Genomic DNA, 72,089 nt, shown 5'->3' with positions numbered 1-72,089 from the left:
CTATTAAAAATGGGGTACAGAGCTAAACAAAGAATTATCAACTGAGGAATAATACCAAATGGCTGAGAAGCACTTAAAGAAATGTTCAACATCCCTAGTAATCAAAGAAATACAAATCAAAACAACCACAAGATTCTAATTAACATCAGTCAGAATGTCTAGGATCAAAAACTCAGTCGACAGCAGATGCTGGCAGGAATGTGAAGAAAGACAAACACTCTTTCATGGTTAGTAGTATTGTAAGCTGGTACAACCATTCTGGAAATAAGTCTGGGGGTTCCTCAGAAAATTGAACACATGATACCTGAGGATCCATCTATACCACTCCTCAGCATATACTCAAAAGATACCCCAACATATAGCAAGGACACATGCTCCACCATGCTAATAGCAGCTTTATTTATAATAGCCAGATGCTGAAAAGAACCAAGATGTTCTTTAACAGAGGAATGGATACAGAAAATGTGGTCCATTTACACAATGGATAACTACTCAGATATTAGAAACAACAAACTCATAAATTTCTTATGTATATCAATGGAACTAGAAGCAATCATCCTGAGTGAGGTAACCCTGTCATAAAAGAACACACATGGTATGTACTCACTGATAAGTGAATACTAGCCCCCAAAAGCTCAGAATCCCCAAGAAACAATTAGTAGACCTTATGAAGCTCAAAATGAAAGAAGGCAAGCTTGTGAAGCTCAAAATGAAGGAAGGCGAGAATGTGGATTACTCAGTCCTTCTTAGAAGGAAGAACAAATACTCACTGGAGAAAATACAGGGAAAAATAGAGGAGCAGGGATTGAATAAAAGATCATTCATAGACTTCCTCACCTAGAGATTCACCCCATATGCAACAACAACAACAACAACAACAACAACAAAACCCAAGCACTATTGCTGATGCCAAGAAGTGTTTACTGGCAGGACCAGATATGGATGCCTCCTCAGAGGCTCTTTCAGAGTCATACAGTTGAGGATGCTTGCAGCTAAATATCAAAATTAATATAGGGACCCAACTGAGGAGCTAGAGCAAGGACTGAAGTAGCTGAAAGGTTTCCCAACCTCATAAGAACAACATTATCAACCAATCAAACCCTCCAGAACTCCCAGGGACTAAAACATTAATCAATGACCACACAGGGAGAGACCCATGGCTTCAGTTGCATATGTAGCAGAGGATATCATTGTCTGTCATCAATAGGAGAAGAGGCCTTTGGACCAGTGAAGGCATGTTTTCACAGTATAGGGGAATGTAGAGGAGCTCAGGTGAAGAGGATGTTGGGGAGAAGGAGCACCTTAATGGAAGCAATAGTATGGAGACAAGGGTTGGGAATGGGGAGAAAGGAGATAACATTTGAAATGTAAATACAGAGAATATCCAATAATAAAAGTTCAAGGAATGAGTTGACCAAGGTCTAGGCTACACCTGTTGGGGTCTGAAAGGTTAATTAAAGGTGGTGTCTAACTCTTAAAAAAAGGAAATTAATATATAAGTAAAAAAATGTTAAAGCTAAAAATTATTGACACAGAACATTCAGAAAATTTGTGATATCATAAAGAGACCTAACAGAAGTGTAATAGCAATAGAAGAAGGTCAAGAGTCCCAGCTCCAATACACAAAAAATATTCTCAACAAAATCAGAGAAGAAAACTTTTCTGACCTAAAGAAAGATTTGTTTATAAACACCCAAGAAGCTTCTAGAACTACAATTTGACTGGACCAGAAAAAATCCCATGGCATATAATAATCATAAGACAAAATCTACAGAAAAATAGGAATATTAAAGGGGGCAAAGGAAAAATTCAATGTAACATAAAAAGGCAGACCTTTTGGAATTACACTGACTTCTAAACAGAGACTCTAAAAGCTAGAAGGGACTGGACAGATATCCTGCAACATCTAAAAAAAGAAAACTATACTCCCCCAAGAAAAACAACTCTCAATAACACTAGAAAAAGAAAACAAGATCTTTCATTGCAAAATCAACTTCAAACAATATTTATCTACAAATCAAGTTAATAATGGATAATTCCAACCCAAGTAGAATAAATGCTTCCACAAAAACATGGGAAATAAACACATTCAAGAAAACGAAGGGAATAAGTAATTCTATATCAGCAAAAACAAGAAAAGTATTCTCTCTCTCTCTCTCTCTCTCTCTCTCTCTCTCTCTCTCTCTCTTACAACCAACTTCAAAATAACAGAAAATAACAATCACTGCTCATTAATATCTCTCAACTTCAATGGACTCAATTCCCCAATAAAAACACAGGCTAACAGAATGAATGCAAAAATAGGATTCAATATTTTGCTGTATAAGAAACACACCTCAGCGATAAAGATAGATATTACCTTAGCATAAAGGGATGGATAAAGCTTTCTAAGAAAATTAACCAAAGAATCAAGGTGCAATACCCATTCTAATACTAATAAAATAGACATTTAATCAAAACTAATAAAAAGAGGCAGGAAAGGAGACTTCATACTCATCAAAGGAAAAAAAATCTACCAAGATGATATCTTAATTCTCAAGATCTATGTCCCAAACACAAGTGTATCCACACTTGTAAAAGAAACATTACTAAACCTTAAATCACATATTGAACCACTCACATTAATAGTGGGAAATTTAAATATTCCACTCTCATCAATTGACTGGAGATCCAGACAAAACATAAACAGAGAAATAATAAAACTAATAGAAATTATAAATCAATGATCCTAACAGACATCTATTGAATATTTGACCCAAACACAATAGAATATGCCTTTCTCTTAGTACCTCATAGATCCTTCATCAAAATTGTCTATATTGTCAGACATAAAGCAAGGCTCATCAGATACAAGAAAATTGAAATAATGCCTTAGATATTGTCAGACCACCATTGATTAAAGCTGAACTTCAATGATAACAGAAATCCTGGAAAGGATACACACTGATAGAAATTGAATAATTCTCTACTCAGTGATCTCTGGGTCAGGGAAGAAATAAAGAATTTAAACGTTTTTAGGAATTCAATGAAAATGAAGGCAAAATATGCTCAAAATTATGGGACACAATGAAATCAGTGTTAAGAGGAACATTTATAACACTAAGTACCTCCAAAAGAAATTAGAAAGTTCTCACATAAGTAATTTAAAAGTATACCTGAAAGCTCTAGTAAGAAAAAAAGGAAGGAAGGAAGGAAGGGAGAGAGAGAGAAAGAGAGAGAGAGAGAGAGAGAGAGAGAGAGAGAGAGAGAGAGAGAGAGAGAGAGAGAGAGAGAGAGAGTGAGACCACAAAAAAGGAAAAGAAGTCAGGGAATGCTCAAAACTAGGGCTCAAATCAACCACTTAGAAACAAAGAAAACAATACAAAGAATTATCTAAACCAAGAGCTATTTCTTTCAGAAAATCAACAAGGTAGACAAACACTTTACCAAACTAACCAAGAGACAGGAGAGAGTATCCAAATAAAATCAGAAATTAAAAGAGTGACATAAAAATTGACACTGAGGAAATTCAAAGGTTCAGTAAGTGTTACTTCAAAAGTCTGGTCTCCACAAAATTAGAAAATCTTAATGAAATGGATAATTTTCTATACAGATACTACTTACCAAAATCAAATCAAGATCAGGAAAACTTTTTAAATATCACCACAACTCCTAAAGTAATAGATGCAGTCATTAAAAGTCTTCTAACCAAGAAAAGCATAGGGCCAATTGCTTTTAGTGCAGAATTCTTTTTTTTCTCTTTCTTTTCACACGAAACAGTATTTTTATTATTTTCTTATATGTCATTTTAATGACTACACATGTACATTTTCTCAGCTGACAAATAAGACATGAAGCAACATTTTATTGATGCACAGAGAATCAAGATTAGTAATCTGTCTTTGGGAGGATTCAATATTTTTAAAATGTCTGTGATACTGCCCATATGTGTACCAGTGATGATTTGTGGTGAAGAATTCCTTGCTGAGTTGTTCTATCATGGTCCCTTGCTCAAGATGCTTGCGGTTTCCTTTTAACTTGGTTTTCAGTATCTGCTTATGTGTTTTTCCCATTATTATGCAGAAGATCTGGTTGAGGGATAGGTTTGATGTGTTTGTAGGGGATGTCCAAAGAAGAGTGGTAGCACACTATTGTCCTGTTGCGGGATATCAAAGCGACCTCTACTGTGCAATTGTAGTCATCTGGAAGAGAAGACTATAAAGATTTGTGACAAGAGATAGATAAAGACCCGTTTTGGATTGAAAAGAAGTGCTTCCAGGTAGTTCTATTTTATATTGCCCATTTTACTGCTGTTGCCATAATCCTTACCAAGTGATTAGAAAAAAAAAAAAAAAACAATATTGTAAGAGAAACTGCCAGTAAAACCTGTTGCTAGACATACAAAGTTTGTTCTGCTTACTCACCATCTTGCTTTAATCTTAGTGCAGAATTCTGCCAGACTTTCAAAGAAGAGCTAATACCAATAATCCTCAAAGTATTCCAGAAAATAGAAACAGAAGGAATGCTGTCAAATTTATTCCATGAGGCCATAGTCATCCTGATACCTAAACCATGCAAAAACTCAACAAAGAAAGAGAATTTCAGACTGATTTTTATTATGAAAACAAATGCAAAAATAATCAATAAAATACTTGAAAAAAGAACACAAGAACCCACTGTGGTCATGCAAACCTCATCCTGGGGATGGAGAGATAGCTAAATATACAAAAATAGATCAATATAATCCACCATAGAAAAATAAACTAAAAGAAAAATATATGATCCAGACAAAGCATTTGATAAAATTCAACAACACTCCATTTACAAAAAGTTTGAAATATAAGAGACACAGGGCACACCTAAACATAGTATAAAGCAATATATTGCAAGCCAATAGCCAAAATTAAATTACATGTTTATAAATTTAAAGCAATTCCACTAAAATCAGGGACAAGAAAAGGCTGACCACTCTTTTCATGTCTTCAACATAGTATTTGAAGTTCTAGCTACAGCAGTAAAATAACTAAAGAACATCAAAAGAATACAAATTGAAAAGAAATAAATCAAAATATTACTTTTCACAGGTGATATTATATGTCAGTAACCCCCAAAACTTTACCATCAAACTCCTATAACTAATAAATATCCTCAGCAAAGTAGTTAGATACAAACTAACTCAAAGAAATCAGTAGCCCTCCACTACATAAATGTGACCATTGCCTTTGTTCCTGCCCTCTGAGGGCTAAGTTAGGAATATAGGCTTCCATATCATCTCCTAGTGATTTACTTGCTTGCTGAGGATCTAAATTCAATTCCTCACACATGGGCTTTAAGGTTTTAAGGCTTTTTTTATCCATTTTGTATTGTTTTTTTTTTTTATTGAGTCATCCCCTCAGCCTTATTGCTTCTTTTGTGAATTCTGAATCATAAGCAGTAATCCCTAAAGAAGTGGATGCTCTATGTACTCTTTGTTTTTGTCTAGAAATAAATGCTTTACCTGAGCTGAGAGTATATACAGTCCACATTTGTTACAGTTCCAATTGTGATTGGTCTTTCTCATTATGAATAGTTGAATTAATACTGAGAAGCTGTTCCTTTTTGAAATTAGTTATGCTCACATGCTTAGTATTTAAGATGATATTAACATGTTTTCATGGGGAATTATTTTGTTTGCTTTAGAAACTCTGTGTCTCTACCTCCTGAGGGCTGAGAAAACAGTCAGCTACAATGTGTCCCTTTGCCTGCAATGACCTGGGTGCTGCATAGTTTCTGTTTTGTACACTTGAACATCTATATTGTGGATTTTCTTTTTATTATTTTTTAGTTTTGATTCATCTCAAAACATCTTGAGCAGAACTATTACAAATTAATTAATTAGATGCCAATTGACTAAAAATCACACCTACTCAACACTGAGGTTAGAAAGTAAACATGGGTTCTCACTTTGTTCCCTTGTGCAGTGATTAAGCAAATGCTGATGGTAGTCAGGTATACAGTTATTACATGAGGAGTCATACACTCTCAATTATATCATAGTACAGCACACACACACACACACACACACACACACACACAATTTTTACTGTTTGATAGGATTATGAAATAACAGTGTTGGAATATGTATAAAAATATGAATATTGTGGCAGAAAAGTTTTAAAGTCCACAGTAGCTATCAATGATTCAGTAAACCAATTTCTATTAGAATACAGCCAAAGGCAGGTTCTGCATGCATCCCCAAACGTAATAACCAGAGTATGCCCATGACCCAGGTGCTCTAACATGCCCAGGATCACATGTGAGAAAGACACAACATCTGTACCAATACCTGGAGTAACTGGGTCCCATAACCCCTAAAGAAATAAGAGCAGTCATCAAAAGTCTACCAACTATAAAGGCACAGGGCCAGATGTATTCAGTACAGAATTCTATCAGAGTTTTAAAGAAGACCTAATACCAATAATCTTCAAACTATTCCACAAAATGGAAATGTAAGGAACACTATCCAATTTGTTCTATGAAGCCACATATAAAATGATAATCAACCTTGATAAAGTAGGCTTGATCCCAGGGATACATGAATGGCTCAATACACAAAAATCCATCAACATAATCTACTATATAAAGAAATTCATCCACACAATCATCTCATTAGATACTGAGAAAGAATTTGATAAAATGCAACACCTCTTAAAGTTAAAAGTCTTGGAAAGCTCAGGAAATCAAGGCCCATACCCAAACATAGTAGAAGCAAAATACTAATAGCCAACATTAAACTAAATGTAGAGAAACTTGAAGCAATACCACTAAAATCAGGGATGTCCAATCTCTCTCTCCCTATTCATTAAACAACAGAAGGGTAAAGGGACACAATTTGGAAAGGAAAAAGTAAAAATATTACTATTTGCAAATGATATGATATTATACTTAAGTGATTCCCAAAATTCCACCAGATTACTCCTATAAATGATAAACAACTTCAGTAATCTGGCTGGATAAAAAATTAATTCATACAAATCAGTAGCCTTTCTCTACTCAAAGGATAAAAGGGCTGAAAAAAAAAAAAAACTAGGGCTAGGCTTACAGAAAAAAATAACTTACCAGGATTAATTCTCAATTCTAAATATATGTAATCCAAATTAAAGAGCATTCATATTTATAAAAGAAACCCAACTAAAGCTTGAAACATACATTGCACCACACCATAATAGTGGGAGACTTCAACAGCCCACTCTCATCAATGGACAGATCACATAAGGAGAAACTGAACAAGGAAACAGTGAAACTAGCAGAGGTTATGAACCAACATTTATAGAATGTTTCACCCTAAAACAAAAGAACACACCTTCTTCTCAGCACCTCACAGCACCTTTTTCAAAACTGACCATATAGCTAGTTACAAAACAAGCTTCAATAAATACAAAAAGGTTGAAATACTTCCATGTATCCTATCAAATCACCGTAGAGTAAGGCTTGTCTTTAATAACAACAAAGACAACACAAAGCCCACAAACACATGGAAGCTGAACAATGCTCCACTGAACAACACCATACTCAAACCTATGGGATATAATTAAAGCAGTACTAAGAGGACAACTCATAGACCTGAATGGCTCCAAAATGAAACTGGAAAGAAAATACACTAATAACTTTGCATCATAGCTAAGAGCACTAGAACAAAAGGAAGCAGATACATTCAAGATAAATAGACAGCTGGAAATAATCAAACTAAGAGCAGAAATCAACCAAGAAGAAACAAAAAAAAAACATAAAAAGAACCAACAAACACAAAAGCTGGTTCTTTGAGAAAATAAACAAGATCTATAAACCCTTAGTCAGACAAACTAGAGGGCACACAGAGAGTATCCAAATTAAAAAAAAAATCAGAAATGAAAGGGGGGGGCATAACAAAAAAAATGGAGGAAATTGAGGAAATCATCAGATCCCAGTACAAAAGCCTATACTCAACAAAACTGGAAAATGTGGAGAAAATGGATCAATTTTCTAGAAAGATACCAGATACAAAAGTTAAATCAGGACCAGAAAAACTATCTAAACAATAATCCCATAACACCTACAGAAATAGGAGCAGTAATCAAAAGCCTCCCAAATGAAAAAAAAATCCAGAAACAGATGGGTTTAATACAGAATTCTATCAAACATTTATTGACAACCTAACACCTATGCTCTTCCAACTATTCCACTAAATAGAGTCAGAGGAACACTATTTAACTCATTCTCAAAAGCCACAGCAACTCTCATTCATAAACTACACAAAGACCCTACAAGGAAGAAGAACTTTAGACCAATCTGTTATGAACATGAAAAACACTCACTAAAATTCATGCATTCTGAATATAAGAACATATCAAAACTTTCATTCACTGTGATTAAGGAGGCTTAATCATTGAATTGCAGAGATGGTTTAATATATGGAAATATATCGACAGGCTGAGCAACTGTAACCGGGAACAGATCTTAGGAACTTCTGTTCCAACCTGGATACGACTTCAGGACACAGAGTGGAGCCTGGCCAAACTGCCAGCCGGAAAGGCGGCTCGTACAGGCTGAGCAACTGGTGAGTGAGAGACCTAGGCTGTAGGGGAGCAGAGGGATCTCTGCGGAGTGCACACGGAAAGGACACCCCCTGCCCTGACCTGCCCTGTCCTCCCTGATCCAGTGACCGGGAACAGATCTTAGGAACTTCTGTTCCCACCCAGAGACGACTTCAGGACACAGAGCGGAGCCTCGCCCAATTGCCAGCCAGAAAGGCAGCTCGTACAGGCTGAGCAACTGTGACCAGGAACAGATCTTAGGAACTTCTGTTCCCACCCTGGAACGACTTCAGGACACAGAGCAGAGCCTGGCCCAACTGCCAGCCGGAAAGGCGGCTCATACAGGCTGAGCAACTGGTGAGTGGGAGACCTAGGCTGCTGGGGAGCAGAGGGAACTCTGCGGAGTGCACACGGAAAGGGCACCCCCTGCCCTGACCTGCCCTGTCCTCCCCGATCCAGTGATCAGGAACAGATCTTAGGAACTTCTGTTCCCACCCGGAGACGACTTCAGGACACAGAGCGGAGCCTGGCCCAACTGCCAGCGGGAAAGGAGGCTCGTACAGGCTGAGCAACTGGTGAGTGGGAGACCTAGGCTTCTGGGGAGCAGAGGGATCTCTGCGGAGTGCACACGGAAAGGACACCCCCTGCCCTGACCTGCCCTGTCCTCCTCGATCCAGTGACCGGGAACAGATCTTAGGAACTTCTGTTCCCACCCGGAGACAATATCAGGACGCAGAGCGGAGCCTGGCCCACCTGCCAGCCGGAAAGACGGCTCGTAGAGGCTGAGCATCTGTGACCAGGAACAGATCTTAGGAATGTCTGTTTCCACCGGGAGGCGACTTCAGGACACAGAGCGAAGCCTGGCCCAGCTGCCACCCAGAACCTGGCCTGCCGGGGAGTAGTGAGATCTCTGCGGAGTGCACACGGAAAGTGTACCACGGACACAGACCAGATACAAAGGAAAGGCAAGAACATATCACTGACAACAAAATGGCAAGAGGAAAGAGAAAGGGTATATCCCAAGGAAACCAAGACAATCTAGCAACACCAGAACCCAGCTCTCCCATAGTAGCAAACATCGGAATTCCAAACACTCCAGAAAAAGAAGACACAGACCTGAAATCATGCATCAAGATGCTGATAGAGTTACTTAAACAAGAAAGGGAGGAAAAGCAAAAAGAATCAGAAGCTTTTAAAGAAGAAACAAAAAAAAAAAAAACACTCAAAGAACTCAAAGAACGAGAGGAAAACAGAACCAAAGAAATAAAGGAATGGAAGAGGGAAATTAAAACAGAAATTGACACAAAAAAGAAAATGCTAAAAGAGATAACCCTAGAGTCAGAACACCAAAAAAAGAAATCAGGAGTCACAGAAGCAAGCATTTCCAACAGATTACAAGAGATCGAGGAGAGAATCTCGGGGGCAGAAGACAACATTTCAAACATAGCCAGAGAAGATGCAAAAAACAAAAAGCTCCTAACCCAAAATGTCCAGGAAATACAAGACACAATGAGAAGACCGAACCTAAGGATAATAAAAATAGAAGAGGGGAAAGAGTATCAACTAAGAGGCACAGTAAATATCTTCAACAAAATCATAGAAGAAAACTTTCCTACCCTCAAGAATGAGATGACCACCAGCATAAAAGAAGCCTTCAGAACTCCGAATAGGTTGGACCAGAAAAGAAATACCTCCCGACACATAATAGTAAAAACATCAAGTGCCCAAAGTAAAGAAAGAATACTAAAAGCAGTAAGGGAAAAAGGTCAGGTAACATATAAAGGCAGACCAATCAGACTCACACCCGATTTCTCAACAGAGACTATGAAAGCTAGAAGAGCATGGACAGACAACATGCACTCCTTAAGAGAGCACAAGTGCCAGCCCAAGCTGCTATACCCAGAAAAACTATCAATCACCATCGATGGAGAGACAAAGATATTTCAAGACAAATCAAAATTCACACAATATCTGACCACAAACCCAGCACTACAACGAATTATAGGTGTTAAACCCAATACAAGGAAGGAAAATACAGCCTAGTGAAAACAAGAAAACTGCTAAACAAGAAAACTAAAAGAAGAAAAAAACACAGACACAACTCAACCCGAAAAAGCAAAAATGGCAGGAAACAGAAACAATTATTTCTTGATATCTATTAACATAAATGGTCTCAACTCCCCAATAAAGAGACATAGACTATCAGACTGGATACATAAACAAAATCCATCCTTTTGCTGCATACAGGAAACTCATCTCAGAGACAGAGACAGACACTATCTCGGAGTAAAAGGGTGGGAAAAAACTTCCAAGCAAACAGCTCCAAGAAGCAAGCTGGAGTGGCTATTCTAATATCGATTAAAGTAAATTTCCAATCAAAAGTTATCAAAAAAGATAAAGAAGGACACTTTTTACTCATTACCAGGGAAATCTGTCAGGAGGAATTCTCAATCCTTAACATATATGCACCAAATAAAAAATCACCCACATTCATAAAAGAAACTCTACTAAAGCTCAAATATACATTTTACCCCACACAATAATAGTGGGAGACTTTAATACCCCACTCTCACCAATGGACAGATCAGGGAAACAGAAACTGAACAAGGACACTGCAAAACTAGCAGAGACTTTGAACCAACTAGAATTAATAGATATATACAGAACATACTATCCTAAAGTAAAAAAATACACCTTCTTATCACCACCCCATGGCACCTTCTCGAAAATTGACCACATAATTGGACACAGAACTAGCCTTCATCGATATAAGAAGATTGACATACTCCCATGCATCCTCTCAGATCACCATGGACTACGGCTGGTCTTTAGCAAAAACGAAGACAACAAAAAGCCCACATACACATGGAAACTAAACAACGCTCTGTTAAAGGATAGCAGGGTCAAAGAAGAAATAAAGAAAGAAATTAATGACTTTCTAGAATTCAACGAAAATGATAACACAACATACCCAAACCTATGGGATGCAATGAAAGCAGTATTGAGAGGAAAACTCATAGCCCTAAGTGCTTCCAAAAAGAAAGTGAGAGAGCTCACATCAGCAACCTCACAGAACAGCTAAAAGCCCTAGAACAAAAGAAAGCAGATATACCCAAAAAGAGTAGACGGCAAGAAATAATCAAAATTAGGGCAGAAATAGACCAAATAGAAACAAAAAGAACAATTAAAAAAATCAACAAAACAAAGAGTTGGTTCTTTGAGAAAATCAACAAAATTGATAAACCCCTAGCCAGACTAACTAAAGGGCAAAGAGAGAGTATCCAAATTAACAAAATCAGAAAGGAAAATGGTGACATAACAACTGAAACTAAGGAAATTCAAGAAATCATCAGATCCTACTACAAAAACTTATACTCCACAAAATTGGAAAATCTGGAGGAAATGGACGAATTCCTAGACAGATACAAGGTCCCAAAGTTTAACCAGGACCAAGTAAACCATCTAAATAACCCTATAACACCTAAATAAATAGAAGAACTCATCAAAAGGCTCCCAACCAAAAAAAGCCCAGGTCCAGACGGGTTCAGTGCAGAATTTTATCAGACATTTTTTGGGGATATAACACCAATATTCGCCAAATTATTACAAAAGATAGAATCAGATGGAATATTACCCAACTCATTTTTTGAGGCTACAATAACCCTCATACCTAAACCACACAAAGACCCTACAAGGAAAGAGAACTTCTGTCCAATCTCACTTATGAACATTGATGCAAAAGTACTCAACAAAATCCTTGCTAACCGAATCCAAGAACACATCAAAACCATCATTCATCATGACCAAGTAGGCTTCATCCCTGGGATGCAGGGATGGTTTAAGATAAGGAAATCCATCAATGTAATCCACCATAAAAACAAACTTAAAGACCAAAATCACATGGTCATCTCACTCTACGCTGAGAAAGCATTCGACAAAATCCAACACCCCTTCATGTTAAAAGTACTGGAAAGAACAGGAATCCAAGGCCCATATTTAAACATAATAAAAGCAATATACAGCAAACCAACAGCCAACATCAAACTTAATGGCGAGAAATTTGAAGCAATCCCACTAAAATCAGGGACTCGACAAGGCTGCCCACTCTCTCCCTACCTATTCAACATAGTACTGGAAGTCCTGGCTGGAGCAATTAGACAGCAAAAGTAGATCAAGGAGATACAAATTGGAAAGGAAGAGATAAAAACATCACTCTTTGCCGATAACATGATAGTGTACTTGAGTGACCCTAAAAATTCCATCAGAGAACTCCTACAGCTGATAAACAAGTTCAGCAAAGTGGCCAGATAAAAAATTAACTCAAACAAATCAGTAGCCTTCCTATACTCAAAGGACAAACATGTGGAGAAAGAAATTAAGGAAAAGGTACCCTTCACAATCGTTACAAAAACTATGAAATACCTTGGTGTGACTCTAACTAAGGAAGTGAAGGACCTGTATGACAAGAACTTCAAACCTCTAAAGAAAGAAATTGAGGAGGATCTCAGAAAATGGAAAGATCTCCCATGCTCATGGATTGGAAAGATCAACATCTTAAAAATGGCCATCCTACCAAAAGCAATCTACAGATTCAATGCAATCCCCATCAAAATTCCAACCCAGTTCTTCATGGAATTGGAAAGATCAATGTGCAATTTCATATGGAATAACAAAAGATCTAGAATAGCAAAATCCATCCTCAACAACAAAAAAACATCTGCAGGAATTACTATCCCTGACCTTAAGCTATATTACAAGGCAATTGTGCTGAAAACTGCATGGTACTGGTACATAAATAGGCAAGTGGATCAATGGAATAGAATAGAAGATCCAGAAATGAGCCCTCATGTATATGGTCACCTGATTTTTGATAAAGGAGCAGTAAACATTCAATGGAAAAAGGACAGCCTATTCAACAAATGGTGCTGGTTCAACTGGCATTCAACATGCAAAAGAATGAAAATGGACCCGTTCTTATCTCCTTGTACAAAGCTCAAGTGTAAGTGGATTAAAGATCTCCACATTAAACCAGATACATTGAAACTATTAGATGAGAAAGTAGGGAAAACCTTAGAACACATAAGCACAGGACAAAATTTCCTGAACAAAACACCAATGGCTCAAGCTCTAAGGTCGAAGATTAGCAAATGGGACTTAATGAGATTGCAAAGTTTCTGTAAGGCTAAGGACATCGTCAAGAAAACAAAGCGGCAACCAACAGAATGGGAAAAGGTTTTACCAACACCATATCAGATAGAGGCCTAATATCCAAGGTGTACAAGGAACTCAAAAAGCTAGACACCAGAGAATCAAATAACCCTATTAAAAAATGGGGTGCAGAGCTAAACAAATCATTTTCAGTTGAGGAACACTGAATGGCCGAGAACATCTGAGAAAGTGCTCGACATCCTTAGCCATCAGGGTAATGCAAATCAAAATAACCCTAAGATTCCACCTCACACCAGTCAGATTGGCCAAGATCCAAAACTCAGATGACAGCAGATGCTGGCGAGGCTGTGGAGAAAGAGGAACACTTCTCCACTGTTGGTGGGGTTCCAAGCTAATACAACCACTCTGGAAATCTGTCTGGCGATACCTCAGAAAATTGGATATAGTACTACCTGAAGACCCAGCTATTCCACTTCTGGGCATATACCCCAGAGACACTTTAATACACAACAAAGGTATATGCACCACAATGTTCATAGCGGCTCTATTTATAATAGCCAGAAGCTGGAAGGATCCCAGATGTGCTTCAGAAGACGAATGGATACAAAAATTGTGGTACATATACACAATGGAATACTTCTCAACCACCAGAAACAATGACTTAACCAAATTCTTAAGAAAATGGCTGCATCTAGAGAAGATCATCCTGAGTGAGATAACCCAGTCACAAAAGAACAGACAAAATATGCAGTCACTGATAGTGGGATGCTAACCCCAGAGGCTTGCAATCCCCCAGAAACAACTCACAGACTGTATGAAGTCCAAGAAATAAAGAAAACAAAAAATATACATATAGTCACAAAACAAGAATACTTTGACTATTTCCATGTTGCGTTTTGTTTTACATGTACTTTACGCTTATTGTAACTAGTAGGTTTTCAATGCATACTGTCAAGCCTTTGAAAAAAATCAAGTACTGACTAAAAAATATATTCACATGGTTTTATGTAAAATTTATTTTAATGTCTGAAAAAACAGTACTGACAAAAATGTATAATTATAAGCAAAAAATGTTTAAAATCTGTACATTTATCTTTGTTTTGCAAAATAAAGTCGTTAAAAAATATATGGAAATATATCAATGTAAACCACAATATAAACAAACTCAAAGAAAAAAAACACATGGCCATCTCACTAGATGCTGTGAAAGCATTTGAGAAAGTTCAACACCCCTTTATGTTAAAAGTCTTAGAAAAAACAGAAGTCCAAGGCCCACACCTAAACATAAAAAAGCAATATAAGGCAAACCGATAGTCAAAATCAAACTAAACGGTGAGAAACTTGAAGTAATCCTACAAAAATCAGGCACTAGACACCCAGGAATCCCCTCCTTCTTATTCAACATAGTACCAGAAGTTCTGGCCAGAGCAATCAGACAGCAAAAGGAAATCAAAGGCAATACAAATCGAAAATGAATAAGTAAAAATATCACTATTTGCAGATGACAGGTTAGTATAATTAAGTGACCCTAAAAATTACACTAGCGAACTTTTACAGCTGATAAACAGCTTCAACAATGTGACTGGATATAAAATTAACTCAAAGCAAAAATTGTGGTATATTTACACAATGGAGTACTACTCAGCTATTAGAAACAATCACTTTATGAAATTTCTAGGAAAATGGATATATCTAGAGAATATTATCCTGAGTGAGGTAACTCAGTCACAAAAGAATAGACATAATATGCAGTCACTGATAATTGGATGCTAGCCCCAGAAAGCTCTGAATACCCAAGAAACAACTCATAGATTATATGAAGCTCAAAACAAACAAACAAAAAGAATTAAGCTTAAAAAATGGAGTCCTCAGTCCATCTTAGAAAAACAAAACAACAACAACAACAACAAAAAAAAAAAAAGCCAAAACAACAATGTGTATAGCGCCCTCTCAAAGTGGAGTAAAACTTGACCTTGATCTTAAATCATTAATAACTCAAGAGCTAGAAGATAGCCTTGCAGCAATTTTTGATATTTTAAAAACATTTTATTTAATCTGTACAAACCAAGAAAACTTTCACTATTTCCATGTTACATTTTGTTTTACATACACTTTATGTTCATTGTAAATAGTAAGATTTCAATGCATACCATCGAACCTTTAAAAAATTATCAAGTACTGACAAAACTATATTCATATATTTTATGCTAAAATTCTTTTAATAATATGTACATGTATCTCTGTTTTTTCCATACATAAAAGTTTTTAATAGCAAGCTTTTAGAATATAATACCTATGCATTTTAAAACAGCAAAATGTGGGGGTAATAAATTAATGGATGTCAAACAAATTATTGGGAAATGATATCAAAATGTACTGGTGTAAATTGTTGAATAGATTAATAAATTAATCATTTGTGATAGATAAGAAAATAGCATTTATAGTTTTATCTACATTAATTCAGTCTAAATGATCACCTAATTACATTTAGTATTTTATATTAAATATACCTGAGTATCTTTTATTAATTCTTATTCTAAAAAAATTTCTATTTCTATTTATTTTTAAATTTATTTTAAAAAACAAAGATAAAAAATAATTAAACATTTTTGCATAAATTTACATAAATACATTTTTGTCAGTGCTTGGCTATTTTTTTCTTTCTTTCTTTTTTTTTTTTTTAAGGTTTAATACTCTGCATTAAGGTATTACTAGTTCCAATGAGCAAACAGTACATGTACAACAGGATATAACCCGGAATTAGTCAATGTTTTCTTGGTGTGTAAGGATTGAGCATAATGTTCTCTTTTTCTTTTTCTTTTATTTTCTTTTTTTCTTGAACTTCACACAGTCTGTGTGTTGTTTCTGGGGCAATCCAAGCTACTGGGGTTAGCATCCCACTATCTGACCACAAATTATGCCTGTTCTTTTGTGACTGGGATATCTCACTCAGGAAGATATTTCCTAGATGCAACCATTTTCTTAAGAATTTGGTTAAGTCATTGTTTCTGAGAGCTGAGTAGTACTCAATTGTGTAAATGTACCACAATTTTTGTATCCATTCATCTACTGAAGGAAATCTACATTCTTTCCAGCTTCTGGCTATTATAAATAGGGCTGCTATGAATATTGTGGTTCATGTATCTTTGTTGTATATTGGAGTGTCTCTGGGGTATATGCCCAGAAGTGGAATAGCTGGATCATCAGGTAGTACTATGTCCAATTTTCTGAGAAATCGTCAGACTGATTTCCAGAGTGGTTATGTCAGTTTACAACCCCCAAAACAGTGGAGAAATGTTACTCTTTCTCCACAACCTTGTCAGCATCTGCTGTCATCTGAGTTTTGGATCTTGGCCAATCTGACCGATATGAGGTGGAATCTCAGAGTTGTTTTGATTTGCATTACCCTGATGGCTAAAAATGTCAAGCACTTCATTAGATGTTTGTCAGCCATTCCATACTCCTCAATTGAGAACGTTTTGTTTAGCTCTATACAACATTTTTTAATAGGGTTATTTGATTCTCTGGTGTCTAGCTTTTTGAGGTTTTTGTATACCTTGGATATTAGGCCACCATCTGATGTGGAGATGGTAGATCTTTTCCCATTCTGTTGGCTGCCATTTTGTTTTCTTGACAATGTCCTTAGCCTTACAGAAACTTTGCAATCTCATTAAGTCCCATTAGTTAATCTTTGAACCTAGAGCACGAGCCTTTGGTGTTTTGTTCATGAAATTTTACCTGTGCCTATGTGTTCTAAGAGTTTCCCTACTTTCTCATCTAATAGTTTCACTGTATCTGGTTTAAAGTGGAGATCTTTGATCCACTTTCACTAGAGCTTTGTACAAGGAGATAAGAAAGGGTCTATCTGCACTTTTCTTTCCTCTGCATGCTGAGTGCCAGTTGGATGAACACCATTTGTTGAATAGGCTGTCTTTTTTCTATTGAATGTTTATTGCTCCTTTGTCAAAAATCAGACAACCATATATGTGAGGGCTCATTTCTGGATCTTCTATTCTATTCCATTGATCCACATGCCTATTTCTGTACTAGTACCATGCAGTTTTCAGCACAATTGCCTTGTAATATAGATTGAGGTCAGGGATAGTGATTCCCTCAGATGTATTCTTGTTGTTGAAGATGGATTTCACTATTCTAGGTCTTTTGTTATTTCAGATGAAATTGCACATTGATCTTTCTAACTCAATGAAGAACTGGGTTCAAATTTTAATGGGGATTGCATTGAATCTGTATATTGCTTTTGGTAGCATGGCCATTTTTAAAATGTTGATCCTTTCAATCCATGAGCATGGGAGATCTTTCCATTTTCTGAGATTCCTCGATTTTCTTCTTTAGAAGTTTGAAGTTTTTGTCATACAGGTCCTTCACTTGCTTAGTTAGAGTCACACCAAGGTATTTCATAGTTTTTGTGATTATTGTGAAGGGTATCTTTTCCCTAATTTCTTTCTCCACATATTTGTCCTTTGAATATCAGAAGGCTACTGATTTGTTTGAGTTAATTTTTTATCCAGCCACTTTGCTTAACTTCTTTATCAGATGTAGGCATACTCTGGTCGAATTTGTGAGGTCACTTAAGTACACTATCTTGTCATCTGCAAAGAGTGATGTTTTTACTTCTTCCTTTCTGATTTGTATTCACTTGATTTTCTTTTGTTGTCTATTTGCTCCAGCCATAACTTCCAGTAGTATGTTGAATAGGTATGCAGAGAGTGGGCAGCCTTGTTGAGTCCCTGATTTTAGTGGGATTGCTTCAAGTTTCCCACCTTTAAGTTTGATGTTGGCTGTTGGTTTGTTGTATATTGCTTTTATTATGTTTAAGTATGGACCTTGGATTCCTGTTCTTTCCAGGACTTTTAACATGAAGGGGTGTTGATTTTTGTCAAATGCTTTCTCTGTATCTAGTGAGATGACCATGTAATTTTGTTCTTTGAGTTTGTTTATATGGTGGATTACATTGATGGATTTTCTTATATTAAACCTTCCCTGCATCCCAGGGATGAAGCCTACTTGGTCATGGTGAATGATCATTTTCATTTGTTTTTGGATTCAGTTTGCAAGGATTTTGTTGAGTATTTTTGCATCAATGTTCATAAGTGAGATTGGTCTGAAGTTCTCTTTTCATGTAGGGTCTTTGTGTCATTTATAAACGAGTGTTAATGTAGCCTAAAAATATGAGTTAGGTAGTATTCCATCTGATACTATCGTGTAGAATAATTTGGAAAGTATTGGTATTGTGTCCTCAATAAGTGTCTGATAAAATTCTGCACTGAACCCGTCTGGACCTGAATTTTTTTGGTTGGGAGGCTTTTGATGACTTGTTCTATTTCTTTAGGTGTTATAGGATTATTTAGATGGTTTACCTGGTCCTTGTTTAACTTTAGGATCTCGTATCTGTCTAGGAATTCATCCATTTCCTCCAGATTTTCCAACTTTGTGGAGTATAGGCTTTTGTAGTGGGATATTTTGATTTCTTGAATTTCCTCAGTTTCAGTGTTATGTTTCCACTTTCCTTTCTAATTTTATTAATTTGTATACTCTCTATTTGCCCTCTAGTTAGTCTGGCTAAGGGTTTATCAATCTTGTTGATTTTTTCAAAGGACCAGCTCTTGGTTTTGTTTATTCTTTCCATGGTTCTTTTTGTTTCTATTTGGTCTATTTCTGCCCTATGTTTGATTATTTCTTGCTTTCTAATCCTCTTTGATGTATATGCTCCCTTTTGTTCTAGAGCTTTTAGCTGTGCTGTCAAGTTGCTGATGTATGCTCTCTCCAGTTTGGTTTTGGAAGCGCTCAGAGCTAAGAGTTTTCCTCTCAGTACTGCTTTCATAGGATCGCATAGGTTTGGGTATGTTATGTTTTCGTTTTCATTGAATTCTAGCAAATCCTTAATTTCTTTTTTTATTTCTTTTTGACCCCGCTATTGTTTAACAAAGCGTTGTTTAGTTTCTATGTGTATGTAGGCTTTTTCTTGTCTTTGTTATTGTTAAAGACCAGCCTTAAACCATGGTGATCTGACAGGATGCATGGGAGTATTTCAATCTTCTTATATCAATTGAGGCTTGTTCTGTGTCAAATTATGTGGTCAATTTTCTAGAAGTTGCCCTGTGGTGCTGAGAAAAAGTTGTATCCTTTTACTTTAGGATTATATGTTCTGTAGATATCTATTAATTCCAGTTGGTTCATAGTCTCTGGTAATTTTACAGTGTCCTTGTTCATTTTTTGTTTCCATGATCTGTTCATTGGTGAGAGTGGGCTATTAAAGTCTGCCACTGTTATTGTGTGGGGTGATATCTATTCTTTAAGCTTTCATAGGGTTCCTTTTATGAATGTGGGTGCTTTTGTATTTGTACCATAAATGTTGAGGATTGAGAGTTTCTCCTGACAGATTTCCCCTGTAATGTGCAAAAAGTGTCCTTCCTTACCTTTTTTTGATAACTTTTAATGGCAAATTTACTTTTTTTGATATTAGAATAGCCACTCCAGCTTGCTCATTGGGGCTGTTTTTTTAATTTTTTTTCCCACCCTTTTACTCTGAGATAGTGTCTGTCTTTGTCTCTGAGATGAGTATCCTATATGCAGCATAATGGTGGATTTTTTATGTATCCAGTCTGAAAGCCTATGTCTTTTTATTGGGGAGTTGAGTCCATTTATGTTAATACATAACAAGGAATAGTGGTTTCTGTTTCCTGCTATTATTGCTTTTGTAGGTTGAGTTGTGACTGTGTCTTTTTGTTTTTTTTTTTTTTTTTTTTTTTTTTTTTACTTAGGAGTTTTCTTGTTTTTACTAGGATGTAGTTCCCCTCATTGAATTGCGTTTTCCACCTATAATTCATTGTAGCTCTGGGTTTGTGGTCAGATATTAGATTTGTGTAAATTTAGATTTGTCTTGACATATCTTAATCTCTCTATCTATGGTGATTGATAGTTTTACTGGGTATAGCAACTTGGGCTGGCACTTGTGCTCTCTTAGGGTCTGTACAATGTCTGTCCAGGCTCTTTTAGCTTTCAAAATCTCTGTTGAGAAATCAGGTGTGATTCAGATTGGTCTCCCTTTATATGTTACCTGACCTTTTTCCCTTACTGCCTTTAGTATTCTTTCTTTGCTTTGGGCACTTGGTGTTTTGACTATTATGTGTCAGAAAGAATTTCTTTTCTGTTCCAACCTATTTGGAGTTCTGAATGCTTCTTTTATTCTCGTGGTCATCTCATTCTTAAAGTTAGGGTTTTTTTTCTTCTACAAATTTGTTGAAACTATTTACTGTGCCTCTTATTTGATATTCTTCTCCCTCTTCTATTCCTATTATCCTTAGATTTAGTCTTCTCATTGTGTCTTCACATTGTTCCCAAATGTCTCCTGGACATTTTGGTCTAGGAGCTTTTTGGTTGTTGCATCTTCTCTTTCTGTTTTGTCTATGTTTTCAATGTTGTCTTCGGCCCCCTAGATTCTCTCTTCCCTCTCTTTTAGTCTGTTTTAAATGCTTGTATTTGTGACCCCTGATTTTTTAGGTGTTCTACCTCTAGGGTTATCTCTTTTAGTGTTTCTTTATTGTATCAATTTCCGTTTCAAATTCCTTCTTCCATTCCTTCATCCCTTTTGGTCTGTTTTCCTCTAGTTCTTTAAGTTCTTTGAGTGTTTTTCTTGTTTCCTCTTTAAAAGGTTCTGATTCTTTTTGTTTTTCCTCCCATTCTTGTTTAAGGATCTCTATCTTTGTATTGAGGTATGATTTTAGGTCTGCGTCTTGTTTTTGTGGAGTGTTTGGCATTCCGCTATTTGCTGTGATGGGAGAGCTGGGTACTCTTGTTGCCAGGTTGTCTTGGTTTCCCTGGCATATGCTCTTTTGCTTTCCTCTTGCCATCTTGTTGTCAGTGATATGTTCTTGCCTTTTCCTTTTATATGGTCTGTGTCCCTGGATGTCTGCTGGTCCAGTTGGAGAATGGTTTGAGCCCTGTTCTGTGCCCCAAAGCCACTTGGTGGGAACAGATTTTCCAATGCTGGGTTCCTGGTCCCTGGATCAGGCAGGGCATGGGCATGCTTTCTGTGGGCACTGGGCAGAGATCTCTCTATCCTCTGGCTACTCTGATACCCTTTTCACCAGGCCTTTATCTCTGGGAACTGCTGTCTGTTTTGTTTTTTAAATAAAGTTGTAAGAATAAATAAGACTCATCATGAAATAAAACTATTCGATCTCAAAATCATGATAATTAATAAAATGATTTGTTTATATAAAAAAGCTGGATATTAAAAACTATTCCCTCATTAAAAGAACTAGGTGAATCACAATCCTCAAACTCAAAATGTATTAGACAGTAATCATACTAATAAGAAAACCTTTATGTTATTGGCACAGAGACAGGCATTTAGGTCAATGCAATAAAATTGAAAACCCAGAATTCAAGCCACATATCTATGGTCCCTTGATTTTTGACAAAAAAACTAAAACCATCCAGTGGGAATAAAAGACAGTATTTTCAACAACTGGTGCTGATGAAACTGGAGGTCAGCATGTAGAAAAATGCAAATTGATTCAGTCAAGTGGATCAAGGACCGCCTCATAAAACCCAATACAGTGAAACTAATAGAAAATAAAATGCAGAAGAATTTAGCACACATAGGCACTGCAGAAATTTTCCTGTACAGAACACCAATGGCTTTTGCCATTGAACAATGGGACCTCATATAATTGCAAAGCTTCTGTAAGGCAAAGGACATTGTCAATAGGACAAACAGCAACCAACAGATTGAAAAAAAGATCTTTACCAATCCTACATCTAATAAAAGACTCATATTCAATACATACAAAGACCTCAAGAAGTTAGACTTGGAGAATCAAATATTCCTATTAAAAATGAAGACAGAGTTAGACAAAGAATTCTCAAATGAATAATATGAGTAGCTGATAACCACCTAAAAATGGTCAGCATCCTTTGTCATCAGGGAAATGCAAATCAAAATAACCCTGAGATTTCAACTAACACTAGTAAGAATGATAAAGATCAGATACTCAGTTGACAGCAGATGCTGGTGTGGATGTGAAGAAAGAGAAACATTCCTCCATTGTTTGGGAGATTGAAAACTGGTACAACTAGTCTGTAAATCAATCTGGTGGTTTCTTAAAAATTGTACACAGTCCTACTGGAGGATGCAGCTATATCACTCCTGGGTTTATAGGATGCTCCAACATGTATCATGACACATGTTCCACAATGTTCATAGCATCCTTGTTTGAAATAGCCAGAAGTTGGAAAGAACCCAGATGCCCTTCAACAGATGAATGGATACAGAAAATGTGGTACATTTACACTAAATGTAGTACTACTCACCTATTAAAAGCAATAACTTTATGAAATAATTAGGCTAATGAATGGAACTAGAAAATATCGTCCTAAGTCAGGTAACCCAATAACAAAAGGACATATAGTATTCACTCACTGATAAACAAATTTTAGCACAAAAACTTGGCTAACCCAAGATATAATCTACTCAAGAAATAATGCAGCTCAAAAAGTTGGAATCTCAAAGAGTGGATGCTTTAGTCTTTCTTAAAAGGGGAAACAAAATATTCACAGAGCAGAGGAAATACAGAGACAAATTTTGTAGCAGAGACTATAGGAAAGGCCATCCAGAGACTGACCCACTCCCTCCCATATACAGTCAACAAACCCAGACAATATTATAGATGCTAATAAGTGCATGCTTACAGAAGCCTGGTATAGCTGTTTGCTGAAAGGCTCTGCCAGAGTTTGAGAAATACAGTCAGATGCTCTCTGAATTCAGTGGGTCAAGGCATCTTTTCTCCTGGCAGAGTACAACCATTGGACTGACAATGTAGTCTCAATGAAGGACTTAGACAAAGGACTGTAGGAGATGATGGAGTTTTAAATTCCACAGGAAGAACAGCAATATCAACCAACCAGACCCCCAGAACTTCTAGGAACTATACCACCAACCAAAGTACACAGGGAGGGGCAGATGGCTCTAACAGCATGTGTAGTAGAGAATGTCCTTATCAGGCATCAACGAAAGGAGAACACCTTGGCCCTATGAGTGTTCAACTCCCTATGAGTGTAGGGAAATGGCAGGATAGGGAGATAAGAGAGAGTGGGTGGGGGGGGGGACACTTTTATAGAGGAAAGTGGAGGAGGGATTTAATAAGTGGATTCCAGAGAGGAATCCAGGAAAAGGGATAACATTTGAAATGTAAGTAAAGAAAATGTTTTAAAAAAGAAAGAAAAGAAAAGGGTAAAGAAAGAAAAGAAAAAGGTAAGGAAAGAGAAGAAAAGGGCAAGGAAAAAAAAAAAAAAAAAAAAGAAAAAGCCAAAGACATGATGAGCTATGTAAACACAAGTGGAGTGAGTCATAACACCATTTCTTGCAAATGTATCAGGAGGAAACCACTTTTAAGGAAAAGGACTCTTAGGTCTAAATTAGTTGTTTAAAATCTCAATTTAGTGAGCTTCTCTTGTATCATTTACAATGAATGGCATGAATTTGATTTATTGAAAGTATAATACCATGAGTTTTTTGTTTATCTTCCTTATAAATATATCTTTATTACCTATATTTTGGCATTTGTGAATATTAATCATCTTTCTGAAGGCCCTGGAGCATAAGTAGTTACAAATCCACTGGGAAATAATGCTAAATGGTTTGAGGGCTCTTCAAATCAACTGAGGTAAGACTTTGCCATCTGTTTTGAAACCACGTAAGCAGATAAAACTTTAGGGAACTGACACACAATTCTGCTAGTTGAAAAGAAGTCTTGGTCCACTAAATTCAAAAGTGCTTATTTCTCAGCAGAGTCTACTGCAGACTCAGCAGCAGTTTAAGGGACATGAAGAAGAATGAATGCAGAAAGCTGAAATGTATTCATACTCACCATTTGTTAAAACCAAACCCTCTAGACAATCATTTCTTTCTAAAACTAGTTTTTCTTGCACTTATGAGTTAAAAATGACAGTGGCAATGAATTGATGCTTTCAACTACACTTTAAATTTTTAATACAAAAACAAACAACTAAAACCCAATCCAAACCAATCAAACAAACAAACAGAATGAGAAGTATTAAATGCAAGCTGTAACTGTGTTCCAGAATTAAGCAGAAAAACAAGCTACAAACAAGATAACCAAATAAACAACATTGCTGTAAAATTATCTGCTTAAAATTTAGTCATGATTGTTGTCTATCTGTGTTTAAAATTGTTTCTTTGTCATTTTGATGATCACCATAGCAAGAATTTTGCTCCTTCATAGAATGAACACATGTGCATTGAGCACTGGATACTTCACCATAATATATTATTAAGATATTTTTCATTTTATTTAACAGTATATTTATTTATTTATTTATTTATTTGGAGAATAAAATTATTTTATTTTTTTTAAATTTAAGTATTTTCCTTTATTGTTTTCAATGTGTTGTCTTTATTTTCTTTTTTTTATTTTATTTTTTTAACGACTTTATTTTATAAAACAAAGGTAAATGTACAGATTTTAAACATTTATTGCTTAAAATTATACATTTTTGTCAGTACTGTTTTTTCAGACATTGAAATAATTTTTACATAAAACCATGTGAATATATTTTTTTAGTCAGTACTTGATTTTTTTCAAGGGCTTGACAGTATGCATTGAAAACCTAATAGTTACAATAAGCGTAAAGTACATGCAAAACAAAACGCAACATGGAAATAGTCAAACTCTTCTTGTTTTGTAAATATATGTATATTTTTTTGTTTTCTTTATTTCTTGGACTTCATACACTCTGTGAGTTGTTTCTGGGGGAGTGCAAGCAACTGAGGTTAGCATCCCACTATCAGTGACTACATATTATGTCTGTTCTTTTGTGACTGGGTTATCTCACTCAGGATGATATTCTCTAGATGCAGCCATTTTCTTAAGAATTTGGTTAAGTCATTGTTTCTGGTAGCTGAGTATTATTCCATTGTGTATATGTACCACAATTGTTGTATCCATTCATCTTCTGAAGGACATCTGGGTTCCTTCCAGCTTCTGGCGATTATAAATAGAGCCCCTATGAACATTGTGGTGCATATATCTTTGTTATGTATTAAAGTGTGTCTGGGGTATATGCCCAGAAGTGGAATAGCTGGGTCTTCAGGTAGTACTATATGCAATTTTCTGAGGTATCACCAGACAGATTTCCAGAGTGGTTATATTAGCTTGCAACCCCACCAACAGTGGAGAAGTGTTCCTCTTTTTCCACAGCCTCGCCAGCATCTGCTGTCATCTGAGTTTTGGATCTCGGCCAATCTGACTGGTGTGAGGTGGTATCTCAGGGTTGTTTTGATTTGCATTTCCCTGATGGCTAAGGATGTCGAGCACTTCCTCAGGTGTTTCTTGTCCATTCGGTGTTCCTCAACTAAAAACGTTTTGTTTAGCACTGTACCCCATTTTTTAATAGGGTTATTTGATTCTCTGGTGTCTAGCTTTTTAAGTTCTTTGTACACCTTGGATATTAGGCCTCTATCTGATGTGGAGTTGGTAAAAATCTTTTCCCATTCTGTTGGTTGACGTTTTGTTTTCTTGACGATGTCTTTAGCCTTACAGAAACTTTGCAATCTCATTAAGTCCCATTTGTTAATCTTTGACCTTAGAGCTTGAGCCATTGGTGTTTTGTTCAGGAAATTTTGTCCTGTACCTATGTGTTCTAAGGTTTTCCCTACTTTTTCATCTAATAGTTTCAGTGTATCTGGTTTAATGTGGAGATCTTTGATCCACTTACACTTGAGCTTTGTACAAGGAGATAAAAATGGGTCTATTTTCATTCTTTTGCATGCTGAGTGCCAGTTGGACCAGAACCATTTGTTGAATAGACTGTCCTTTTTCCATTGAATGTTTATTACTCCTTTGTCAAAAATCAGGTGACCATATACATGAGGGCTCATTTATGGATCTTCTATTCTATTCCATTGATAAACACGCCTATTTCTGTACCAGTACCATGCAATTTTCAGCACAATTGCCTTGTAATATAGCTTGACGTCAGGGATAGTGATTCCCGCAGATTTTTTTTGTTGTTGAGGATGGATTTCGCTATTCTAGGTCTTTTGTTATTCCATATGAAATTGCACATTGATATTTTCAATTTCCTGAAGAACTGGGTTGGAATTTTGATGGGGATTGCATTGAATCTGTAGATTGCTTTTGGTAGGATCGCCATTTTTAAGATGTTGATTTTTCCAATCCATGAGCATGGGAGAACTTTCTATTTTCTGAGATCCTCCTCAATTTCTTTCTTTAGAGGATTGAAGTTCTTGTCATACAGGTCCTTTACTTGCTTAGTTAGAGTCACACCAAGGTATTTCATAGTTTTTGTGACTATTGTGAAGGGTACCTTTTCCCTAATTTTTTTCTCCACATGTTTGTCCTTTGAGTACAGGAAGGCTACTGATTTGTCTGAGTTAATTTTGTATCCAGCCACTTTGCTGAACTTGTTTATCAGCTGTAGGAGTTCTCTGGTGGAATTTTTGGGGGTCACTCAAGTACACTATCATGTCATCGGCAAAGAGTGATGTCTTTATCTCTTCCTTTCCGATTTGTATCCCCTTGATCTCCTTTTGCTTTCTAATTGCTCCAGCCAGGGCTTCCAGTACTATGTTGAAGAGGTAGGGGGAGAGTGGGCAGCCTTGTCGAGTCCCTGATATTTGTGGGATTGCTTCAAGTTTCTCGCTATTAAGTTTGATGTTGGCGGTTGGTTTGCTGTATATTGCTTTTATTATGTTAAATATGGGCCTTGGATTCCTGTTTTTTTCAGGACTTTTAACATGAAGGGGTGTTGGATTTTGTCAAATGCTTTCTCAGCGTCTAGTGAGATGACCATGAGATTTTGGTCTTTGAATTTGTTTATATGGTGGATTACGTTGATGGATTTCCTTATGTTAAACCATCCCTGCATTCCAGGGATGAAGCCTACTTGGTCATGTTGAATGATGGTTTTGATGTGTTCTTGGATTCGGTTTGCAAGGATTTTGTTGAGTATTTTTGCATCAATCATCATAAGTGAGATTGGTCTGAAGTCCTCTTTCATTGTAGGGTCTTTGTGTGGTTTAGGTACGAGGGTTATTGTAGCCTCAAAAAATGAGTTGGGTAATATTCCATCTGATTCTATCTTTTGGAATAGTTTGGCGAGTATTGGTGTTATATTCTCAATAAAAGTCTGATAAAATTCTGCACTGAATCCATCTGGACCTGGGCTTTTTTTGGTTGGGAGTCTTTTGATGACTTCTGCTATTTCTTTAGGTGTTATAGGCTTATTTAGATGGTTTACTTGGTCTTGGTTTAACTTTGGGACCTTGTATCTGTCTAGGAATTCATCCATTTCCTCCAGATTTCCCAATTTTGTGGAGTATAAGTTTTTGTAGTAGGATCTGATGATTTCTTGAATTTCCTCAGTTTCAGTTGTTATGTCTCCACTTTTCTTTCTGATTTTGTTAATTTGGATACTCTCTCTTTGCCCTCTAGTTAGTCTGGCTAGGGGTTTATCAATTTTGTTCATTTTCTCAAAGAACCAACTCTTGGTTTTGTTGATTTTATCAATGGTTCTTTTTGTTTCTATTTGGTCTATTTCTGCCCTAATTTTGATTATTTCTTGCCATCTACTCTTTTTGGGTATATCTGCTTCCTTTTGTTCTAGGGCTTTTAGCTGTGCTGTCAGGTTGCTGATGTGAGCTCTCTCGAGTTTCTTTTTGGAAGCACTTAGGGCTATGAGTTTTCCTCTCAATACTGCTTTCATTGCGTCCCCTAGGTTTGGGTATGTTGTGTTATCATTTTCGTTGAATTCTAGAAAGTCCTTAATTTCTTTCTTTATTTCTTCTTTGACCCTGCTATCCTTTAACAGAGCATTGTTTAATTTCCATGTGTATGTGGGCTTTTTGTTGTCTTTGTTGCTGTTAAAGACCATCCGTAAACCATGGTGTTATGATAGGATGCATGGGAGTATTTCAATCTTCTTATATCGATGGAGGCTCGTTCTGTGTCCAATTATGTGGTCAATTTTCGAGAAGGTGCAATGGGGTGGTGGGAATAAGATGTATTCTTTTACTTTGGGATAGTATGTTCTGTATATATCGATTAATTCTAGTTGGTTCAAAGTTTCTGTTAGTTTTGCAGTGTCCTAGTTCAGTTTCTGTTTCCCTGATCTGTCCATTGGTGAGAGTGGGGTATTAAAGTCTCACACTATTATTGTGTGGGGTGAAATGTATTTTTTAAGATTTAGTAGGGTTTCCTTTATGGATGTGGGTGATTTTTTATTTGGAGCATATATGTTATTTATTGAGAGTTCCTTTTGACAGATTTCCCCGGTAATGAGTAAAAAGTGTCCTTCCTTATCTTTTTGATACCTTTTGGTTGGAAATTTACTTTATTCGATATTAGAATAGCCACTCCAGCTTGCTTCTTGGAGCTGTTTGCTTGAAAGTTTTTTTCCCACTTTATTACTCTGAGATTGTGTCTGTCTCTTTCTCTGAGATGAGTTTCCTGTATGCAGCCAAAGGCTGGATTTTGTTTATGTATCCAGTCTGATAGTCTATGTCACTTTATTGGGGATTTGAGACCATTTATGTTAATAGATATCAAGGAATAGTTGTTTCTGTTTCCTTCCATTATTGCTTTTTTTGGGTTGAGTTGTGTCTGTGTTTTTTTCTTCTTTTAGTTTTCTTGTTTAGGAGTTTTCTTGTTCTTACTAGGGTGTATTTTTCCTCATTGTATTGGGTTTTCCACCTATAATTCGTTGTAGTGCTGTGTTTGTGGTCAGATTTTGTGTGAATTTTGATTTGTCTTGAAATATCTTCGTCTCTCCATCGATGGTGATTGATAGATTTGCTGGGTATAGGAGCTTGGGCTGGCACTTGTGCTCTTTTAGCGTCTGCATGAATTCTGTCCAGGCTCTTTTAGCTTTCATAGTCTCTGTTGAGAAATCAGGTGTGAGTCTGATTGGTCTGCCTTTATATGTTACCTGACCTTTTTCCCTTACTGCTTTTAGTATTCTTTCTTTTCTTTGGGAGCTTGATGTTTTTACTATTATGTGTCGGTAGGTATTTCTTTTCTGGTCCAACCTATTTGGAGTTCTGAAGGCTTCTTTTATGCTCGTGGTCATCTCATTCTTGAGGGTAGGGAAGTTTTCTTCTATGATTTTGTTGAAGATATTTACTGTGCCTCTTAGTTGATACTCTTTCCCCTCTTCTATTTTTATTATCCTTAGGTTCGGTCTTCTCATTGTGTCTTGTATTTCCTGGACATTTTGGGTTAGGAGCTTTTTGTTTTTTGCATCTTCTCTGGCTGTTTTGTCTATGTTTGCAATGTTGTCTTCTGCCCCGAGATTCTCTCTTAGATCTCTTGTAATCTATTGGAAATGCTTGCCTCTGTGACTCCTGATTTCTTTTTTTGGTGTTCTGACTCTAGAGTTATCTCTTTTGGTGTTTTCTTTATTGTGTCAATCTCTGTTTTAATTTCCCTCTTCCATTCCTTTATTTCTTTGATTCTGTTTTTCTCTAGTTCTTTAAATTCTTTGAGTGTTTTTCTTGTTTCTTCTTTAAAAGCTTCTGAATCTTTTTGCTTTTCCTCCCTTTCTTGTTTAAGTAACTCTATCAGCGTCTTGAGGCATGATTTCAGGTCTGTGTCTTTTTTTTTGTGGAGTGTTTGGAATTCCAATATTAGCTGTTATGGGAGAGCTGGGCTCTGGTGTTGCTAGGTTCTCTTGGTTCCCTTGGGATATACTCTTTCTCTCTACTCTTGCCATTTTGTTGTCAGTGATATGTTCTCACCTTTCCCTTGTTTCTGGTCTGTGTCCCTGGTTCTCCACTGGTTGAGGTATCAGATGGGTCGAGCCCTGTTTTATGCCTCAGAGTCGTCAGGTGTGAGCAGAAGTTCCAACGTTCGGTTTCTGTTTTCTGGATCGGGCAAGGCAGGGCAGGGCAAGTTATGGTGTGCACTTTCTGTGTGCACTCCGAAGAGATCTCTCTGCTCCCCTGCAGTCTTGGTCTCCCACTCACCAGTTGCTCAGCCTCTATGAGCCGACTTTTGCCTGGCAGGTAGGCCAGGCTTCGCTCTGCGTCCGATAGTCGCCTCTGGGTGGAAACAGAAGTTCTAATTTTCTGTTCCCAATAGCAGTTGCTCAGCTTTTATGAGCCACCGATCTGGGTGGCAGGTAGGCCAGGCTCCACTCTGCATCTGGAAGTCGACTCCGGGTGGAAACAGAAGTTCTAATTTTCTGTTCCAAATCGCAGTTGCTCAGCCTCTATGAGCCGCCGATTTGGGTGGCAGGTAGGCTAGGCTCCGCTCTGTGTCCAGAAGTCACCTCCGGGTGGAAACAGAAGTTCTAATTTTCTGTTCCCAATTGCAGTTGCTCAGCCTCTATGAGCCGCCTTTCCGCCTGGCAGGTAGGCCAGGCTCCACTCTGAGTCCGGAAGTCACGAGTTGCTCAGCCTCTATGAGCCACCGTTCCGCCTGGCAGGTAGGCCAGGCTCCGCTCTGTATCCGGAAGTTGCCTCCGGGTGAAAACAGAAGTTCTAATTTTCTGTTCCCAATCGCAGTTGCTCAGCCTCTATGAGCCGCCGTTCTGCCTGGCAGGTAGGCCAGACTCTGCTCTGTGTCCGGAAGTCTCCTCCGGGTGGAAACAGAAGTTCTAATTTTTTGTTCCCAATCACTGGATCAGGCAGGGCGGGGCAGGGCAAGGTACAGTGTGCGCTTTCCGTGTGCACTCCCAGAGATCTCTTTGCTCCCCTGCAGTCTTGGTCTCCCACTCACCAGTTGCTCAGCCTCTATGAGCTACCATTCCGCCTGGCAAGTAGGTCAGGCTCCGCTCTGCCTATTTTATTTTTTAATACATCTTTATTTTATAAAACAAAGATAAATGTACAGATTTTAAGCATTGTTTGCATAAATTTATACAATACATTTTTGTCAGTACGTTTTTTTCAGATTTTAAAATAATTTTTACATAAAACTGTATGAATATATTTTTAGTCAGTACTTGATTTTTTAAAGATTTGATAGTATGCATTGAAAACTTAATAGTTACAATAAGCATAAATTACATGTAAAACAAAATGTAACATGGAAATAGTCAAAGTTTTCTTGTTGTATAAAGATTTTTTTGTTTTGTTTTGTTTTGTTTTCTTTATTTCTTGGACTTCATACCGTCTGTGAGTTGTTTCTGGGGAGTGCGAGCCTCAGGGTTAGTATCCCATTATCAGTGACTGCATATTATGTCTGTTATTTTGTGATAGGGTTATCACACTCAGAATGATATTCTCTAGATGCAGCCATTTTCTTAAGAATTTGGTCAAGTCATTGTTTCTGGTGGCTGAGTAGTATTCCATTGTGTATATGTACCACAATTTTTGTATCCATTTATCTTCTGAAGCACATCTGGGTTCTTTCCACCTTCTGGCTATTATATATAGAGATGTTATGAACATTGTGGTGCATATATCTTTGTTGTGTATTAAAGTGTCTCTGGGGTATATGCCCAGAAGTGGAGTAGCTGGGTGTTCAGGTAGTATTAGGTCAAAGTTTCTGAGGTATCACCAGACTGATTTCCAGAGTGGTTGTATTAGTTTTTAACCCTACCAAGTGTGGAGAAGTGTTCCTCTTTCTCAACAACCTGGCCAGCATCTGTTGTCCTCTGAGTTTTGGATCTTGGCCAATCTGACTGGTGTGAGGTGGAATCTCAGGGTTGTTTTGATTTGCATTTCCCTGATGGCTAAAGATGTCCAGCACTTCCTCAGATATTTCTCAGCCATTTGATATTCTTCAACTGAGAACGTTTTGTTTAGCTCTTTACCCCATTTTTTAAAAGGGGTATTTGATTCTCTGGTGTCTAGCTTTTTGAGTTCTTTGTATACTTTGGATATTAGGCCTCTATCTGATGTGGAGTTGGTAAAAATCTTTTCCCACTCTGTTGGCTGCCGTTTTGTTTTCTTGACAATGTACTTAGCATTACGAAACTTTGCAATCTCATTAAGTCCCATTTGTTAATTTGACCTTAGAGCTTGAGCCATTGGTGTTTTGTTCAGAAAATTTTTTCCTGTGCCTATATGTTCTAAAGTTTTCATTACTTTCTCATCTAATAGTTTCAGTGTATCTGGTTTAATGTGGATATCTTTGATCCACTTACACTTGAGCTTTGTACAAAAAGATAAGACAGGGTCTATTTTTATTCTTTTGCATGCTGAGTGCCAGTTGGACCAGCACCATTTGTTGAATAGGCTGTCCTTTTTCCATTGAATTTTTGCGTATCCTTTGTCAAAAATCAGGTGACCATATATGTGAGGGCTCATTTCTGGATCTTTTATTCTATTCCATTGATACACATGCCTATTTCTGTACCAGTACCATGCAGTTTTAAGCACAATCGCCTTGTAATATAGCTTGAGGTCAGGGATAGGGATTTCCGCAGATGTTTTCTTGTTCTTGAGGATAGATTTCGCTATTCTAGGTGTTTTGTTGTTCCATATGATATTGAACATTGATCTTTCCAATTCCATGAAGAACTGGGTTGGAATTTTAATGGGGATTGCCTTGAATCTGTAGATTGCTTTTGGTAGGATGGCCATTTTTAAAATGTTGATCTTTCCAATCCATTAGCATGGGAGATCTTTCCATTTTCTGAGATCCTTCTCAATTTTCTTCTTTAGAGGTTTGAAGTTCTTGTCATACAGGTCCTTCACTTGCTTAGTTAGAGTAACACCAAGGTATTTCATAGTTTTTTTGACTATTGTGAATGTTATCTTTTCCCTAATTTATTTCTCCACATGTTTGTCCTTTGAGTATAAAAAGGCTACTGATTTGTTTAAGTTTATTTTGTATCCAGCCACTTTGCTGAACTTGTTTATCAGCTGTAGGAGTTCTTGGTAGAGTTTTGTGGTCACTGAAGTACACTATCATGTCATATGCAAAGAGTGATGTTTTTATCTCTTCCTTTCCAATTTGTATCCCCTTGATCTCCTTTTGCTGTCTAATTGCTCCAGCAAGGACTTCAAGTACTATGTTGAATAGGTAGGGGGAGAGTGGGCAGCCATGTCGAGTCCCTGATTTTAGTGGGATTGCTTCAAGTTTCTCACCGTTAAGTTTGATATTGGCTGTTGCTTTGCTGTATATTGCTTTTATTGTGTTTAAGTATGGACCTATGTTTCCTGTTCTTTTCAGGACTTTAAAATGAAGTGGTATTGAATTTTTTCAAATGATTTCTCAGCATCTAGTGAGATGACCATGTGATTTTGATCTTTTAGTTTGATTATATGTTGGATTACATTGATGAATTTTCTTATATTAAACCATCCCTACATCCCAGGGATGAAGCCTCCTTGGTCATGATGAATGACCATTTTAATGTGTTCTTGGATTCAGTTTGCAAGGATTTTGTTGAGTATTTTTGCATCAATGTTCATAAGTGAGATTGGTCTGAAGTTCTCTTTCCTTGTAGGGTCTTTGTGTGGTTTAGGTACTTGGGTTATTGTAGCCTTAAAAAATGAGTTGTGTAACATTTCATCTGATTCTATCTTTTGGAATAGTTTGGAGAGTATTGGTGTTATATCCGCAATAAATGTCTGATAAAATTCTGCACTGAACCTGTCTGGACCTGGGCTTTTTTTGGTTGGGAGGCTTTTGATGACTTCTTCTATTTCTTTAGGTGTTATAGGGGTATTTAGCTGGTTTACTTGGTCCTGGTACAACTTTAAGATCTTGTATCTGTCTAGGAATTCGCCCATTTCCTCCAGATTTTCCAATTTTGTGGAGTATAAGTTTTTGGAGTATGATCTGATGATTTCTTGAATTTCCTCATTTTCAGTTGTTATGTCTCCACTTTCCTTTCTGATTTTGTTAATTTGTATACTCCCCCCCCCCCCCGGTTAGTCTGGCTAGGGGTTTATCAATCTTGTTGATTTTCTCAAAGAACCAACTCTTGGTTTTCTTGATTTTTTCAACGGTTCTTTTTGTTTCTATCTGGTCTATTTCTGCCCTAATTTTGATTATTCTTGTCGTCTACTCTTCTTGGATATATCTGCTTCCTTTTGTTCTAAGGCTTTTAGCTGTGCTGTCAGGTTGCTGATGTAAGCTCTCTCGAGTTTCTTTTTGGAAGCACTTAGGGCTATGAGTTTTACTCTCAGTACTGTTTTCATTGCATCCCATAGGTTTGGGTATGTTTTGTATTCATTTTTTTTGAATTCTAGAAAGTCCTTAATTTCTTTCTTTATTTCTTTTTTGACCCTGCTATCATTTAACAGAGAGTTGTTTAGTTTCCATGTTTAAGTAGGATTTTTGTTGTCTTTGTTGTTGTTAAAGACCAGCCGTAGACCAAGGTGATGTGAGAGGATGCATTGGAGTATTTCAATCTTCTTATATCGATTTATGCTTGTCCTGTGTCCAATTATGTGGTCAATTTTCGAGAAGGTGCCATGAGGTGCTGAGAAGGTTTATTCTTTTATTTAGGATGATATGTTCTGTAGATATCTTTCAATTCTAGTTGGTTCCAAGTCTCTGCTAGTTTTGCAGTGTCCTTGTTCAGTTTATTTTTCCATTTTCTGTTCATTGGGGAAAGTGCGGTATTAAAGTCTTTCACTAATATTGTGTGGGGTGAAATGTATTTTTTGAGCTTTAGTAGGATTTCTTTTATGAATGTGGGTTCTTTTTTATTTGGACCATATATGTTTAGAATTAAGAGTTCCACCTGACATATTTCCCTGGTAATGAATAAAAAGTGTCCTTCCTTATCTTTTTTTAAAAAATTTTTTAAACGACTTTATTTTGCAAAACAAAGATAAATGTACAGATTTTAAACATTTTTTGCTTAAAATTATACATTTTTGTCAGTACTGTTTTTTCAGACATTAAAATAAATTTTACATAAAACCATGTAAATATGTACTTGATTTTTTTCAAGGGCTTGACAGTATGAATTGAAAACCTACTAGTTGCAATAAGCGTAAAGTACATGCAAAACAAAACACAACATGGAAATAGTCAAAGTCTTCTTGTTTTGTGAATATATGTATATTTTTTGTTTTCTTTATTTCTTGGACTTCATACAGTCTGTGAGTTGTTTCTGGGGGATTGCAAGCCTCTGGGGTTAGCATCCCACTATCAGTGACTGCATATTTTGTCTGTTCTTTTGTGACTGGGTTATCTCACTCAGGATGATCTTCTCTAGATGCAGCCATTTTCTTAAGAATTTGGTTAAGTCATTGTTTCTGGTGGCTGAGTAGTATTCCATTGTGTATATGTACCACAATTTTTGTATCCATTCGTCTTCTGAAGGACATCTGGGTTCCTTCCAGCTTCTGGCTATTATAAATAGAGCCGCTATGAACATTGTGGTGCATATATCTTTGTTGTGTATTAAAGTGTCTCTGGGGTATATGCCCAGAAGTGGAATAGCTGGGTCTTCAGGTAGTACTATATCCAATTTTCTGAGGTATCGCCAGACAGATTTCCAGAGTGGTTGTATCAGCTTGCAACCCCACCAACAGTGGAGAAGTGTTCCTCTTTCTCCGCAGCCTCGCCAGCATCTGCTGTCATCTGAGTTTTGGATCTTGGCCAATCTGACTGGTGTGAGGTGGAATCTTAGGGTTGTTTTGATTTGCATTTCCCTGATGGCTAAGGATGTCGAACACTTCCTCAGATGTTTCTCGGCCATTCGGTGTTCCTCAACTGAAAATGATTTGTTTAGCTCTGTACCCCATTTTTTAACAGGGTTATTTGATTCTCTGGTGTCTAGTTTTTTGAGTTCCTTGTACACCTTGGATATTAGGCCTCTATCTGATGTGGTGTTGGTAAAGATCTTTTCCCATTCTGTTGGTTGCCACTTTGTTTTCTTCACGATGTCCTTAGCCTTACAGAAACTTTGCAATCTCATTAATTCCCATTCGTTAATCTTTGACCTTAGAGCTTGAGCCATTGGTGTTTTCTTCAGGAAATTTTCTTCTGTACCTATGTGTTCTAAGGTTTTCCTTACTTTCTCATCTAATAGTTTCAGTGTATCTGGTTTAATGTGGAGATCTTTAATCCACTTACACTTGAGCTTTGTACAAGGAGATAAGAACGGGTCTATTTTCATTTTTTTGCATGTTGAGTGCCAGTTGGACCAGCACCATTTGTTGAATAGGCTGTCCTTTTTCCATTGAATGTTTACTGCTCCTTTGTCAAAAATAGGTGACCATATACATGAGGGCTCATTTCTGGATCTTCTATTCTATTCCATTGATCCACCTGCCTATTTCTGTACCAGTACTATGCAGTTTTCAGCACAGTTGCCTTGTAATATGGCTTGAGGTCAGGGATAGTGATTCCCGCAGATATTTTTTTGTTGTTTAGGGTGTTTGATAACTTTTGGTTGGAAATTTACTTTTTTCGTTATTAGAATAGCAACTCCATCTGGCTTCTTGGGACTGTTTGCTTGGAAGTTTTATTCCCACCCTTTTACTCTGAGATAGTGTCTGTCTTTGTCTCTGAGATCAGTTTCCTGCATGCAGTAAAAGGCTGGATTTTGTATATGTATGTAGTCTGATAGCCTATGTCTCTGTATTGGGGAGTTGAGTGCATTTATGTTAATAGATATCAAGGAATAGTTGTTTCTGTTTCCTGCCATTATTGCTTTTGTGGGTTGAGTTGTGCCTGTGTCTTTTTCTTTTTTTAGTTTTTTTGTTTAGGAGTTTTCTTGTTTTTACTAGGCTGTATTTTTCCTCTGTGTATTGTGTTTTCCACCTATAATTCGTTGGTGTGCTGGGTTTGTGGTCAGATATTGTGTAAATTTTGATTTGTCTTGAAATATCTTCATCTCTCCATCTATGGTGATTGATAGTTTTGCTGGGTATAGCAGCTTGGGCTGGCACCTGTGCTCTCTTAGGGTCTGCATGATGTCTGTCCAGGTTCTTCTAGCATTTATATTCTCTGCTTAGAAATCAGGTGTGATTCTGATTGGCCTGCCTTTATATGTTACCTGACTTTTTCCCTTTACTGCTTTTAGTATTCTTTCTTTGCTTTGGGTACTTGGTGTTTTTACTATTATGTGTTGTGAGTTATTTTTTTTCTGGTCCAACCTATTTGGAGTTCTGAAGGCTTCTTTTATGCTCGTGGTCATCTCATTCTTGAGGGTAGGGAAGTTTTCTTCTACGATTTTGTTTAAGGTAGTTACTGTGCCTCTTAGTTGATACTATTCTCCCTCTTCTATTCCTATTATCCTAAGGTTCGGTCTTCTCATTTTGTCTTGGATTTCCTGGAAATTTTGGGTTAGGAGCTTTTTGGTTTGTGCATCTTCTCTGGCTGTTTTGTCTATGTTTGCAATGTTGTCTTCTGCCCCCGAGATTCTCTCTTCAATCTCTTGTAATCTATTGGATATGCTTGCTTCTGTGACTCCTGATTTCTTTTTTTGGTGTTCTGCCTCTAGGGTTATCTCTTTTAGTGTTTTCTTTATTGTGTCAATTTCCATTTTAATTTTCCTCTTCCATTCCTTTATTTCTTTGGTTCTGTTTTCCTCTAGTTTTTTGAGTTCTTTGAGTGTTTTTCTTGCTTCCTCTTTAAAAGCTTCTGAATCTTTTTGCTTTTCTTTTCTTTCTTGTTTAAGTATCTCTATCAGCATCTTGAGGTATGATTTCAGGTCTGTGTCTTCTTTTTCTGGAGTGTTTGGAATTCAGATGTTTGGTGTTATGGGCGAGCCGGGTTCTGTTTTTGCTAGGTTTTCTTGGTTTCCTTGGGATATACTCTTTCACTCTCCTCTTGCCATTTTGTTGTCAGTGATATGTTCTTACCTTTCCCTTGTATCTGGTTTGTGTCCCTGGATCTCCACTGGTGGAGGTGGCAGATGGGCCCAGCCCTGTTCTATGCATCAGGGTTTCCGGGTGGGAACAGAGGTTCCAAAGTTCTTTTCCTGGTCTCCAGACCAGTCCGGTTGGAGGGCGTGCTTCGCGTGAGAACTCTGCAGAGATCTCTCTGTTCCCTGGCCGCCCAGATCCCCGACTCACCAGTCTCTCAACCTTAGGAGCTAGCAGTCTGCGTGGCAGATGGGCTGAGCTCTGCTCTGAGCCCTGAAGTCCCCGCCCGGTGGAAACAGAAGTTTCAAAGTTCTGTTCCTGGTCCCTGGATCAGGCACGTTGGAGGGCACACTCATCGTACGCACTCTGCAGAGATCTTTCTGCTCCCCAGCCACCCAGATCTCCCACTCACCAGTCTCTCAACCTTTGGAGCTGGCAGTCCACATGGCAGATGGGCCGGGCTCTGCTCCGTGCCCTGAAGTCTCTGCCAGGTGGAAACAGAAGTTCCAAATTTCTGTTCCTGGTCCCTGGATCAGGCAGGTTGGAGGGCGTGCTCCGCGTGCACACTCCGCAGAGATCTCTCTGCTCCCTGGCCCCAGATCTCCCACTCACCAGTCTCTTAACCTTAGGAGCTGGCAGTCTGCATGGCAGATGGGCCGGGCTCTGCTCCCCGCCCTGAAGTCGCTGCAGGGTGGAACAACAGTAATATTTAATTAGCATAAAAATCAACGAATACTTGTTTCTAAATACCCAAAATATTTGTTAACTCATCATAACAGTTAAAATCTCTTTGTAAATAAATATTTCTGTATAAAACATTTTAAATTCTTATGAGAATTAGGTACCCACTGAGATCAATATACATAGATATAGACATAGACTAGTCATCTGATATTGAAATGAAAACGTTACAAGGGTACAAGGGTACAAGGAAACTTGCTAGAGAAGATAGACCAAAGAACCAAGTTGAAATCAAACATAACAAAACAAAACAAAGAGAAAAGCAAAATATAAAAAACAAACCTCACAAAGTTCAAGACAGCCTCAATAACTACACAGCCTTATACAGGTGAAGTCACACCAGCTGCTTGACAATTCACTAAAAGACCAATGTGCAGTCAATGAATGTTAATTTTTATTATCAGGTTGTGTGTCACTCTGAAAGAATAAATGATTAGGAAGCAGAGTTATCAAGTGTAGTGGTAAACTCCTACAAGCCCAAATGCTCTGGAGATTAAAAGAGAAATAAAAGGAAGGTAAGAAACTGAAGATTACATAGACAATCTCTCCGCCCCAACATGTGTATGTGTGTGTGTGTGTATGTGTGTGTGTGTGTGTGTGTGTGTATAAAATGCTGAGGTTGTAGCCCAGATATAAAACTCATAGCATAAGCAAGGACAAGAGGTCAACCACTACTGCCAAAAGTAAAGGAAGATTTTTTTTAGAATCATATGTATTAGAGTGAAAAAGGCATATCATTGGCTAACTGTACTGGAGTTTTGGCTACATGTGCTTGCCAAGGGGAAAAATGTCCTTTTGTATATAACCTATATTTAGATTTAGTCAATAGTTTGACTGGTGTATGAATTAAAAGAATAATGAACATTGTACCCATTGGTGAAGTTTATACATAAATTATACAAACAAAATTGATTGCAATATGTACATATGTTAAAAATATATGCCAACAGGTAGTATTGGAACAACAGTTAGGAAACAAATGGTGCCATCTTTTGAGTGTCAGCAACTGACTTTTGTTATAACAGTGTGGGGGGTTCAAATTTAAAAACAAAATAACAACAACAACAACAAAAAACATTTAAAAGCACAGTAAATTGTTCTAAAGAACAGTAAATGGGCTTCCGGTTTCCTGCCTGTGCCTTAAAGAGTAAACACACACACACACACACACACACACACACACAAAACACAAAACACAAAAATCATTTAGAGAATTACTGGAAAACATGAGCAAAAAGGTGAAGAAATTGCAAAAAAAAAAAAAAAAAAAAAAAAAAAAAAAAAAAAAAAAAAAACCAGGATCTAAATATGGATACAGGCATCACCAACAGAATACATGAGATAGAAGATAGAATCTCAGGGGCAGTAGTACAATAGAAAACATTGACACAACAGTCAAATAAAACACAAAATGAATAAAGCTTCTAACCCAAAATATTTAGAAAATTCAGAAAACAAAGAGAAGACCAAATCTGAGAATAATAAGTATAGAAGAAAGCAAGGATTCACAACTTAAAGGGCCAGGAAATATCTCTAGCAAAATTATAGAAGAAACCTTTCCTATCCTAAAAAAAAAAAAAAAAAAAATGCCCATAACCATACAAGAAGCCTATAATACCCCAAAGAGATTGGATCAGAAAGAAATTCCTCATATCACGTAATACTCAAAATAGCAAATGCACAAAACAAAGGAAGAATAATATTTAGCCAGACTAACTAGAAGGTGCAGAGAGAGTAACCAAATTAACAAATCAGAAATGAAAAGGGAGAAATAACAACAAAAACTGAGGAAATTAAAAAAAATTACCAGATTCTACTACAAAAGCCTATACTCAACAGAACTGTAAAAACCTTGGGGAAACAGACAATTTTCTAGACAGATACCAGATACGAAAGTTAAATCAGCATCAGATAAACCATCCAAACAGTCTCATTACCCTTAAAGAAATAGAAGCAGTCATCACAAGCCTCCCGACTAATAAAAGTCCAGGACCAGATGGATTCAGTGCAGATTTCTATCAGACCATCATTGAAGACCTAATACCAATACTCTCCAAACTATCCCATAAAATAGAAACAGAAGGAACACTAACCAACTCATTCTTTGAATCCATAATTATGCTCATACCTAAACCACACAAAATCCCTACAGAGAAAAAGAACATCAGCTTAATTTCCCTCCTGAATATTGATGTAAAAATACTCAATAAAATTCTCACAAACCAAATCCAAGAAAACATCAAAATGATCATTCCCCATGATCAAATAGGTTTCATCCCAGGGATGCAGGAATGGTTCAATATACAGAAATCAATCAACATAATCTACTATATAAACAAATAAAAAGAGAAACACCACATGATCATTTCATCAGATGCTGAGAAAGCATTTGACAATATTTAACACCACTCCATGTTAAAGAGTTTTGGAAAAATCAGGAATTCAAGGCCCATACCTACACATAGTAAAAGCAATATACAGCAAACCAGTAGCCAGCATCAAACTAAATGGTGAGAAACTTGAAGCAATCCCTCTAAAATCGGGTACTAGACAAGGCTGTCCATTCTCACTGTATTTATTAAATATAGTACTGGAAGTCTTATTCAGAGCAATTAGACAACAAAGAAAGTCAAAGAGATACAGATTAGATAGGAAAAAAATCAAAATATCAATATTTGCAGATGATATGATAGTATACTTAGGTGACCACTGAAATTCCACCAGAGAACTAGCTATTCCACTCCTAGGCATAAACCCAAAATATGCTCCAACATATAATAAGGACACATGCTCCACCATGTCCATAGTAACCATATTTATAATAGCCAGAAGCTGGAAAGAACCCAGATGTCCTTCAACAGAGGAATGGATACAGAAATTATAGTACATTTACATAATGAAGTACTACTCATGCATTAGAAACAATGACTTCATGAAATTTCTAGCCAAATGCATGGAACTAGAAGCTATCATCCTGAGTGGGGTAACCCACTCACAAAGTAACACACATGATATGCACTCACTGATAAGTTGCTACTTACCCACAAAGCTCAAATAACCCAAGAAAAATTCACAGACCTTAAGAAGCTCAAAGAGAAGAAAGTCCAGAATGTGAATGCCTCAGTTCTTCTTAGAAGGGAGAATAAAACACTCACTGGAGGAAATACAGGGACAAATAGAGTAGCAGGGATCAAAGAAAAAATTATTCTGAGACTGCCTTACCTGGGATTCACCCCATATGTAGCCACCAAACCCAAAAACTATTGGTGATACCAAGAAGTGCTTACTGGCAGGAGCCAGATATGCATGCCCCTGCAGAGGCTCTGCCAGAGTCATGCAGATACAGTTGAGGATGCTTGTAGCTGACAATCAGACTGAACATGGGGTCCCTAATGAAGGAGCTAGAGAAAGGACTGAAGGAGCTGTGTTTTCAACCCCATGGGAAGAACAACACATCAATCACACAAATCCCCCAGAACTCACAGGGACTAAAACACCAACCACTGTGTATACATGGAGAAACCAATGGCTCAAGTTACAAGTGTAGCAGAGGATAGGATTCTTTTGCATCAATGGGAGAATAGGCCTTTTGTCCAGTGAAGGTGTGTTTTACCATTGTAGGGGAATGCCAAGGCACTGAAGTGGAGAGAGTGGTTGGGAGATGGAGCACCTTTATGGAAGCAGCGGGACAGGGAGGGGACATGGGATTGGGAGAAAGGAAGATAACATTTGAAATGTAAATACAGAGAATATCCAATTAAAAAAAAATAAACCTGTGGTGAACTGTAAGCATATAGCCTCTACTGTTTCCTCCTTTTAACCACTCTCTCCTCTGATAGTTTATACATAACCCTACTTATTAATGTCAGTTCTTTCAGCAAGTTATAAATATCCCATATATACAAAATTACTTTAAACAAAACACTTTTATTAACAAACAATAACTGGAATTGTAACATTGCAAATAGAGTTCCTGTCTCCTAACTGGTCCCTACTCTTTTTTTTTTCATTGTAAAAGAACCAATTTTATTCCATATTTGTAATTGTTAAAAAACAATATTCTTCAAGCCAAGGATGCTCTTTAAAGAAGTTATTTTTTCTAAAGAACTAAGAAAAAGAAGCCAGGTTATGACATATGTACTGTAGTTGTATTCTCTACTAAACTGTATCAAATAAATTTGTACAAAGTATTATTTTATCACAGCCTGGGATGCCTAATAATTTTCTGATTTTTCTCTTGTGCCGTGAAAACATGAACTAGCTTCTTCTCCCTGCTCTTTTTTTTTTTTTTTTAATGCTACCACCTCCACCCAGAGTATCAATCAGAACTCCAAGTTCCCTAAGGATTCAGTCTTCCCTTTACTGAATGTATGTGTAGAGAAAATAAACAATTATCTGCATAAAGACACTAAGGTACTTGGATTAAAGACTGTCCAGAGAGACAGTGCCACAGTCTTCTTTTCTTTATCTCTGTGAAGTTTTAGGTCTTTAACACGAATTGGTGACCTGCATGAGATTTGCTTCAAAGCATCCACATATGGAAAAGGAAAGGGAAGTTGGTAAATCTCTGTTTCCACCTCTTTTCCAATCATGTGTGACTGTCTCACATTCTTTAGAGAATGAGAGATGTAAACCATCTTTTGTTGGGCTTCATCAGATTAATACTGATCCTTACTGTAAGGACAATGTGATCTTTAAACTGCAGTCTTACTATGCTGTCCAACCTTCTCAACTTGTCACCAGGGTAAATCGTCTGTGTTCCTTTTCCTACATAGAAAGGAGGGAGTCTGTGCATGATGAAGTCTTTCTTTATATCTGATGACAGCAGTTCTTTTTTACCCTTCACCTGGTCTGCAAGAGTCCTCAGAAAGCCATTCAACTTCCTTGTTATATCAGCTGGGGTTTCCACATTCATGAGCATCCTCAGGGGCATTCCAGTCCTTAATGCCACATCTTCCTTTGCAATGTCAAATACAAGTTCCAAAATGAAAACCAAAAGGAAATCTCCCCATGAATTGTTCCGGTAGGCACTAATAATCAGGTGAATAGAGTGGGCCAGGCCTGAAGGGGTTTCTGCCTGATGAATGGTCCCTCTGTGGAAGTACAATAAATTACCAGGTTTCCGCAGAAAGTCATGTGTCAGTGAGCCAATCTGGTCCTCAGATTCCACAGTGTACCCATGGGCCAGGGGGACAGTTAGCGAGTCCAGGAGCCAGTGCTTTTTTATCTGTTTTTTCCAGTTGCAGGAAAAAAACCTCAACATCGTCATAATGAAGGATCATCCCTATGAATGAAAAGGGGCTTTTTTCAAAGACTTCCTCGAAAAACAACTCTACTTTAATGGGTGAGATTCAACGTTTAAAGAAACTATTGGGGTTGTCAAAGTTTAATACAGAAAGCATACCAGATAGCTCTTCCTTAACCTGCTTGGAAGGAACAGACTCTACTTTATTCTCATCCACCTTGGCCTTCACTTTTTTGGGCAATGTTGACAAGCAGGGAGGAAATGCAAACCTAGCATGACCGAATGCATATGGTCTGCAAGTTGACTGGGTTTTGGCCTGGTCCCTACTCTTGTTGTAAAGTTTTGCCTAACAAGAAAGCAGAACAAGACTCTAAGACAAAACCAGACAATCCACAATGACCCATCTGCTGTTTCCTCTCTCTTGGTTCTGATATCATACATAAACTAGGGAAAAACAAACAAAAAGCTGATCTTGGCATCCAGGCACTTTGTTTTTTATGGGAAACCCTCTACTTTATGTGACCTAATTTCTTAAATTATGAAACATTGTTTCCTAAATTTCCTTATTTCAAACCTCTGTTTAAAAACATTCTAAGCCTTCCAATATGAACACCATATGTGAACAATATGAGACTGAAGTTGTTGGTGATGGCTTATTGCATTTTCCCATACATACTAATTGATAAAACATCACCAACCAGATTATTGGTATATTAATTTAAGAAGCTGTAAATTTTTCCTCCCTTCCATCTGCTTTCAATTGGTACTTTTACTGCTACCACAGAAGACATGAATGTCCACTAAACATTGACATAAAACATTTTTTATGGAATTAGAAGCAGGGCTATCTTCTACCAATTACCAGATAAATGCTACATCCATAAACATAAAACTTACTCTCTTCAGTGCAGTCTGTATGACTCACAAGCATCCTCAGGACTTCCAGTATTCTGGCAGTATGGCCTATCTCAGCAAGCTCCTATAGGATCTTTAATTCAGATAGTTGGTTGTCAAAGACAGGTATCATAAGACCACAATCTTAGTTGGCTCATCAAAGAAGATGTGTTTTAGAAGAATTAGACTTTGCCTTTTTGCACACCAGTAGTGTGACTCACAGGCCCTGAGCAAAGCACACTTGTGTAAAGGGCCTATGCTACTTCATAACTCCTTCCTAAGTTTGAAAAGTTTCTCTAAAAAGTCTACCTGTTTTCCATTCTCTCACACCAGAAATTTCTTTTTATCATGACCTACTATGAGGTGGTAAAACATAAGAAGTAATTGGATAACCTGGACTTGGTTTGGGGTTTATTCTTCTAACAATACAATTGTCAGTCAAGCTCTATTAGCTTCATGTACTTTGAACTCACACTCTGCATTGAACAATGCACCTAACAATCTTGGACCTAAAAATAGAAGCTTCATCCCTCATTGTATAGTATTTAAGGTATTAGAAGGTGTTCTGCATGTTACCAGAGGAAAACCATCAGTACCACTGATTACAAGCCTTGTAATATACAACAGTCTTCTGTCTCAAAATATGATAGTGAAATAGTGGTGCAAATATCATGAGATTAACAAGCCGTTTTAGGGGAATGATTTAATGCTCAGTCCAGAAGATGGAACTCATACCTGAGCACTGTTATAGTATCCAAGAATTTGAGACTAGCTAGGTCATCATTCCAGGTAAAAACCTAATACTATTATTCTGCTAAAAAGACATATTGCATCTTAAAGTGAACTTTTTAAAATTTCACATTAATAATTTATATTTACATGGTATTTGACATTCAAATGGTAAAAATCAGATGCATTGTGAGGAGATATATGTATAATATAAAGGTGATTATATGACCCCATCTATCAGTCAAAATTAAAACTCTCCATGCCATACCTCTTAGTAATCAAATTTCTCCTTATCTTGAATCCCATAAGAGGAAATCCCAAACAATAATTTGTGCAATGAGTCCTCACATGGCCTGCTGTCAATATTGACAGTATATTTCCTATTCTGTAATATTTTCTTTGAATAAATTTATCTTTAAATAAAGATACCTTGATACTTTGCAAATATGCACAATCCCTTATTTCAAGCCTTTGAATACAGGCCAAGAATCTAGAAACAGAGCTTAGGTTTTAACTACTGGTAACAGCTCTTCTGAAATTTCTAAGAACAGAGACTATTGTTTCATTAATTTGTACTTTTTCCTAACATTTAGTATTTAGCATGGTACTTGCTATATAGTAATCATCTTAATAAAAAATAATATATGGACACTTTTATTCCACAAGAAAAAACTGGAAACTCATCAAATGTGACTCCAATTGTCTTGTTCATCTCTAGATTCTTACCCATAATAAAAATAAAAGACAAAATTATTACATAAAGTGAGGCTAGGGGTGGCACAGAAATACTGGATGAAAAAGAACACCAGAGGTATAAAGGAACTCAATTTACTCTTTTAAAAAATGGTACAGCTAAAGAGAAAGGTAAAAACAAAAGCAAATCTAAGGCTGTTTTGCCTTTCTCATGTCCAAGTAGGTGTCCAAGAAGTTTACCTGAAGGAAGCTCTGGTGATTACACACCTAGTAAGATGCCTGAGAATAAACCTTCAGATTTATGACTTGCAGTTATGACTTGGAGTTCACTCTTATTTATTTGTAAAATCCACCATAAAACAAAATCTCTCAGTTGATGATTTTGTGCTAAGATGGAGGAAAAGATTTCTTAGTGATATCCATTACCTGGTGTTTCCTAGACAATATCCCTTTCATGCTTTAATTGATGGAATAAATAAGAAGATATGCTATCAAATTAAAACTAAACTAATGATCACACTTTACTTTCCAAAATACATACAGGCATTTAGTTAATAGGTTTTGGACAACCTATTCATGTGTATATCAATATATGTTAATATAAGGTTTCAGTTAATTTTACTTGCATTTAGTGAATTAAGTATTGCCCACATCTAAGCTCTAGATGTCTACTGGAGAATTGCTCCAGCAATGCACCTTGACTAATATTTGCTAAAACCATATTAATCTCAAGGGTTATTAGTTTAAAACATGATCAGCAGCTATAGTATTATTGATTATATGCACATTGCAATATATTTATTATATTTAAGAGTTTATATGTTTATACATATATGACAGAAGGAGACAGAGGGAGAAAGAGAAGGAAGACAAGGTAGAGAGGAGAGAAAGAGAATACCTCTGCATTAATGCCATTTGGAGGATAAGCACAGGTAATTCTGACTTCTCTGTAAAACCCTACTTCTGATAAAGTTCTTAAAATACTAGTTTAATTTAAAATATTAATATTAAATATTTTTGTATCATTGTGAAATACTATAATGATGAGATTTCACATTGATCCCACTTATTTTTGCCACTCCCTACTCAGTTGACTCTTACAAGTAGGATTGTCCTAGGTCTAGAGCAAGGCTTCTAAGACTACACAGAAGTTACAGGGAACCCTTATATCAATAAATGTCCTAAGAACAGTATAATTTATTTTGTAGTTCAATTAGACAGTTCATCTTAATGAGTCAAAAATAAGGGCTTTAAGTGAGACAATAATAATGTAGCATTGCTTCTTTTAAAATGCATAGGTATTTATACCTACAGAGCATCAGGAATTTCTAGTATTCCAGCTTCCAGTTACAGAGTAGAACATGTAGGGTTGTGTGGCAAACATGTAAATAGTATGGCTACAGATTATATCATCAAAGATTTGAGATAATAATGAATCATCTAAAATTGTTTGTGTGTGTAAGTGTGTGTGGTAGGTGTATGTGTTTACATATGTAAGTGTGACTATATATTCATGTGTTCACATGTAAGAATTCTTTTCACTCTCTGGCTGATTTGGTCTGTCTAAAGATTCTCCTTCATTGTTTAACCTGCCCTTGTAACATATGACAATTTCATTTATTTGTTCATATTTTTCCTAGGGAGTCATTGAAGTTTTTGTTTACATAAAACATCATAATACTTGATGATATTGAAAAGGCAGAGCAGCCTTTTCATATAAATTCATCTTATTTAAAAATGGGTGCCATGGTTTCACAAATAAGACTATAGATCCTTTTTAGCTAGGTTCCTAGTAGTTCTCACAGTAGTCAGTCCTTTGTAATTGCTATGGTATTTTCCTTCCCCACTATTACTTTCTGAATATTTGCAATTTAAAAATTGCTTAGAATACATATGTGGTAGTGATAATGCTGTATTTAGTATATTTATTAACCTATAACTTTTTAATTCAATTGCAGAAAAACTTCACCTAAGAATATATTATGTAGACCTACCTGACAAGAAAATGCCTCTGCCAAACAGTTTTCTATACTCTGACCAAAAGAAAGTGCATTAAAAAAAGTGATGTTTTAGTAAGCCAGGCAACCTACCTTTGGATCCACTAATTTATGTTATTTTTCAAAATTGTGATTAAATATGTACAGATGTGCATCACAAATGTTAAATGACTCTTAACAGTTTATCTTTCCCATCAAAAACAACCTTTGTTTTAACTGCAAGTTCTATTCAGTTCCTATAACATATGTATGCAGTTTATTAAAATGAAATGACTTGAGTGAGATTTATAGTCAATAGAGCTCATGCTATTTAAGAGAAATTACTGAAATAACTTTTATCTATGTTGCTAACTCTGTCCACTCGTCTTAAAAGTTAATTATTTATGATGTAAAACATAATTAAAGCTTTTTAAAAAACCTGAGTTCATTCAAATTAGTATCTTGTATTTTATTTAGAAAGTAGTTCTTGGAAACAAATTGCTTTGTTTCTCTCATTGGCCAATGGTACAATTGTACCCTAGGATTAAAATATTTTATTACCAATTCAGCAAAGAAACCAAACAGTAGATTGTCCAGAAGTTAGTATTTTAATGTTAATTCCACTTTCCAAAGAAGGGCTGCCTAATCAAATGACTCCAACTGAACCTTCCCATTTTAATTAGTAAAATAAAGAAAAGCCAGTGACTGGGTGTGACAAGAGAAGTAGAGAGGGCAGAGGGGTCAGAGGAGGTCAGAGGGGGTCAGACACTGAGGAGGAAGATTGTGGCAATGTGGAGCTTCCCAAGAACCAGCTAGACCCAGGTGGGATTGATTGGTGTTAAAAAGCTATGAACATTAAGGATTTTACAGATCTAATATCTCATATAGAAGGGCAGTTTGTTCTTTGTCTACTTGATGCAATTTTGTTTAGAGGGTTTGTGGATTGAGAGTTGAATATATAAACCTGTATGAAAAGCTATCAGGCTGTAGAGTTGTGCTTGTGGGATTTGGGGGTACAGAAGCACCCTGGGACAGAGGTAGAGAATAGGCAGTAGTAAACCACCAAGGGAAGGCAGTTTTGTGGACAAGTTGGGCCATCGTGGTTCAGATCAGGTGCCAGAGGTGCAGGTGGCTCCATATCAATTCCAGAGAAAGGATAAACATTTTTTTAAATTTTTTAAATATTTACAACAACACCAGACTTAAATCATATAAGAGAAATAATAGACATTTTCTTTACTTGGTAAGAATGTACAACAATGCCTTTAAGTTGACATAAATGAAGATTTTATTTTAATTTCAGAGAAATTCCATTAGTAATCTCTGAGTAAACTGATAACAGCAGGTACCCCTACCAAAAGTTAGAATAGATTCACCTTCTCTGGTGCCAGTATTCTGATTCTCCAGTGATTTCTATTTCTCAAAATTTCCTAATTCCCCTGTAACTACTAGAAATGCTCCTTCCCATATGGCCAAAAATACAGTCCAGGTGGCACCTCTCTCTGATGAGAAGAATTAGATTAATCTATTATAGTTCAATGAGACTCAGTTTCGGGACTTTTGAACCTTTTAGTGAAAGTCAGAGAAGCTGTTGAGAATATGTACATTTTTTTAAGTCTCTGATCCCCCTTATAAAGTAAGTACCAAAAATATGATAATAAATTAAATCAAGATGAGAGGATTTTTAATACTGAAACATAATTAAGAATGTTTTTGAGGTTTTGGGTACAATCAAATTTTAAAATAGATTTCTAATAAAGCAAGATATATTCTAGAAACGGTTTCATTGTAAGAATGTTTGCTTACAAATTCTTGATACTCCTTGCTATCAATTGCCAATAGATACTCAGCTATAAATGAAGTTTTATCTGGTTTGTGTTTGCATAGCTATTGTATATGCTCTCATAGATACTGTAAGTTTATATGTGCAATTTAGATCTAATTCTCTTCTTATTACAGATATCCACAATTTCTGGTATTTATACTCTTTCAGTTCCTATTTCATGACAGTATCTGAGCCTTGGTGCAATGAATACTAATAGTTGCCTCCTAGAAAGGCTATGGCAAACAGTTGAGTTTTCTAAAGATGGTCTATCATTTTGCATGACTGTGATGAATGAACTTTAGAGATGCATAGCTACAGAAACATTGTTTCAGAATTGCTACTTGCTGTTGATATGCCCTTCCTGCTATTATTTCTTTATTTCTTACTTTCTTTTTTAGAAGAAAAAGTCAATTTTTATTTTACCAAATATTAGATACGCCAATGGCTCATCACCAAAAAAAAAAAAAAATGATTCATCTTGGACAAATATATTTATACTATGATTTTTTCTTTTTCTTTCTTTTTTTTTTTTTTTCGTGAACTTCACACAGTCTGTGAGTTGTTTCTGGGGTGTTCAGAGCTTTCTGGGATTAGTATCCCATTATCAGTGACTGCATATTATGTCTGTTCTTTTGTGACTAGGTTATCTCACTCAGGATGATATTCTCTAGATGCATCTATTTCCTTAAGAATTTCGTTAAGTCATTGTTTCCGATAGCTGAGTAGTACTCCATTGTGTAAATGTACCACACTTTTTGTATCCATTAATCTACTGAAGGACATGTGGGTTCTTTCCAACTTGTGGCTATTATAAATAGAGCTGCTAAGAACATTGTGGTACATGTGTCTTTGATGAATATTGGCAGGTCTCCAGAGTATATGCCCAGAAGTGGGATAATTGGACCTTCAGTTAGTACTCTGTCCAATTTTCTGAGGAATCGCCAGACTGATTTTCAGAGTGGTTGTACCAGTTTACAAACCCACCAAAAGTGGAAAAGTGTTCCTCTTTCTCCACATCCTCTTCAGCATCTGATGTCATCTGAGTTCTGGATCTTGGTCAATTTGAGTGGTGTGAGGTGGAATCTCAAGGTTGTTTTGATTTGAATTTCCCTGATGCCTAAGGATGTTGATTCCTTAGATACTTCTTAGCCATTCGATATTCCTCAATTAAGAACTTTTTTTTAGCTCTGTACCATATTTTTTAATAGGGTTGTTTGATGCTCTGGCATCTAGTTTTTTGAGTTCTTTGTATACCATGGATATTAGGCCTCTATCTGATGTGGGGTTGGTAAAGATATTTTTCCACTCTGTTGGCTGCCATTTTGTTTTCTTGACAGTGTTCTTAACTTTACAGAAACTTTGCAATCTCATTAAGTCCCATTTGTCAATCTTTGACCTTAGAGGATGAGCCATTGGTATTCGGTTCGGGAAATTTACTCCTGTGACTATGTGTTCTAAGGTTTTCCCTACATTCTCATCTAATAATTTCAGTGTACCTGGTTAAATGTGGAGATCTTTGATCCACTTGCACTTGAACTTTGTACAAGGAGATAAGAACGGGTCTATTTACATTCTTCTGCATGCTGAGTTCCAGTTGGACCAACACCATTTTTGAATAGGCTGTCCATTTTTCACTGAATGTTTACAGCTTCTTTGTGAAAAATCAGGTGACCATATATGTGAGGGCTTATTTCTGGATCTTCTATTCTATTCCATTGATCCACGTGCCTATTTATGTACCAGTACCATGCATTTTTGGCAAAATTGCTTTGTAATATAGCTTGAGGTCAGGGATAGTGATTCCTGCAGATGTTTTTTTGTTGATGAGAATGAATTTCACTATTCTAGTTCTTTTGTTATTCCAGATGAAATTGCACATTGCTATTTTCAACTCAATGAAAAATTGGGTTACTATTTTGATGTGGATTGCATTGAATATGTAGATTGCTTTTGGTAAGATGGCTATTTTTAAAATGTTGATCTTTCCAGTCCAGGAGCATGGGAGATTTTTCCATTTTCTGTGATTTTCCTAGATTTCCTTCTTTAGAGGTTTAAAGTTCTTGTCATACAGGTTTTTCACTTGCTTAGTTAGAGTCACACCAAGGTATTTCATAATTTTTGTGACTATTGTGAAGGGTATCTTTTCCCTAACTTCTTTCTCCACATGTTTTTCCTTTGAGTATAGGAAGGCTACTGATTTGTTTGAGTTAATTTTATATCCAGCCACTTTGCTGAACTTGTTTATCAGCTGTAAGAGTTCCCTTCCAAAATTTGTTGGGTCACTTAAGTACACTATCATGTCATTTGCAAATAGTGATGTTTTTACTTCTTTGATTCCAATTTGTATCCCTTTGATTTCCTTTTACTGTCTAGAGCTCTGGCCAGGACTTCCAGTACTATTTTGAGTAGTTAGGGGAGAGTGGGCATCCTGGTCAAGTCCCTGATTTTAGTGGAATTGCTTCAAATTTCCCACTCTTAAGTTTGATGTTTACTGTTGGTTTGCTGTATATTACTTTTATTATGTTTAGGTATGGGCCTTGTCTTCCTGTTCTTTCCATAACTTTTAACATGAAGGGGTATTAAATTTTGTCAAATGCTTACTCATCATCAAGTGAGATGACCATGTGTTTTTTTTTTTTTTCCTTTGAGTTTGTTTATATGGTGGATTAAATTGTAGGAATTCCATATAGTAAACCATCCTTGCATTCCAGGGATGAAGCCTACTTGATCAGGGTAAATGATCGTTTTGAAGTGTACTTGGATTTGGTTTGCAAGTATTTTGTTGAGTATTTTTGCATCAATGTTCATAAGTGAGATTGGTCTGAAGTTCTTTTTCCTTGTAAGGTCTTTGTGTGCTTTAGGAATGTGGGTTACTGTAGCCTCAAAAAATGAGTTGGGTAGTGTTCCATCTGATTCTACTTTGTGGAATAGTTTGGAGAGTATTGGTGTTAGGCCATGCATAAATGTTTGATAAAATCCTCCACTGCAGCCATCTGGACCTGGGTTTTTTTTGTTGGGGAGCTTTTGATGACTGCTTCTATTTGTTTAGGTGTTATGGGATTATTTATATTGTTTACCTGGTCCTGGTTTAACTTTAGTATATGCTATCTGTCTAGAAATTCACCCATTTCTTCTAGATTTTCTAACCTTTTTGAGTATAGTCTTTTATAATACGATCTGATGATTTCTTGAACTTACTCAGTTTCAGTGATTATGTCTCCATATTCATTTCTGATTTTTTAAATTTGGATACTCTCTCTTTGCCCTCTAGTTAGTCTGGCTAAGGGTTTATCAATCTTGTTAATTTTCTCAAAGAACCAGCTCTTGGTTTTGTTGATTCTTTCAATGGTTTCTTTTTCTTTTTTTCTATTTGGTCTATTTCTGCCCTATGATTATTTCTTGCCGTCTACTCCTCTTAGTTGTATCTGCTTCCTTTTGTGCTAGAGCTTTCAACTGTGCTGTCTGGTTGCCAGTATATGCTCTCTAGAGTTTTTTTTTTTTTTTTTTTTTTTTTTTTGGAAGCACTCCAAGCTATGAGTTTTCCTCTAAGTGCTGCTTTCTTTGCATCTCATAGGTTTGGGTATGTCATGTTTTCATTTGCATTGAATTCTAGAAAATTCTTAATTTCTTTCTTTATTTCTTCCTTGACCCTGCTGTAGTTTAATAGAGCATTGTTTAGTTTCTACTGTGTGTATATGGGCTTTTTGTTGTCTTTGTTGTTATTAATTACCAGCTTTAAACCATGGTGATCTGAAAGGATGCATGTGAGTATTTCAACATTCTTATATGGATTGAGGCTAATTATGTGACCAATTATGTGGTCAGTTTTTGAGAAGGTTTTGTGAGGTGCTCAGAAGAAGGTGTATTCTTTTGTTTTAGGATGATATGTTCTGTAGATATCTATTACTTCCAGTTGGTGCATAACCTCTGCTAATTTTATAGTGTCCTTGTTCAGTTTCTGTTTCCATGATTTGTCTGTTAATGAGAATGGGGTATTAAGGTCTCCCACTATTATTGTGTTAGGTGAAATGCATTTTTTGGGCTTTAGTAGGGTTTCTTTTATGAATATGGGTGCTTTGGTATTTGGAGAATATATGTTAAAGATTGAAAGTTCCTCCTGACAGATCTCCCATGTAATGAGAAAAAGTGTCCATCCTTACCTTTCTTGATACCTTTTGGATGGAAATGTACTTTATTTGATATTAGAATGGCCACTCCAGCATGCTTCTTGTGGCTGTTTTCTTGAAAGTTTTTTTTTCAACCTTTTACTCTGAGATAGTGTCTGTCTTTGTCTCTGAGATGAGTTTCCTGTATGCAGCAAAATGATGGGTTTTGTTTATGTGTCCAGTCTGATAGCCTATATCTATTTATTGGGGAGTTGAGTCCATTTATGTTAACAGATATCAAGGAATAGTGTTTGCTGTTTCATGCTATTATTTCTTTGGTAGGTTGAATTGTGCCTGTGTGTCTTTCTTCTTTTGGTTTTCTTGCTTAGGAGTTTTCTTGTTTTTACTAGGATATAGTTCCCCTCATTGTATTGGGTTTTCCACCTATAATTTATTGTAGTGCTAGCTTTTGGGTCAGATATTGTGTAAATTTAGTTTTGTATTGAAATATCTTAGTCTCTGTGTCTATGGTGATTGATAGTTTTGCTAGGTATAGCAGCTTGGGCTGGCACTTGTGCTGTCTTAGGGTCTGCATGATGTGTGTCCAGGCTCTTCTAGCTTTCATAGTCTCTGTTGAGAAGTCAGGTGTGATTCTGATTCGTCTGCCTTTATATGTTACATGATCTTTTTCCCTTACTGCTTTTAGTATTCTTTCTTTTCTCTGGGAACTTGGTATTTTGACTAGTATGTGTTGGGAGGAATTTCTTTCCTGGTCCAACCTATTTGGATTTCTGTAGGCTTTTTTTATGTTTATTGTCATCTCATTTTTAAGGGTAGAGAAGTTTTCTTCTTCGATTTTGTTGAAGATATTTACTGTACCTCTTAGTTGATATTCTTCACCCTCTTCTATTCTATTATCCTTAGGTTTGGACTTTCCATTGTGTATTGGATCTCCTAGACAATTTGTGTTAGGAGCTTTTTGGTTTTTGCATCTTCTCTGACTGTTTGTCTACATTTTTAATGTTATCTTTGGCTCACAAGATTCTCTCTTCCATCTCTTGTAGTCTGTTGGAAATGCTTGCATCTGTGACTCCTGGTTAATTTTTCAGGTTTTCTACCTCTATTGTTGTCTCTTTTAGTGTTTTCTTTATTCTATCAATTTCAGTTTTAAATTCCTTCCTCAATTCCTTCCTCTCTTTGGTTCTGTTTCCCTCTAGTTCTTTGTGTGTTTTTCTTGTTTCTTCTTTAAAAGCTTCTCATTCTTTATGCTTTTCCTCCCGTTCTTGTTTAAGGATCTCTATCATTACCTTGAAGTAGGATTTTGTGTCTGAGTCTTCTTTTTCTGGAGTGTTTGGCATTCCGCTGTTTGTAGTGATGGGATAGCTGGGTGCTGGTGTGGCCAGGTTGTCTTGGTTTCCCTGGGGTATGTTCGTTCACTTTCCTCTTGCCATTGTCAGTGATTGGTTCTCGCCTTTCCCTTGTACCTGTCCGGTGTCCTTGGATCTCTGCTGTTCCTGGTGGTGGCTTGTCCTAGCACCTGTTCTTCACCCAAATGCCTCCAGCAGGGAACAGAGAGCCCAGTGCAGGGTTCCTGGTTCCCTGGATCAAGCCAGGCAGGGGCACACTTTCTGTGCACTCGGCAGAGATCTCTCTGCCCCCTGGCTACTCTGAAAGCCTTCTAGCCAGGCCTGTGTCCCTGGTTTTCCTCTGTCCTGGTGGCAGATGGTCTGAGCGACTATTCTGCACCCAAAAGCTGCAGGCTGGGAACAGAGAGCCCAATATTGGGTTCCTGGTTCCCTGGATCAAGCTGGGCAGCGTTGCACTTTCCATGTGCTCAGCAGAGGTCTCTCCCTCCTGTTATTTCATAGCTAAAGATTTATTAGTACGACTTTATTGTACAAATTTCCTACAGACCCAATTGTAGATGAGCTTTCACGGATTCATGCTATTTGTATGAATTAATGACTATAGCATTCTTAATTTGATCCAAATATTTTTTGAAGAATGTTTAAGTATATTGTTTTAGGTTTTTTTTTTGCCATAAAGACATTTTAAAGTAAGAATCAAGAATAGCTTGTGCCCTCTCACCATAGAACAGTAAATAAAGCCTACATAATAAGAAATACAAGGAACTTTCATAAACTGAACTAAGAAGAGAAACAGGCATAGGACAGATTAGTGATCAAGGAAGGACATTAAAAAGGGGCTGCTTGCCTCTCCTTTCTCTCTTGTTCTTGATCTTGCTCCCTTTCTTTCTTGCTCTTCCCCCTTGTCCCCTTTACTTCCATTTTCTCTCTCCATGTGCTCATGACTAGCCTTAACTCCTCTACTTTTCTATTCTTCTCTTCTCTCTCTGCCTCTACTACCCTCTTATCTCCCCCATTACCTGAATAAATTCTATTCTGTAAAAAAAAAGAAAAGAAAAGAAAGAAAGAAAGAAAGAAAGAAAGAAAGAAAGAAAGAAAAAAAAGACATCAATTTTAAGTCAGGTTTAAGGATGAAACCATAGATGTGTACTATAATACAATAAGGCCATGTAAAACTGTTGCTTAGTACTTATAATGAGCTTATAGAATGAATCACTGTTTTGAACTTACAGGAATCACTGCTTTGAACTTACTATCTTCATTCTATAACTCTCCCTTCATATAATATTTTATCTATAAAGTACAATTTTAATGAACAAAAATTCTCTATCTAAAAAAGAATTCCCTCATAGATAAAATGTTATATAAAAAGAAAATAACAGCACTATATCAATAACAAACTCAAAGCAGTGTCTCATTCTGTAAACACATTATAAGTTCAATGGAACAATTTTTACATGACATCGGTTTATCATAGTGTGTACCTTGGATCTGACCTATAATGAATGTTGATCACAAATTTTTTCTAAGTCCATTTTTTAGCATAATTACGAAATCTTATTGTATTCCTTTTACAGCCCTTACATATTAATTTATGAGCAATGGACACATTTTATAATTGATTCTAACATCTTTCTGACAAAACAACTAAAACCAGCTCTTAAAACATTCTTAGTAAAATTATTTAAATTGAATACAAAATTTTATAAAATCATTAATTCATCCAAACAGTGTTAATTCATGAAAGTTCTTCTTTATGTTGATTTGCAGGAAATCTCAATAGGGTGGGTTGATGCCCAGGAATCCTTAAACTATGTAATAATGACAGAAAAGGCATATTAGCTACAAGAAGCAATCCTGGGATGAAGTCTCTTAGGACCTTGTCTCTCTAAGCTCACACAGCATAAGCCAAGCAAAATTATGGGCCACCTCCAGCAAAGTGACCTGTTGGCCATAGCCTTTCCCAGATGACTCCCAACAAGTCTGTTCTTAGGCCAACCCAACCATCAAGAGCAAAGCTATTTTCAGGCTTTGAATTACATGCATATCTTCTAATTAATCAGGGTGATATTCAATTGTCAACTAAGACAGGGTACTTGGCAATTTCTGGAGACATATTGGATGTCTCAACTAAACAAACAGAGAGACAAACAAAAAACCAACCAAGTATTTCACCTCATCATGTTAAAATTGTCATATTGTAGTTGATATGCAGGTGAGGGTAGGCACAAGATAAGACAATGGTTGTGATTGGACAGTGAAAAAGTAAGGCAGGAAGAGAATTTTGGAACGACCTGAAAGATATGAGAAGAGGGAGAAGAAGCCAAGATGAAGAAGAAAGATGATCTACCCCCGTGTGGCTTTAAAAAAAACTACAAGCAGCTATGAATATCTTATAAGGTGTGGATTATTATAAGACAACCTGCCCTATCTAGGTGGGCAGTTTGTATCAATATCATTTGTCTCTGAGTTTATTGTGTGGCCTTTTTGTGGAGTGAGTATTTACTGATACAAATTTTATCGATAAATTACAAGTTTCTAGAATTTTGATTTGTTGGGCTAGTAGGAATTGTGACAATAATTATAGGGGACAGTTGCTGAGAATGTGAGCAGGATCCAGAGTGGAGAGACTGCCAGGGGCAGAAAACCTAGAGAGATGCCGCCTCTGGAACCAGAGACTAGCCTTCCATAGACTGGGATGAAAATTGGGAAATTAGTGAGTTGCAGAAAGACATTTCGCAGTTTCAGACGAAAATTCCCCACAGATGCCTTGTGGCCCTACTGATGCCAGCAATAGTGAGGATTATTAATTCCTTTTTCTAATATTTACCAGTACATCATATCATGTGATGTGCCTATGTTAGTAATAAGCATCAGATAATGTTGAGCTAAAGTTCAGATAGTTGTGAGGTGCTGTACATGAAGTTCTGGTAATTGAACTGGGTCCTTTGAAAGAACAGCATGTACTCTTAACTGCTGAGCCATCCCCTGAGCTTCTGAAAAGTAATTTTCAACTCTTAATTTTAACAGCAGAAATTTCATTTGGGTTATTACCATGCTAAAATACTATTTGTGATGACATAATAAAATTATACTATGAATAATTTTATGAGCTATTAATTAAAAAGTATTTTGAAAGTCACCACACCCCTGCAGCTGTTATTTACTATTTCCTGTTCCAGTTTACTAGCTGTACACCAAGACTTCTGTAAAACTCTCATTATGAAACCATTTTTGCAATGAAATTAGATGTAAAACATTTGACAGAATTTTTTTTTTCATATCTTATTTCTGTTTCAGGTAAAATGTTGGGTACAGATTTACTGAAGTAGAAATATTTAGGTTTTTCCATTAGCTGGATGCTATGTGTGACTTATAAAGTGTTTCTAATTATTATTTCAAATAACATTTATTCTTCTAAGAACTTAAAGTGAATTTAATTACAAGTTAAACCTTGTTCAAGAAATTAAGAAAGGAAAAAATATTATAAAATTTCTAGTGTTCTGACTAGTCCATGTTTTATAAATATGTTAAATTCTAAAAAGTCTCTAATTTATTGAAGTCACTTTAAAACTATTTAAATACATTCCAGTATTATTACAGGTGTAGCCTTAGATATATTGAATGCAATGTACTAAGAACTAGGTAGTGAATTATGAATATAATATACACAGAATTCTATGGAAATACATGTGTTCATGTGTTTCATGTTTTATCAAAATACAGAGTCCAATATATGCACATTGAAGCCAGGTTAGGTATTATACATTAAAATTGTAAAAAATACACAAAATCATTTATTATATAACTTATTATTATATACCTGAAAATTATTCAAATTGGAAGTATACCCCACATTTATCTTGATTAATAATTATTATTCTAGATTTCTAAGATAATTCTTGATCAGAGTGTCTTCTCTTTCAAAAATATCAAAAATCCCAGATCCATCTGATACATGTTAATGAAAAATTATTAACTAAACATATGCTGTCATTCAGTAACTATCTTTATGTATAGATTAATTGGCCAAGTTAATCAATTATTTCTTTTTATTAAGTCCCTTGTCCAAACTTTTTACTTACTGGTAACTGGGAAGTAAAGAGCCAGCTATCTCTTTTAACCCCCACTACACACACACACACACACACACACACACACACACACACGGTTAACATGAATCCATCACTTGTTTAGTCCACTCATAAAGTGTTGCTGTTGCTTTCAGTATCAAACTAATGATGTATAAACTTTTGGAAAGACAAGCCAGATTCAAATAATAACTGTCTATATTTATTTTTCGTTACATTTTCCAGGTAGTAATGCTTTGAAAATATGTTTAAATTTATTTATATGTTATATTTATATGTTTAAGAAAGATTTACAGGTATCTTAGGATGTTCTATAAATGAAGATAATTTTATTGTATTTTCTTTAACTCATATTATTGGAAAAGAAAACTGACAAAATATTTCTCTAGAAAAAAAAATCAAATGTTGTTATTTGCAGAGATCTCCAGGAACACATTTTACATAATGTGGCCAAAATCATTTTTTAAGATATGGAAAAAAAATGCTGTTCCATTTCAGAATCACTCTTCACACAGCTGTCACCTACTCAATTTTATGCTCTTAGAAAGTGATGTTTTACATTTCTACATTTTCTCTTGAAATAGAACAGACCAAGCACAGCATAATAAAGAAATAACAAACAGTAACATTCATTGAGTCAGGATGTTATGATGATTCCTGAAAAGTTGAAAACAATTGATGGCTACTGTGTAGTGTGTGTGTGTGTGTGTGTGTGTGTGTGTGTGTGTGTGTGTGTGTGTGTTTTGGTGAAATAGTAATACAATATAAATGCCAGTAAGGGTTTTTTTGTCTCTCAGCATTGTTTTGCACCTGAAAGACTGTTTGCTCTCCATACTATTTCTGGCCTTACACAAGATTCTTATGGGTTGCTGTATGCCCTGGCTTATCTCTTCTTGTCCTCCTCCCAACTGGAGATATGCAATCCTCTTCCTCATATTTAAATATCTTTAATACTTTTGAGTAGAAGAAATTTTCCATGTTTAGAAGTTACTACGCCCTGTGTCCAGGTAGATATACTCACATATTAAAACTTCTAAGAACACATAAATTTAAAGAAATTGTGATCACACATTAGTTAATTTCAATATTAGTATTTAACAATTTTATGAAACTTATGATTTATAGTGCTAGGCAAATACCTGCAAAATATTGCTTTGAAATGTACTTGATGAGAGTATGCTCTTTTTTAAAACTGAATGTAGAGTTCTGCCATGCATTTTATACTCAGTTTTTAACTAAATTTCTCTCAGTAACACTGGTGCTCACATTTAAGCTACATTTTCAAGTCTTAAATTATAAGACTCCATTAAATTCTAAGTTCTAGAAAATTTCTTTTTAAAAGCTTTCTTAAGTTATTAATGTTCTTTATAAAATTAAAAACAAAAGACAAGAGCAAGCAAAAAAAATTGTTTTTGACTGAGTTTCTGATCCATTTGTTAAAGTTTTAATTTCCAATAAGATATTTTATATAGTTGCCTATGGGAAGTGCACAGTATAGTTGAAGTCTGGGACTTGGGGCTCTTTATGGTAGAATTCATATCCTAAGAAGAGATGAATAAAATTCAGCTGTCTTTCTTTTTTCCTTTAATGTAAAACTGAGTCAGGGAAAATTTTTGAGCATCAAGAACTGGGAAATAACATCTCATTTTTTAAATCATCTATCTTATGGTAGTTACAAAATATACACAAAGAAAAATGAATAAAGGGAAAAGAATAACATTGTAGATGTTAGGAAACAATATGCTGTGAAGAACTTTTGGGGCTGCTTGACTGGAATTTGACATTGGGCCAGGACAAAAAAAAAAAAAAAAAAATAGGTTTCAGGCAGGAATATGATGATGGGCCAGGACAAAAAAAAATAGGTTTCAGGCAGAAATATGATGATGGGCCAGGACCCAGAAGTAAACTCAGATAGAAAACTGATTTTGGGGCTAGAACAAAAAAGTAGACTTCAGGCAAGAATATGACTTTGGGCTAGGACAGGAACTCTTGTTCATCCTGATAAACCCTTCAAAAGAGTGATCACAGGACTTTGTTAATTGCCTTACTTGTTTCTTGACTATTTGTGTTTATTTTCTTGCTGTTCCTTAACATAGAACTGGTCTTATTGCTTGCATGTATTTAAAATGGTATAAAAGCAGATTGGAAGATAATAAACCCTCTTAGCCTCAGAACTGGCTGGGATTATGCTAATTGTCCTTTTCATTTTAATCCTTGTTCATGCCTTGGAGAACCTGTTGACTGACTGATTCTTCTTGGTCCATATACCATTAGCTCAAAAGCTTTTACTATAAAAATTTCATAATAATGATGGTCTTAGAAATAATGTGAAATCTACCTATAAATATTTCACAAAAATAAACACTTACTGCAATTTTTTATAAAGGACGAATTCATATATACAGTTCTTTTTAATCTTCAATAATTCAACTACTCCAAACTTTTTGTTGTGTTGAATATTGATAGAATTTTTTTATTATAAGAAGTTTATGTATACTGTTGACTGATTGATTGAGTCATATCTCCCTTGAATTATATCTAGGATTCTACTTAGTCATGAATATCAGCAAGACCATCAGCTACAACTCATTTGTTTTTTAAATGCTTACTGACTGAGACATATCATGGCCTCTGAACATCATTATATCATTTTGTTTTGTCTGCCAAGAACTTAAAGTTCTGACTCCTTTTTATCTAGATCACTACTTAGAGTTACCTTGAAAGATAACATTCTTGGATAAAAAACAGGTCTTTGTCTTTACTACACCTACAATCAACTGGTCATTCTGTGAGCTTAGTGTCTTCTTCCTGCAACTAGCTCACTGTGTGACCAAATATTTCTCATGGGCCTTCTGTTGCCTCCATGTGACTTTGAGTAACACAGAGAAGCAGTGTATATAAGTATGAAGCTCTTGTTTCAACTGTCAGCAATGAAGTCCTTTGTTTCCTGCAGTGAGGAGGGAGTGATGAAGGATGAAAGAGTCTCTTATTTTGAATCACCCTTTACACAAATAGGCTCTTGATGAATCACTCTAAAGTTTTCCCCCAAGGTAGTGAAAATGATAGCTCTGAGAGTGCTCTCATGACTCACTAGAAAACCTCCATTCTCATATGTTATTTCTCCAACTAAATCTTAGGTAACTGTAGTGAGAGATTTGTTAGCATCTTCCTGTCCACAAGTGACAGGTGTCTGCTTCTATAATCTTCGTGTACATCTGAAGAAGACTGATTTATTGTAAATGTTAACTTATTTTAAGAAGCAAAACTATGAGTAGGGTAAAAATTTCCAAAGAAATCTTTTCTAAAGTTACGGGGATTTTTTCCATTTGAAGAGTTCTTGCAAAAAAAAAAAAAAAAAAAAAAAAAATCTCATTGCCCTAGGTTTGCTTCACTAGACACATATAAACCTTTCTACATGCCTGTCTCTAAAACAAACAAACAAACAACAAACAAATAACAAAACTTGCCATCATTTTCTATTAGGAGCAACAAATGTTAAAAAAAAAGAAAGAAGGAGAAATGTAAAGACATTGATTGCTAATGTTATGCACTTGTTCATGAATGTTCTAAATGGTGTATCCCATTTGATTGGTGCAACCATCAAAACAACACAATAAAATGGCATAGCATCTTCACACATATTATTTGAAACCTCTACCTTAAATATGAAGAAATTAATATTATTAGAGCTTAAATAACTCCTCCAAACTCATAAAATAGCAGCAAAAGAATAGCTCATTTTTGCTGTAATTGGATCATGGAAGAGAATAACCTGTTCCTAAGCTATGGTACATTATGATGCCTACCTTCCAAGTATTACAGAATGAATCCTGAGCCTGTAGCAATCATTACTGCAGTAACAAATTCACAGAGATATAACATTTACACCAAGAAGTGAGAACTTTTTAGATGAATTAGCCATTAACTGGATAGCTGGTTAATATTCTTTTGTCACACAGTATTCTTAATTCCTCCAAAAATTAAAACTACTTCAGTTATCTATAAAAGCTCAAATATTTTGGAGATAATTTGGTTTTTGCTGTGTAAAAATAACATTGGGAGGACAAATTCAAGTGTATATGCAATAACCACAAGTAATTGGGCAATCAAATTGCTGTGGTACAATGCCAACCACTAAACCATAGAGTGATGTTAGGAACATTTGCAGCCAATCTAAACAGCTAATTACATGAGATCATAGATTCCCCGGAAAGCAAGGCTGACCATTCCAGGCTGATTTCCAACAAGTTTCCATGTGAAAATTGTAGAAAAGCACTTTGATTTCCCCCCAGGGATTGGGTTCAGTCCCCAGCTATTTCAATTTAGACTCACTAGATGGCTTTTTAAGAAAGAGCTGATGTTCTTCCAATGCTATTTAGATATCTTTAAATATCTTAGCTCTGGGCCTTCCTATTAATTAAACTTTATAGTATAAAATAATTTTTATTTGAATATCAGTCCAGACTTTAGATATATTATTGACCAAGTAAAATTACAAAATTAAAAAGATGAATACAAGATATGTCAACCAAAATAAGGAACAGAGAAAAAAAATAATGAGCAAAAGAGGAAGCATACATGGGGTTTAATTTGAGCCACCAATTGTGAAAAGAGTAGTAACAGATTGCAGATCACTCATGTATTCTCATAAAGCTGTGACAGATAGTCCTGAATGCTTAGTCAGGCCAGAATTGGAAGATTGAGTTCCTATGGGAACAGAAGCTCACTGCCATAAATGCAAAAATTCTAGGCATGGTTTCAGCATCAGCTTTTCTCTTCTTATTCAGAATATTATGTATGTTTTTAGTCTTAATTATTGCACCCAGGAGAGATATGAACATCAAGCCTGCCTTTATAACTTCTATTTTTTCCTGTCTTTTCAATTCAGATGTGTATTTGTTCTAACTCTTAGTCATTTTTTTTTCTTTCTTACAGTGTATGATGCTGTTTCTTTTCCCACCACATTTCTTCAAATACCCAGGGTTGTGGACATATGTCTAATGCAAACATTGCAAAAATTCCATGGATTACTTTGTCACTGGTGTTAGTAAGATGTTTTACTGCCTTATCATAAAATCTCTGCTGCATTCACCCCTTGTTCTTAGTCCCTAAAGAACAATAAACAAATCATCACAATCTAGTAACCGAAGACAAATGAACTTTCTTAAAATGCAAATTCTTTCAGTTGGTTTTGTAGGGATTCTCAGATACCATGCTTTTCAATTGCACAGCTGTTGTTAATTCTTTATCTTATCTAGTTATTAATACAGGCTTACTACATTATTTTGTAGGCTTTTAAAAGTCAATAGATATTCATCTATTGCTTTATTTTGGAATGATTCATTATCTAAGAAATAAAGGATTAAGTATCTACTTTGTGCAATAATACTTCTCAAGATAATATCTGTTTATAACCTGTGTCACAATATTTCATGTAGTTATTAATAGTGATGATTACTCATCAAAGGATGAAATAAGTAAAGATTAGCTCATTCACAAAACAGATATATTCAACATTAAAATAGCAACTGATAGATATAATGAAATTAATTAACAAATACTGTGCTAAGTGAAAGTTATATGGAAAATTATGCCCATATTCTGTGATGCACAGATTGTAGGTCAAAAGTTTATGGCTGGGTTGGTGTTTTAATTCCTCGACTGTAATCCTTGCCAGGTTACAGAAGATGTATTGTTTGAGGTCCATATCCCCTATCACAAGGAGTCTTCCTTATCTAGGGACATCCTTGGAGATTCCTGAGAGTTTTCACTGCACTAGGTTTCAGACTTGACTGTAAAATGCCCTGGAATTACATTCTTCACTTCAGTACTGTCTTCCTTGTTTCTCCCCCCCACCTCTTCCATCCTGCTCCTGCATCCATTCACCCATCCCTAATCTACTTTTCATGTCCATTCCATTTTCCCTTACCAGGGAAATGCAATTTCTCTTTCCTCTGACCCCCTTTTTAAGTGAGAACATACCAAATTAGAGATATCATACTAGCAAATTAACACACCGGAATAGTTTGGGGACAAAAGACAAAAATACACCCAAGAGAAGTAGCAAGCAGGAAATGATCAAGGCTGATGTAAAGTAGAAACAAATAGAACAATACAAAAAAAATCAATGAAATAAAGAGCTGGCTTTTGAGAAAATCAAGAAGATAGACAAATTGTTGTCCAAACTAACTGAAATGGGGACAGAGAACATACAATTTAACAAAATAACAAACAAAAGGAGGACATAACAAAACTGAGGAAATCCAAAGAATTATTAAATTATAATTCCAAAACCTATACTTCACAAAATTGGAAAATCTAAAAGAAATGGATAATTTTCTCTTCTAATTAGTTGTTTTATTTATTTACATTTCTAATGTTATCACCCTTCTCAGTTTCTGCTCTGTGAAGCCCCTATTCCATACTACCTACCTCCTCCTCCTATGAGGGAGTTTACCCACCCACCCACTCCTGCTTTACCACCCTAGCATTCCCCTACAGTGGGTCATCAAGCATTCACAGGACCAAGGGCCTTCCCTCCCATCGATGCCAGATAAGGCAACCTTCTGCTATAGACACATCTGGAGCCATGGGTCTCTCCATGTGTACTTTTGGTTGGTGGTTTAGTCCCTGGGAACTTTGGGGAGTCTGGTTGGTTGAAATTATTGTTCTTCATATGGGGTTGCAAACCCCTTCAGCTCCTTCAGTCCTTCCCCTAACTCAGTCCATGTGCTCAGTCTGATGGTTGGCTGTCAGCACCTGCCTCCATATTGGTCAGGCTCTGGCAGAACTTCTCAGGAAACAGTCATACCAGACTCTTGTCAGTAACTGCTTCTTGGCATCAGCAATAGTGTCTGGGTATTTTGTTTACAGAGGGGATGGATACCTAGGTGAGGCAGACTCTGGATGGCCTTTTTTAAAATCTCTGTTCCACTCTTTGTCTCCAAATTTCCTTTAGACAGGAATAATTCTGGGTTAATAATTTTGAGATAGGTGAGTGGCCCCATCCCTCAACTGGGGTGCTGTTCCAACCTCTGCATATTGTCTTTACAGGTTCTCTCTTCCTGACAATTTTCTTAATAACACGTTTATTTACCAAAGTTAAACCAAGATCAGGCAAACATTTTAAATGGACCTATAACTCATAACAAAAAGAAAAAAGAAGGAAAAGAGAAAAGAAAAATTAGAAGCAGTCATTAATATCCCCCCCCAAAGGTGAGAATGTGTCACTCCCACTTGGAAGAGAAAAGAAAGCAATCACAAGATGGGGAACAGCTGGAGGAAGGCATATGGGTGAGTGAAGGGAAGAGGATGGGAAAGGAGAAGATGATCGGATATTTTATAGGGCAACAGGAGAGAAGCACTGAGGGTTTATAGTTTCTCAGCTATTCCATATTCCTCAATTGAGAATGTTTTGTTTAGCTCTGTACCCCATTTTAATAGGGTTGTTTGATTCTCTGGTGTCTAGCTTTTGAGTTCTTTGTATACCTTGGATATTAGGCCTTTATCTGATGTAGGGTTGGTAAAGATCTTTTCCCACTCTGTTGCCTGCCATTTTGTTTTCATGACAGTGTGCTTAGCCTTACAGAAACCTTGCAATCTCATTAAGTCCCAATTGTCTATCTTTGACCTTAGAGCAGGAGCCATTGGTGTTTTGTTCAGGAAGTTTTTTCTTGTGCCTATGTGTTCTAAGGTTTTCCCTACTTTTTCACCTAATAGTTTCAGTGTACCTGGTTTAATGTGGAGATCTTTGATCCAATTACACCTGAGCTTTGTACAAGGAGATAAGAAAGGACCTATTTTCATTCTCCTGCATACAGAGTGGCAGTTGGAACAACACCATTTGTTGAATAGGCTGTCCTTTTTTCATAGAATGTTTACAGCTCCTTTGACAAAATTCAGGTGACCATGTATGTGGGGGCTCATTTCTGGATCTTCTATTCTATTCCATTGATTCATATGCCTATTTCTATACCAGTACCATGTGCTTTTCAGCACAATTGCCTTGTATTATAGCTTGAGGTCAGGGATGGTGATTCCCCCAGAAGTTTTCTTGTTGCTGAGGATGGATTTTGCTATTCTAAGTCTTTTGTTATTCCGGATGAAATTGCACATTGCTCTTTCAAACTCAATGAAGAATTGCGTTTGAATTTTGATGGGGATTGCATTGAATCTGTGGATTGCTTTTGGTAAGATGGCTATTTTTAAAATTTTGATCCTTCCAATCCAAGAGCATGGGAGATCTTTCCATTTTCTGAGACCTGCTTCAATTTCATTTTTTAGAGGTTTGAAGTTTTTGTCATACAGGTCTTTCACTTGCTTAGTTAGAGTCACACCAAGGCATTCCACAGTTTTTGTGACTATTGTGAAGGGTATTTTTCCCTAATTTCTTTCTCCACATGTTTGTCCTTTGAACATCGGAAGGCTACTGATTTGTTTTAGTTAATTTTATATCCAGCCACTTTGCTGAACTTGTTTATCAGCTGTACGAGTTCTCTGGTGGAAGTTCTGGGGTTGCTTAAGTACACTATCAGGTCATCTGCAAATATTGATGTTGTTACTTCTTCTTTTCTGATTTGTATCCCCTTGATTTTCTTTTGCTGTCTAATTGCTCCAGCCAGTACTTCCAGTACTATGTTTAATAGGTAGGGGGAGAGTGTTCAAGCTCGTCCACTGATTTTAGTGGGATTGTTTCAAGTTTCCCACATTTAAGTTTGATGTTGATTGTTGGTTTGCCATATATTGCTTTCATTATATATAAGTGTGGGCTTTGGATTCCTTTTCTTTCCAAGACTTTTAACATGAAGGGGTGTAGAATTTTGTCAAATGCTTTCTCAGCATCTAGTGAGATGTCCATGTCTTTTTTTTCTTTTTTTTGAGTTTGTTCATATGGTGGATTACATTGATGGATTTCTGTGTATTAAACCAACCCAGCATTCTAGAGATGAAGCCTATTTGATCATGGTGAATGATCATTTTGATGGGTTTTTGGATTCAGTTTGCAAGAATTTTGTTGCGTATCTTTGCATCAATGTTCATAAGTGTAATTGGTCTGAAGTTTTCTTTTCTTTTAGGGTCTTTGTGTAGTTTAGGAATGAGGCTTATTGTAGCCCCAAAAATGAGTTAGGTAGTATTTTATCTGATTCTATCTTGTGAAATAGTATGGAGAATATTGGTATTATGTCGTCAATAAATGTCTGATAAAATTTTTCACTGAAGCCATCTGGACCTGGGCTTTTTTTGGTTGGGATGCTTTTGATGACTGCTTCTATTACTTTAGGTGTATGGCATTATTTTGATGGTTTACCTGGTCCTATTTTAACTTTAGTATCTTGTTTCTCTCTAGGAATTCATTCATTTCCTCCAGATTTTCCACTTTTGTTGAGTATAGTAGAAGAATCTGATAATTTCTTGAATTTCCTCATATTCAGTTGTTATTTCTCCACTTTCCTTTCTAATTTTTTTTTAATTTGGATACCCTTCTTTGACCTCTCGTTAGTCTGGCAAAGGGTTTTTCAATCTTGTTAATTTTCTCAAAGAACCATCTCTTGGTTTTGTTGATTCTTTGGATGGTTCTTTTTGTTTCTATTCAGTCTATTTCTGCCCTAAGTTTGATTATTTCTTGCCAATTACTCCTCTTGGATGTATCTGTTTCCATTTGCTCTAGAGCTTTCAATTGTGCTGTCAGGTTGCTAATGTATGCTCTCTCTAGTTTCTTTTTGTAAGCACTCAGAGCTATGAGTTTTCCTCTCAGTGCTGCTTCCATGACAACCTACAGGTTTGGGTATGTTGTGTTTTCATTTTTAATGAATTCTAAAAAATCCTTAATTTCTTTCTTTATTTCTTCTATGACCCTGCTATCATTTAATAGAGCATTGTTAAGTTCCCATGTGTATATGGGTTTTTTTGTTTACTTTGTTTTTATTAAAGACCAGCCTTATACCATGGTGATCTGAAAGGATGCATGTGAGTATTTCAATATTCTTGTATCATTTGAGGCTTATTATGTGTCCAATTATGTGGTTAATATTTGAGAATGAGCCATGAGATGCTGAGAAAAAGCTGTATTCTTTTGTTTTAGGATATGTTCTGTAGATATCTACTAATTCCAGTTGGTGATAGCCTCTGCTAGTTTTTCAGTGTTCTTTTTTAGTTTCTGTTTCCATGATCTGTCCATTGGTGTGAGTGGGGTATTAAAGTCTCCCACTATTATTGTGTGGGGTGAAATGTATTTTTTGAGCTTTAGTAGGGTATCTTTTATGAATATGGGTGCTTTTGTATTTGGAGCATATATGTTAAGGATTGAGAGTTCCTCCTCACAGATCTCCCCTGTAATGAGTAAAGATTGTTTTTTCTTATATTTTTTGATACCTTTTGGTTGAAAATTTACTTGATTCGATATTAGATAGCCACTCTAGCTTGCTTCTTGGGGCCATTTGCTTGGAAGGTTTTTTCACAACCTTTTACTCTGAGATTGTGTCTGTCTTTGTCTCTGAGATGAGTTTCTTCTATGCTGCAAAATGGTGGGTTTTGTTTATGTATCTAGTCTGATAATCTATATCATTTTATTTTGGAAATGATTCTATTTATGTTAATAGATATCAAGAAATAGTGTTGGGTGTTTCGTGCTGTTATTGCTTTTGTAGGTTGAATTGTGCCTGTGTGTCTTTCTTTTTTTGGTTTTCTTGCTTAGGAGTTTTCTTCTTATTACTAGGATGTAGTTCACCTCATTGTATTGGGTTTTCCACCTATAATTTGTTGTAGTGCTGGGTATGTGGTCATATGTTGTGTGGATTTAGTTTTGTCTTGGAATATCTTCATCTCTCCATCTATGGTGATTGATAGCTTTGCTGGGTATAGCAGCTTGGGCTGGCACTTGTGCTCTCTTGGGGTCTGCATGATGTCTGTCCAGGCTCTTCTAGCTTCCATAGTCTCTGTTGAGTAATCGGGTGTGATTCTGATTGGTCGGCCTTTATATGTTACCTGACCTTTTTCCCTTACTGCTTTTAGTATTTCTTTTCTGGCCCATCCTATTTGGAGTTCTCTAGGCTTCTTTTATGCTGCTTTTATGGTGGTGGTCATCTCATTCTTAAGGGTAGGGAAGTTTTCTTCTACGATTTTGTTGAAGATATTTTCTGTGCCTCTTAGTTGATATACTTCTCCCTCTTCCATTCTTATTATCATAAGGTTTGGTCTTCTCATTTTGTCCTGGATCTCCTGCACATTTTGGGTTAGGAGCTTTTTGGTTTTTGCATCTCCTCTGACTGTTTTTTCTATGTTTTCAATGTTGTCTTTGGCACCAGAGATTCTCTTTTCCATCTCTCGCAATCTGTTGTAAATGCTTGCTTCTGTGACTCCTGATTTCTTTTTTAGGATTTATACTTCTTGGGTTGTCTCTTTTAGTGTTTTCTTTTGTGTCCATTTTCGTTTTGAATTCCTTATTCCATTACTTCATCTTTTTGGTTCTGCTTTCTTCTAGTTCTTTGTTTTTATTTATTTTTTGTTTGTTTGTTTCTTCTTTAAAAGCTTCTAATTCTTTATGCTTTTCCTCCCGTTCTTGTTTAAGGATCTCTATCATAGTCTTGAGGTAGGATTTTATGTCTGAGTTTCCTTTTTCTGGAGTGTTTGGCATTCAGCTGTTTACTGTGATGACAGTGCTGGGTTCTAGAGTTGCCAGGTCATCTTGTTTTCTTTAGGGTGTGCTTTTTTGCTTTCCTCTTGCCATCTTGTTGTCAGTGACTGGTTCTCGCCTTTCCTTTGTTCCTGGCCTGTGTCCTGGATCTCCGCTGTTCCTGGTGGCAGATGTTCTGAGCCCTGTTCTGTGCCCCAAAGCTGCTGGCTGGGAACAGAGGTCCCATTGCTCAGTTCCTGGTCCCTGGATCAGGCAGGGCAGGGGTGTGCTTTCCGTGAGCACTCAGCAGAGATCTCTCTGCCCCCT

The 72,089-nt window shown here is 36.4% G+C and overlaps 2 pseudogenes across 2 annotated transcripts; both read right to left on the bottom strand.

Moving 5' to 3' along the window:
* Positions 1-3,787: 3,787 nt before the first annotated feature.
* Positions 3,788-4,299, bottom strand: LOC308418596 (large ribosomal subunit protein mL42-like; annotated as a pseudogene). The gene has a single exon. The product of its transcript is annotated as a large ribosomal subunit protein mL42-like (transcript).
* A 39,317-nt stretch (positions 4,300-43,616) lies between these two features.
* On the bottom strand, positions 43,617-44,507 carry LOC308418591 (ribosomal oxygenase 2-like; annotated as a pseudogene). Its single transcript has one exon. The product of its transcript is annotated as a ribosomal oxygenase 2-like (transcript).
* Between the last annotated feature and the right edge of the window lie 27,582 nt (positions 44,508-72,089).

This window comes from Micromys minutus, assembly GCF_963924665.1.
Source record: "Micromys minutus genome assembly, chromosome: 1".
In the NCBI taxonomy this organism is placed as follows: domain Eukaryota; kingdom Metazoa; phylum Chordata; class Mammalia; order Rodentia; family Muridae; genus Micromys; species Micromys minutus.
The sequence above is the reverse complement of the archived record's forward strand: the minus strand, read 5'-3'. Positions and strand labels throughout refer to the sequence as shown.